Source organism: Phyllobates terribilis, unplaced genomic scaffold (assembly GCF_046119375.1).
Source record: "Phyllobates terribilis strain yellow unplaced genomic scaffold, ASM4611937v1 Scaffold_1__5_contigs__length_1240528914, whole genome shotgun sequence".
Taxonomy (NCBI): Eukaryota; Metazoa; Chordata; class Amphibia; order Anura; family Dendrobatidae; genus Phyllobates; species Phyllobates terribilis.
Genome location: NW_027362761.1, coordinates 778,033,128 through 778,105,216, shown reverse-complemented (window position 1 = coordinate 778,105,216; position 72,089 = coordinate 778,033,128).

Below are 72,089 nucleotides of genomic sequence, written 5' to 3'. Positions count from 1 at the left end.
GGGGACACCCGGCCACCAGGCGCCTGGGGACTGAGTATGGATACCAGGCCGCCGACACAGCCATGGCGTGGTGGCCAGATTCCGCCTCCACATGCCTAAAAGTCCCAATTTAAAGTGCAAGCAAGCAAGCAGCATGGTATTGCAGCCTGGGGGTGGGTGGGTGGCAGGCTGTATACTTGCGCTTGCATTGCAAGGAATGGGAGAGGTACAATTGAACACTGCCCTGGGACAAGGACTTGAATGGGGATAGTTGTAAGTCTGCAATGACAGGTGCAAGGTGGGAGGCATCTTCGCATGTACCATGAACAGGGGTTTGGCATGCACACACTACAGCGGAATAGGCTCTCCTTCCCACTAAATGCACTGGGGAGGGCACAGGTAATGTTTTGGTATACGCGCTTAATCTTATGTATAAGGCACACCAGGACAAATAGGGGCGGCTGGGGACTGAGTATGGATACCTCGCTGCCGAAGCAGCCATGAGGTAGTGGCCAGCTTCGGCCTCCTCCAAACTAAAAGGCTCCATTTCAAGTGCAAGCTAGCAGTATGGAATTGCAGTCTGGGGGTGGGTGGGTGGCAGGCTGCACACTTACACTTGCATTAAAAGAAAACATAGCAGATGCTAACTTCTGTCATCATCATCATGCTCCTCACCTTGGCACTCTCAACTCCACCGATGGAGAAGTTAGGGCCCACCGGAGGAGTCTGGTTCTCTGGTGGGCTCGTCCAATGCTGCCTAAAGCAGGCCGGGCTAAGAAAAGTGTGTGGGGGGATGTTCCAAGGAGAAATAGGGGCGGCTGGGTGTAATGCACACACCCTGGCTGAGCGGCGTGTGCGTGTGATTCCACTGGACCGTTCCGGAGAGTGAATGCCTGGAGGGGCGTAACTAGGTATTCTCCCGATCCGACCAGGGTCGCAAGACGGCATACGACGCCAGTGCGCTAAGGAGGAACCGAGCAGAGGGACCAGGTGCTACTCCAGGACAGACCCCGGACACGGCTGTTGACCCACACAGGGGAATACAGGAACAGACAGGTTAGGCTGGCACACAGACTGGTGGGTATAGGCAGGCACGACTGGTATGCAGGCAGGCGGGTATGCAGGCAGGGGGGTACAGGCAAGCACGGCTAGAGTGCAGACAGGGAGGCACTAGCAGGTAGGAACACAGGCGGGATAGGACCCAGTACACACTGGGACTCAGGAACAGAACCACAGATGTGGCAGACAAACACAGCAGAGCAAGGCCGCCCAGAGTGGTGAGCGAGAGCAGGGCAAGAAGAGACCGCCTAGAACGGTGAGCGAGAGTAGAGCAGGACGAGGCCGCCTGGAGCGGTGAGCAAGAGTAGAGCAGGACGAGGCTGCATGGAGCGGTGAGCAAGAGTAGAGCAGGATGAGGCCGCCTGGAGCGGTGAGCAAGAGTAGAGCAGGACGAGGCCGCCTGGAGCGGTGAGCAAGAGTAGAGCAGGACGAGGCCGCCTGGAGCGGTGAGCGAGAGAAGAGCAGGACGAGGCCGCCTGGAGCGGTGAGCGAGAGAAGAGCAGGACGAGGCCGCCTGGAGTGGTGAGAGAGAGAAGAGCAGGACGAGGCCGCCTGGAGCGATGAGCGAGAGTAGAGCAGGACGAGGCCGCCTGGAGCGGTGAGCGAGAGTAGAGCAGGACGAGGCCGCCTGGAGCAGTGAGCGAGAGAAGAGCAGGACGAGGCCGCCTGGAGCGGTGAGAGAGAGAAGAGCAGGACGAGGCCGCCTGGAGCGGTGAGCGAGAGTAGAGCAGGACGAGGCCGCCTGGAGCGGTGAGCAAGAGTAGAGCAGGACGAGGCCGCATGGAGTGGTGAGCAAGAGTAGAGCAGGACGAGGCCGCATGGAGTGGTGAGCAAGAGTAGAGCAGGACGAGGCCGCCTGGAGCGGTGAGCAAGAGTAGAGCAGGACGAGGCCGCCTGGAGCGGTGAGCGAGAGAAGAGCAGGACGAGGCCGCCTGGAGCGGTGAGAGAGAGAAGAGCAGGACGAGGCCGCCTGGAGCAGTGAGCGAGAGTAGAGCAGGACGAGGCCGCCTGGAGCGGTGAGCGAGAGTAGAGCAGGACGAGGCCGCCTGGAGCAGTGAGCGAGAGAAGAGCAGGACAAGGCCGCCTGGAGCGGTGAGAGAGAGAAGAGCAGGACGAGGCCACCTGGAGCGGTGAGCGAGAGTAGAGCAGGACGAGGCCGCCTGGAGCGGTGAGCAAGAGTAGAGCAGGATGAGGCCGCATGGAGCGGTGAGCAAGAGTAGAGCAGGATGAGGCCGTCTGGAGCGGTGAGCAAGAGTAGAGCAGCACGAGGCCGCCTGGAGCGGTGAGCAAAAGTAGAGCAGCACGAGGCCGCCTGGAGCGGTGAGCAAGAGTAGAGCAGGATGAGGCCGCCTGGAGCGGTGAGCAAGAGTAGAGCAGGACGAGGCCGCCTGGAGCGGTGAGCAAGAGTAGAGCAGGACGAGGCCGCCTGGAGCAGTGAGCAAAGGGTCAGAGCGGAGCGAGACTGCCGGAGCAGTGAGCAAAGGGTAAGAGCGGAGCGAGACTGCCGGAGCAGTGAGCAAAGGGTCAAAGTGGAGCGAGACTGCCGGAGCAGTGAGCAAAGGGTAAGAGCGGAGCGAGACTGCCGGAGCAGTGAGCAAAGAGTCAGAGCGGAGCGAGACTGCCGGAGCAGTGAGCAAAGGGTCAGAGCGGAGCAAGACTGCCGGAGCAATGAGCAAAGGGTCAGAGTGGAGCAAGACTGCCGGAGCAGTGAGCAAAGGCAGAGCAGGCTAGAACAGCCAGAGCGGTGAGCAAGGCAGAGCAGGCTAGAACCGCCGGAGCAGTGAGCAAGGCAGAGCAGGCTAGAACCGCCGGAGCGGTGAGCAAGGCAGAGCAGGCTAGAACCGCCGGAGCGGTGAGCAAGGCAGAGCAGGCTAGAACTGCCGGAGCGGTGAGCAAGGCAGAGCAGGCTAGAACCGCCGGAGCGGTGAGCAAGGCAGAGCAGGCTAGAACCGCCGGAGCAGTGAGCAAGGCAGAGCAGGGGGGACAGGGCTCTGTTCACACGGAATAGACAGGAAGGGAAAGGCAGAACCAGATACCCACAGGGTACTTGCAGTGAAGTAGCGAGTGGACCACAAACTCACAAACGGAAGTACAGTGACAACGAGCAGGAGTTAGGTACGAGTTCAGACTCTGCAGAAAAAGGAAAGGTACAGACACAGGAATCAGGCTAGAAGAGTATACAGACAAGAACAGACACAGTAGCAAGATACAGGAGCGGGTCTAGGTATGCAGCCCCTAGAAGGCGGGAGGAACAGGCTAGGAGCGTGTTCAGACAGGACAGACAAGATACAGGAGCGGGTCTAGGTATGCAGCCCCTAGAAGGCGGAACGAACAGGCTAGGAGCGTGTTCAGACAGGACAGACAAGATACGGGAGTGGGTCTAGGTATGCGGCACCTAGAAGGCGGAACGAACAGGCAAGGAGCGTGTTCAGACAGGACTGGAAATACAGCCTACAAGAAAGGCAAGCAAGCAAACACAGAAAGGGACCTGGCACATTCAGAGTGAAAGAGCACACTGAATGAAACACAATGCTCAGGCTGGGATTCATTGGAGCAGCTGGGTTAAATACCAGGTGACAGACAGCAATAGGCTGAGGACGCACAAGGGGTGTGCCCGCAGCAGGTACAAGAAACAGGAAGTGATCGGGCGCCGCCCTTAAGCAGCAGACACAGAGGCAAGCAGACAGCATGGAGGGAAGCCAGGCTAGCAGACTGGGCTAAAGATCAAGTGCGCGCTCTTGCACAGTGGGAGATGGACCACTATGCAAGGACGCCGCCAGGTATGTTACACTGGGGACCGTTTATGGACACCCGGCTGCCCCCAGGCGGCTGGGGACCGTGTGTGGACACCCGGCCGCGGGGTGGCTGGGGACCGAGTATGGACACCCGGCCGCCAGGCAGCTGGGGACTGAGTATGGATTCCAGGCCGCCAACACAGCCATGGCGTGGTGGCCAGATTCCGCCTCCACATGCCTAAAAGGCCCAACTTCAAGTTCAAGCAAGCAAGCAGTATGGTATTGCTGCCTGGGGGTGGGTGGGTGGCAGGCTGCATACTTTCGCTTGCATTGCAAGGAATGGGGGAGGTACAATTGAACACTGCCCTGGGACTAGAACTTGCATGGGGATAGTTGCAAGTCTGCATCTTCTGATGCGGCAAGGATCACTTATGATGGGCACACTTTTAGACAGTGACCTGGGAGTCAGAGATGCTTCCAGGGGTCTTCCCCATGCTGTTCCCATGTCTTTTCAGCACTTTATGCATGTGTCACACAGCACATGGCCAGATAAGGTTGTAAAATGTTAAAATGACATTTTCCGGTGAATGCATTTGTCATAGTTGAAAGCAATACAAAAGTGCAAAAATGCATAAAAAATGCTACTTGTGAACATAGCTGAAGGTGTGGAGGAGTATTTTTGTTTTTGGTCATTTATTTTAACTTATACACAAGTCTTTTCCCTGGAAAGGATGTTCCTTAACATATTTCACAGGAAAAAAGTTTCACTTTCGTTTTTGAACGTTTTATTGTGAGCCCGTAAAAGTGGCTTAATACCTCTGACCACGTTGTTGACAGCAGTGACCTGGGGGTCAGAAATGCTTCCTGAGGCGATCCCCATGCTGTCCCCATTTCATTTGAGCCCTGTCACTATCGTTTTGGGCACTTGTTAGGCTTTTAAAAGACTGCCGGGGGTGCCACCGCAAAAATGCTCGAGTCTCCCATAGACTAACATTGGGCTCGTTGCTCGGGTCGAGCACCCGAGTATCACGGCGAGCTCGGCCCGAGCTTCGAGCACCCGAGCATTTTAGTGCTCGCTCAACACTAATAAATACATCTATGGGTAATACAAAGGATTGTCACATGACTTATTCCTTCCAAACACCTTACAAAAGACCATGGGACTTTCATTGCATGTGGAGAAAAGATGATTCTGGCTGCCCAGTAGGAAAGATCTCTTTACGGTTAGAACTGTAAGACATAATAATAATAACAGATACATAATGAACATTTCAAAAAGTGCTAGATGCATTTCTCACAGCAAATGATATTGTAGTTTATATATAATATAGTGCTAAAGAATGTATAACTGGAGGAGAAAGGTTGAACTTGATGAACTTATGTCTTTTTTCAACCTATATAACTATGTAACTGTAAAGAAGTGGAAGAATGGAAGTCATCCAGCTGAAACAAAGCATCTACAAGCGAACACTGCCATCTTCTGGCTAAAGATTATAAGAAAAGGGAAAGTAGAAAGAATTATAACAGCAGGAACTGTAAAGCAAGCCATGTGTTTCCTGAGGTGAAGAGATAGTAGGAGACACCAGGTCATGTAATAGCTGTGGGGATTTTTTATTGCATAGCTGGGGTGTTGCTTTAAATGTAATTCACCTGCTCCCTGTCTCATAGTCACCTGCCGCCATCTTCATCATTTTCCTGTGTCGCTCCAGGCTCCAGAGAAAAGTGACCTGCCGGAAGCTCCAGTGTTTCCTGAAGAGGTGTGGAGGTCACTTTTTAATACAAGTCCATAAAAGTCTAGTCTTGCAGTAATCAAACATTTATTTGCATAGCAGAGTTGAATTGTTAGATTTCTTACAATAATCTCCTTACTCAGAAGTGATCTATTCATATTGTAAAATACTTTACCATATTCCAATCCCCCTTAACCCATTAACATTGAACCCTACTTAACTAACCTTTTTGCGTTAAGAAAATAAATAATCTTGGTTCAAGTTACCACTGTGTCTTCATCTTCTGTGCCTGTGTGATATAGGAATCTTATGTTAGAACACCGATTCCCAGAACTGGCATTTCGTAAGCCAGTCTTAATGAGGCCTGTGCAGAAATAAGATGTTATTAAATGGCGTGCACCTCACCAGAAATGTCATTTTAGTCAGTGACTGTAGTAAGATTTCCTGAATAAGAAACGCTGGCACTATTGATGAATTTGACTGGCGGGCATAGCAGTTCTCTATTCCGCCCTCGGCTCCTCCAAAACTCTACCCATTTTGTCAATCCTGCTTACAACGGGTGTGAAAACGTTAAAAGTTGCTTCATATTGTGCAAACATTTTCCAACTTTAATAAGTGTTTAATGTCAATTTGGGGCAGTGTCATAGTGCCCACACTGACCCTATCCACTGCCAAAAGAGTGGGAACATAAGCCTTAGAACTGTACCATGGAACACTGAACGCTAATGAATCACTTTTTGTTCATCATGTGGATGACTGTGTATGTGTATACAGGTTCCTGTGGAAGAAAAGGATGCACAATGGGAGGAAAGCAAGTCAACAATTGCAGTTTGATATTCTGGTGATTTGTTCTGCCAAAAAACCTAGGGACATTCATGGCAATGTTACTTAGACATGTTCCACCTAAACAATGTTGCAGTCACAAACATCCCACTCATTGCAATGGTCTTTTTCACCAGCATTAATTGTCATGCCATACTGCAAAATTTGTTCAGGAATTGATTAAGAAACATGAAAAGGTTTTGATTTTTTTTTTCAAATTACTCAGATTTTAATCTGCCCTGGGATCAAATTTTAACCCAATTTCACATATTTTCAGATAGACCCTCATGCGCTAATTTTTTATATAAACCTGTGTTGTGTTATGCTTCTTCATGGGTTATGCACTCATTCTGTATATGAAATACTATTGTGCAAGATTTTCATATTTTTAGATTACTTCTGTTCTAATCTATAAAAGTAATGGTGCTGGTGAGCCCCAAAATTGATTTTTTTCCTGGTGGGCCCCAGGTACTCCAGTCCGGCGCTGTGTACTAGTATGTCCAAGTCTATCTGGATAACATCCTAACCTTCTTCAAAGACTTTGACTCACAATGTATTCATGTCTGCTCCATTTGTTTGCCGATTGCCTACTTTTCTAGGATTGGCTATTTATTTGCTACTATAATTCTCTATTAAAGGGTTTTCCAGGCCTTGGACAACCCTTTCTTAATTGATATTTTTCCCAATTTGAAATAAAAATAGTCTATACTCACTTCCTGTACCGGTGACATTCCAGTGATGCAGCCAGTTGGTGGCCACTATTGAGCTACTGTGTTCTCACTTACATGGATGAACCTCAGACATCCAAAGTAAGTGTAAGAGCTACGGCCCATTAGCTTCCGCTGATTGGCTGCAGGACTCAAATAGCATAGCAATGTCATGCAAACCTTCGGAGACCTGGAACTAACATTGCAGGAACAGCACCAGAATAAAAGGCGAGTATAGGATATTTTTATTTCACTTTAGAAAGTATAGCATTTAAGAAGGGGTTGTTTGAGTACTGCAAACCCCTTTAACCATTTATTTGCTGTAAGGCTTTGCTTGGCTATACATATACAGTTTCTGTTTATACCCACATTCCTGTCTCTGTCTCTCCTAGCGATTCTTGCTACGCTTTTCTGCCTGCCATTCTACATACCCTGCTTTTCTCTTCCTTGTTGACCCATTTGCCATCTGACAAGTATTGCCCTCTGTGCCATCCATGTCACTCAACCCTGAGCTTTGGCTTAGAAAATCCACCTCACTAGATGAGCCAGTAACAAGTATACTTTCATATGGCATTAATAAAAAATGTTAAATAAGGAAAATATTTAATTTAACTTGACTGACCTTTTAATCAAAAATAACCCAGCACTCCAATGATAGATGCTAAAGAAGAATGATTTATTATAGTAGAATCATGTAATCTACTGATTGATAATAATCAGTGGATTGCATGACTTTACTATAATAAATCATTCTTGTTTTGTATCTATCATTGGAGTGCCGGGGTTCTTTTTTGATTATTGTCTGGAGAGGAATTCTCCCCGAGCACCATTTCAGAGTGCCTGTGTATAGTGTCAGTGTGTGTGTGTAGGTAATACAGTGATCACCAGTGACATTACACACAGGAGATCTGTATATAGTGTCAGTGTGTGTGTATAGGTAATACAGTGATCACCATTGACATTACACACAGGAGCTCTGTATATAGTGTCAGTGTACAAATAATATAGAGATTATCAGTGACATTACACACAGGAGCTCTGTATATAGTGTCAGTGTGTGTGTATAGGTAATACACATACTCACCAGTGATGTCTCTAGGTGAAGTTCTTTATCTGCCGCAGACCGATATATCACATCTTCTATGCAGGACTTATCTCTGCAGAAAATAACATAGTTAGCTGTAACTAATCACTTCCAGAGCACAATCCACACTTTTCCCAAGATTTCTACACTACATGAAATGACAAAAAAAGAAACATAGTGCCACCCTACACAGTAACAGTGCTTCAGTGTCATTCTGTGCCTGCTCATCTGTCAGCAGACATATTTGTCTGATGGCAAAGATGTAGCAGAGCTGAAGACAGAAGACCTATGGATTACGTTGGAGTGAGGATTTTTCTTTATTAAAGATGGAGTCCCTAAATGTGTTATATTTTTAATAAAAAAAAAATGTCTGTCTTTTTTTCTTTCTGTTTACTAGAAATTCATGGTGGCTATGTCTAATTTGGCGTGACACCATGAATTTAGGGCTTAGTACCAGCTGATAATACAATGCTGGCCTGGTACTAACCCTATTATTACCCAGGGTGCCACTCAACATCAGGGCCGCTGGAAGAGCCGGGTAAAGCACCTGGAAATAGTGCTATGATGAATGCGCCATTTTCAGGGGTGGCTGCGGGCTGCGATTTTCAGCGTGGGGGGCCAAGAATGCTTGGGCCTTACCTTGCTGCGAATCCCAGCCCCCAGCTGCCTTGTTTTATCTGGCTGGCGATCAACATATGGTGGGAGCCCATGCATTTTTAAAAAAAAAAAAAAAAAAGTTAAATAAGTTTAAACAAATATTCGGCTTCTCTATCTTTTGATCGCCAGCCAAGGTAAAGCCAGGCAGCTGAGGGTGGCTGTCCATAGCTGTTTGCTTTATCTGCGGTGAGAATCAAAAATTCTGCGGAGCGCTACATCGTTTTTAAAAATTTCTTTTCACACTTCTATATGTGACAGACCCAACAGCCAATCGCAGATGCTGTCAAAGAGGATGGGCGTCTGTGATTGACTGTTTGAGTAATGTACAATCAGCCCATACATTCTAGTATGGTACTATGTATGGGCTGCTTTCAGGTTACTCAAGCAGCCAATCACAGACGCCCATTCTCTGTGTCAGCATCTGTGATTAGCTGTTGGCACTGTCACACATAGAGAAGTGTAAATATAAATAAATAAAGAAATAAATAATAAAGCAAAAATGACATAGCGCTCTGCAGAATTTTTGATTCTCAGCGCAGATAAAGTAGACAGCTACGGGCTGCCACCTATAGCTGCCTGGCTTTACCGTGGCTGCTGATCAAAAGTCAGGAAAGCCCAATGTTTTTTTAAATTATTAAAAAAAATAATTAAAAAAAAAAAGTGCGTGGGCTCCCGCCATATTTTGATCACCAGCCAGGTAAAACCAGGCAGCTGGGGGCTGGGATTCTTAGCATGGTAAGGCCCAAGAATTCTGGGCCCCCCACGCTGAAAACGGCAGCCTGCAGCCACCCCTGGAATTGGCGCATTCATCGTAGCGCCATTTCCAGGCGCTTTTATCCGGCTCTTCCAACGGCCCTGGTGGGGGGTGGCACGCTAGGTAATAATGGGGTTAGTACCAGCTTTGTATTATCAGCTGGCACTCAGCCTGAAATTCATGGCATCACGTCAAATTAGACATGGCCACCATGAATTTCTAGTAAACAGAAAAAAAAAAACACAGCAGAGAATTTTTTTTTTAAATAAAAATAAAACACAAAACACATGTAGGGACTCCATCTTTAATAAAAAACAAAATCATCGCTCCGACGTAATCCACGGGTCTTCTGTCTTCAGCTCTGCTACATCTTTGCTATCAGACAAATATACCTGCTGACAGAGATGAGCAGGCACAGAATAACACTAGAACACAGTTGTGAGAAAAGTGCTCAGCTGGCCTTCAGCCGCCGATCATGTTTTCCTGTGCGTTGCAAATAATGCATACTTTCAAAAGCATGCCTATTTTTGCAAGCGTTAGTATGCATTTTTGCAATGCAAGTCTACGGTACATTGCGTCTGTGCTGATTTACAATGGATCCGTTGTAACGCACAGCATAAACGCAATGTTAACACAGCCTAACAGCAGCGAGAAGAGAAGACGGAGCCCTGGAGACCGCCTAGTCAGTCTACTGGTGGTATTATCATGCCCATTGCCCAGTATGTCCTCCCAGCCTTTGTGGTACTATTATGCTCATTGCCCAGTATGTACTGCCAGCCTCTGTGGTACTATCATTCATGCTCACCCGGCATGTCCTGCCAGCCAGCCACTGGTGTTAGTACTAGCATGATAGTACCACACCACCAGTGGCTGGCAGGACATACTGGGCAATGGGCATGCATGATGGTACTGTGGCACCCCTGAGGGTTCGGTCGCCACAGAGGTGCTGCATCTCAGCCAGAGATGTGGCATCTCACTCTCAGGTAAGGAAGGAGTACAGCTCAGGACCCTAACATCTGCATCCAACACACACCACTCCATGTCAGCAGGAGGGGCAAGATGCCTCCCACGTACTGGCTGAGCCCCTTTCCTGGCTGGAGTGGGGGGAACCCAGAGAGGGGGAACCACATAGTGGGTGTGGGTGGAGGAAGTAGCTTAGGGGAGCACAAGGAGAGGAAGATATAAAATGGGAAGCCATCTTAGAAAGATAGATCAGTCAGAGGAAGAAAGTGAAGGGAGCAGAGGCTCTGCAGGAGCTCTGCTCCAGAGGCGGGCCTAGCCAGTGAGGCCCAAGTCTGAAGAGAAGGAGAGAATAGAGGAGAGGGTGCAGGAGAAAGGCTCCAGGAATCAAGAAAGGACCCTAAGGGTACGGGCCGTGCAGAAGGCCACCCGTACGCCCACTTCTGCCCGGTGGTGGAGGGGTAAGGCCATCTAAGGGGAACCGGTCCCTCAACTAGTAGAAGATTGCAAGTCTCAGCTAGAAACCGGAGGCTGCAGTACTTTATGTCCTGTAGCCACAAGTCCACGCCAGTCTCACCGAGAAGGTAGCCATATAGGGGGACGGAACAGACGTCGCCTGCCAAGACCCGCGGGTACCGGATTGGAGATACTAGATGTGAGGGCAGGGAAAAGTCCAGGGAGAGGACACAGAATGGGGTCCTGCTAAGTACTCCGGAGCTATCTGGGGGTGGACTGAACCCCTCACTGAGTAAGCACAGCACGATGAGGGAGATTACTTTGGCGCCTGTAATCTGGACTGCAATAACTGTGAGTAAAGACCCTGGGACTGCACTTCCCTGTCTCTGTGTTTCTTGCTGCGCCATCAACCCCTGCACTACAACGCCCAGCACAACCTGCAGTATCTTATATCCACACTGCCCGGAGCAAGCTCTTCCTGTGGAGAGCCACACCATCCCTCCTGCAGTAACATCAGCTTCAGAGGACTGCTCCGCAGCGGCGGCTCCCTTTAGCCGCATTCCACAGGTGGCGTCACGAACTCTATAAAAACTCTATAAATCCCCTATATATAGCCCCTTTTATTGACTGCCCTGGGTCACGGACCGGGTCACCGCCACTGTGATATTCCCCCAGCATCCACCGGCCCGGCACCGGGTACTCCACGGCCCAGGGGGCGCGTCAGTACCACCAGTGGCTGGCAGGACATGCTGGGCATGATAGTACCACACAGGCTGGCAGGACATACTAGGCATGATTCATGCCTAGCATGTCCTGCCAGCCTCCATGGTACTATCATGCCCACCCAACATGTCCTGCCAGCCAATGGTGGTGTGGTGCTATCATGCTAGTACTACCACCAGTGGCTGGCAGGACATGCTGGGCATGGGCATGAAAGTACCACAGAGGCTGGTAGGACATACTAGGCATGATTCATGCCTAGTATGTCCTACTAGCCTCTGTGGTACTATCATGCCCAGCATGTCCTGCCAGCCACTGGTGGTACCATCATGCATGCCCATTGTCCAGTATGTCCTGCCAGCATCTGTGGTACAATCATGCCCACCCATCATGTCCTGCCAGCCACTAGTGTTAGCACTAGCATGATAGTACCACACCACCAGTGGCTGGCAGGACATGCTGAGTGGGCATGATAGTACCACGGAGGCTGGCAGGACATACTAGGTATGAATCATGCCTAGTATGTACTGCTAGCCTCTGTGGTAATATCATGCTCACCTGGCATGTCCTGCCAGCCAGCCACTGGTGGTGTGGTACTAGCATGATAGTACCACACCACCAGTGGCTGGCAGGACATGCTGGGTGGGCATGATAGTACCACAGACGCTGGCAGGACATACTGGGCATGATTCATGCCTTGTATGTCTTGCCAGCCTCTGTGGTACTATCATGCCCACCCAGCATGTCCTGCCAGCCAGCCACTGGTGGTAGTAGTACTAGCATGATAGTACCACACCACCAGTGGCTGGCAGGACATGCCGGGTGGGCATGATAGTACCACAGAGGCTGGCAAGACATAATAGGCAGGCATGATTCCTGCCTAGAAGAAGAGAAAAGGCCAAATGTTCAATGCTGGACAGACCATAGTACCTAGACCCAGTGTCAGGCACCAAGTGTTATGATCTGCTACAAGCACTAAGGAAAGAAAGGAGATCTGTCCCTACAATAGAACTAAGCTAGATCCCTACGATGCAACGGGGAACCTGATCCTGCGATCAGACCCGCTAAAGTCCTCGTCTAGTCTGTACGAAGACCTATAGATGCAAGGGAGGGATCCCTACAAGAACTAGGGACTGGGATAAAGTTGGGCACCTCCTAGCAGAAATTGTAGCAGTAAAAGACAAACACACAACATAGAACATAAAGGTCCGAAGACCAAGCTAAAAAGACTGAGAAAGGTAACTAAGCACCAGGCTAACTTAAGAGTAGAAATTACAATGAAGTCCAGCAAGGCCAGGAGGGCGGAGCAGGATTAAATAGGCAAAAAAGGTCATGTGACCAGCAAACTAGAAAAAACCTAACAGGAGAGTTCTAACACCAAGTCCGTATTGCCTACTCCGATGAATACATATAAAGATAGGAGGACACTTGAGTATTATGGCAAACAATAAATATAATTTTATTTGAATACAAAATTCCAAGTTTAAAAGGACATATAAAATAACAATAGCAAGGGGGTAGGGTGGAAAGTGCCAGAGGCTGGGGAGTACCGAAGGGGGGCGGGCAGTATGCAATAATCAATTTATATATATGGTCAATGTAGACTTAGGTGAGTCATTGTTAATGTATACAACATAGAGCAAATAGCATATATTAAGAGTAACAGTTGATGAAATATGGCATACAGGGAGACCTTAACATTTTTAACTATCTGTATATAAGTACCTGGATACTACGAAAAGGGAGCTACAGGTGAGGACAAAAATCCCTATAGCACATAAATACATAGACTCACCACAAGAAAGCAAAGTGAAAAGAGCCCACGACCCCAACAGAGAGTCCCCAGCTGGGCAACGGGTAGGAACGCACCCCGACGCGCATTTCGGCGATCTTTTTCAAGAGGCGACCATATTTCATCAACTGTTACTCCTAATATATGCTATTTGCTCTATGTTGTATACATTAACAATGACTCACCTAAGTCTACATTGACCATATATATAAATTGATTATTGCATACTGCCCGCCCCCCTTCGGTACTCCCCAGCCTCTGGCACTTTTCACCCTACCCCCTTGCTATTGTTATTTTATATGTCCTTTTAAACTTGGAATTTTGTATTTAAATAAAATTATATTTATTGTTTGCCATAATACTCAAGTGTCCTCCTATCTTTATATGATTCATGCCTAGTATGTCCTGCCAGCCTCCATGGTACTATCATGCCCACCCAGCATGTCCTGCCAGCCACTGGTGGTAGTACATGCTGCTGGGCATAGTACCAGTAACCAGAGGCTGGCAGCGGGACATGCTGGGCAATGGGCATGATGATAATCATGCCCATTGCCCAGTAGTATTTACTGCCAGCCTCGGCCAGGGGTACTCCCAGTCACCCCCCCAGTCACTCCCCCTTCACCGGCCCCTGGTTTTCATACTCACGCGTCGAGATGAGCTGCATGCCTGCAGCCGCTGCCCGGGGCGACGCCGGGTCCATCCTCCACAGTGCGAACAGGAAGCAGTCCCAGAGCGATGATGTCATCGCCCTGAGACTGACCTCCTGTGCACATGCCGGCAGTGTCGCGCTGCGCAGAGGAGGCAGAGGGGCACTGCGGCAGCAGGCAGAGCAGGGAGATCGCTCTCCCTGCTTTGCCGCTGCAGAGGGCCCATCACTAATCATATTGGCAGTGCTGCCGATATGATTAGCGAATCGGGGGGGCCCTCTGTTCTCTGTAGAGGGCCCAGGAGTGGTAGGGGGGGCAGGGCTTGGGGGGTATGGCCATCGAGACCCGGGGCCCATAGGGGGTTTTCCCGATCCTCCGGTGGGCGAGTCCGCCCCTGCTAGTACATGACATCACTAAATATTTCATTAATGAAGTGCTGAAAGAAAAGCCACTGCTCTGCACAATCCAACATTTGGGGACACAGACAATTTGTCAGGCTAAATGTAAACACAAAAAAATAGTATAGTATAGTATAACATGTATTCAGGGTAACAAAAAATGTGCACATATGAATCTGCTCTCTGCTCTTTCTCTAGCTGTGTGCTTGTTCAAATGCCGTTAGCTCTATGTGTAAATACAAGGAAAACAGACCAAACAAACCACTGACTTAGCTAAATGTCTTACAGCAGAACCTATGATGAACTGTTATGAGCTTTATGTTCTACTTAATGCTACAGTTCTATTCACCAGAGCTGTCACTGGAGGAGTGTCCAACCTGTTAAAAATCATCAAGTATGAAAACTAAGGAGACTGCATTGCTCTGAACTGCTCAAGAGACAAAAAATATGTTTTGAGACAAACTTGCTTAGTTTGGACTGCTGTTCCATCTCTTTCTTTAGGCTCTGAAGCTTAGAGCATAGAGCAAGAGGCCGGTTCTACTGGAACATATACCCTGGCTTTATTTATGCTCTCTACTTGTGTTGCTTGGACTTATATATTCAAGATATTCATATCATATTGAACATCACCGGTGATGAACGCAGTATTTCATTGCAGATGGATGATAAACATGCAGTTTTCTGAAAAACACAAAAAGCCAGCTGAGAGAATTGGATGGTGAGGAAAACTTCATAGGTACCCGTGAAACTGAATGCAATGCTTTCTGAATATTCAGCACATAGCTGTGTGAGATGACCTCAAAAGACCTTGGGTGATGATGTCAAAGGTAGTTGTTAAGTCACAGCAGTAACCCAGCATGGAATTGCAGAGAGTGAACTGGCACTTGGGAAGAAACCAAGAGCTGGCATTTGAGCCAGAAGAGTTGAGTAACAATGCTTAATTTCAGGGACATAGCTATAGAAGTACAGAAGTTGTGGTCACACCAAGATACTGGAGCCCAAAGGGGCCCAAAATATAGCTCTTATATAAAATCACTCCTTTTAATAAATGCATTATGATAGATGGATGTTTTGCTATAGATTTTGGATTGAGATTTAGGAGCTTTAAATTACACGTCATTTGTTGTATATTTTAATATTTGTCTGTTCCTTTTAATTAATAAAAATGGATTAACACTTAATGTTTCCATTAATTGACAACAAATACAACTACCGTATATTCCGGCGTATAAGACGACTTTTGAAGACTGAAAAATCTTCTGTCTAGTCTGGGGTCGTCTTATACGCCGGTAATGCTTTTAAACTTTCAGAAATTGACATGCGGGGATACTCTGGGGGTGTTAATAAGCTGCCGTGGCCGTATCCCTGCCATGTCGGAGTTAATATAAGGTGGAGGGAGTTAAAATACGGCGGCGGTAGGTCCAGACAGTCAGCGCTTCTGTGCTGAAACGGACACATCGCTGCGTATTCCCAGCTCCGGACACAGCGCAGGGCTTCTGTGCTGACAGCTTTCACTTGTCACAGAAGCGCTGCGCTGTGTCCGGAGCAGGGAAGTTCGCATCGCTTCTGTGACAATATATGAAAAGCCGGCAATTCAGCAGCGGCATAAGCCGGCACCCGACAATTTAGAATAGAAAGAATAGAGCTTCACACATAGATTAGATAGATAGAAACATGTCAGTCACATATATATGAAGTACAGTGACAGTATTGCTTACTGTACTTGTCATTTAGTGTAAAGGATTTATTAAAACAAATAATAGTGTTTTCATGCACCGTCTCTTTAAAAAAGCCGGCCGGCAATTCAGCAGCGGTACCCGACAATTTATAACAGACAGAATAGAGCTTCACACATAGATTAGATAGATAGAAACATGTCAGTCACATATATATGAAGTACAGTGATAGTGTTGGTTACTGTACTTGTCATTTAGTATTAAAATAAAGGATTTATTATTAAAAAAATTGGCGTGGGGTTCCCCGTAATTTTAGGCTCTAGCGGAGGTTAAGCAGACGGCTGGGGCAGATGTTTGAAGCCTGGGAAGGGGGTAATACCCACGGAGCTTCCCAGGCTACTAATATCAGCCCCCAGCTGAATACATAGCCTTTACTAGCTATTAAAATGGGGGACCCCCCAAAAAAAATGACGTGGGGTCCCCCCTAATTTAATAGCTAGCAAAGGCTAGGCAGACAGCTGGGTGCTGATATTAATAGCCCAGGAAGGGAGCCATGAATATTGGCCCCCTCCCAGGCTAGAAACACCAGCCGTCAGCCGCCCCAGAAATGGCGCATCCATAGGATGCGCCAATTCTGGCACTTAGCCTCGCTCTTCCACGCTGCCCTGGTAAGGTGGCAGGGGGTAATAGGGTTGGGGTTGATGTCAGCTTATAATGCCAGCTGACATCAAGCCCAGGTTAGTAATGGAGAGGCGTCTATAAGACACCCCCATTACTAACCCCATAGTCAAAGTTAAAAAAAACACAAACACCCAGAATAAAGTCCTTTAATTGAAATAAAGACACAATTCTTTATTGTTCTAAATTAAACCATACTTACCGTCACGCCCATTCCAGCTGAAGCCAACGATCTCCTGCAATAAAAGAAAAATAATAAACCAACCTCATCCTTACCTTTCCATGGCTCCCAGGACCGGTCCAGCTCTGCTACATCGAGATGACAGGCTGGACCGCAGCAGAACGCCGCCATCCAGCCTGTCATCCCGCAGACACTGAGAAGCGCAGGCATGCTTGCGCTCTGCAGTGTCTGGCTGTGACGGCATCCAGATGAGCCGACAATGAACTCAGCTCACCTCCTGGACGTCCGTCACTGACAGCGTGGGAAACTTCTACTGCGCATGCGGGGAGCAGGAGAATTTTCCCACGCTGTCAGTGACGTGCATGAGGTGAGCCGAGTTCATTGGACATGATCTCGGCTCATCTGGATGCCGTCACAGTCAGACACTGAGGAGCACAAGCATGCCTGCGCTTCTCAGTGTCTGCCGCATGGCAAGCTGAACGGCAGCGTTCTGCTGCGGTCCAGCCTGTCATGTGAATGTAGCAGAGCTGGACCGGTCCTGGGAACCATGGAGAGGTAAGGATGAGGTTGCTTTATTATTTTACTTTTATTGCAGGAGATCGTTGGCTTCAGCTGGAATGGGCGTGATGGTAAGTATGGTTTAATTTAGAACATTAAAAAATTGTGTCTTTATTTCAATTAAAGGACTTTATTCTGGGTGTTGTGTTTTTTTTAATTACTTTACTAGAAATTCATGGTGGTCATGTCTAATATTGGCGTGACCCCATGAATTTCGGGCTTAGGGCCAGCTGATAATGCCAAGCTGGCCCTAACCCCTTTATTACCCAGTGAGCCACCGCATCAGGGCCCTGGATGAGTTGGGTACAGCGCCAGAAGATGGCGCTTCTATGAACGCGCCATTTTCCGGGGTGGCTGCGGACTGCAATTTGCAGCGGGGGGGGCCCAGAAAGCTTGGGTCTCCCTGCGCTGCAGATTCCAGCCCCCAGCTGCCTAGTTGTACCTGGCTGGACACAAAAATAGGGCGAAGCCCCACGTCTTTTTTTTTTAATTATTTCATGAAATAATTAAAAAAAAAAGGGCTTCCCTATATTGTTGTGTCCGGCCAGGTACAAATAGGCAGCTGGTGGTTGGGGGCAGCCCGTTCCTGCGTGCTGTACCTGGCTGGACACAAAAATATGGCGAAGCCCACGTCAACATTTTTGGGAAAAATTAATTACAAAATTAATAATAATTTAGGGACTGCATCTTTATTAACCCCTCAATTGTCATTTAGTGTTAAAATAAAGGATTTTTTAAAAAGAAAATTGGCGTGGGATCCACCATCATTATAGTCTCTAGCGGAGGTTAAGCAGACGGCTGGGGCAGATGTTTGAAGTCTGGGAAGGGGGTAATACCCACGGAGCTTCCCAGGCTACTAATATCAGCCCCCAGCTGAATACCTAGCCTTTACTAGCTATTAGAATGGGGGACCCCCCCAAAAAATGACGTGGGGTCCCCCCTATTTTAATATGTTTATGAGTGACAGTTTTCCTGCTATATACCTGCATGTCATAAGAATTTAAATTAAAAAAGGACCATGTTAAATTCAAATCTGTTTTTTTTTAATTTTTACCGGTGTTTGGTATGCGTTGGAAAAGGGGTAGTCTTATACGGTGAATATATCCTAAACTCTATATTTTAACAGGAAAGTAGGGGGGTCGTCTTATACACCAGGTCGTCTTATACGCCGGAATATACGGTACATTAAAGTTTACCATACACATTAGATAGCAGTTGGACAAAAGATCATTTGGCTAATAGCCATCTCTCCCAACTCACCCATACATGGGAACACTCAGCATATTTACCCTCTGAACAAAAGGACAAGGCAATTGAATTCCAACTACCCAGTCCTTATGCCTGGGTGGTTGGTCGATCCCCCCAAAATCAGTGGGTTTGGATGGCTTTATCTATAGTGTGCGGATGACTTTAGGATAAATGTTTTAACCTATAGATGAAACATCTGTCACTAGGGACTGTGGGTACCTACATGATCCCTTGAACTAGGGGCGCCCTAGTCTATCCCTGTCCCCCGGATTACTCCTGAAGGTGGAGACGCCAAGTTCTCGTACCTATCTGTGCTCTTAATTTAACCCTTATCCTATCCGTCCTCCACCAAGGGAGGTAAAGGGCTGAAGTGTATAGGAAAACACTAACCTGACAGACAGAAGTTAACAGACAATGACAAAAGAAAACTACAATCATACAAATACACTCACAAAACAATAGGGTGGGAAGCAGAGGAGGTATAGCGAGGGGAAACCAAATGTGAAAGGATAAAGAAAAACATGCAAATCAACTCCACGCCGCAATCTCCAGAAAAACTCTTCAACCGCCAACTCCAAACTCTCAGCTTTTTCCTTCATCACCAAACCAGGAAGTAGAATTATCACTGGCAATTCCCAAGTGTCAATGATGAGCATATATGCCAGAGGGGAGTGGCCAACACAGAACAGATGAGACAACTCAGGATGGAGAGCTCCAGGGGATCAACTGAGCTGATTAACCCTTGCTATGACAGCAAGGAAACCTGCACTGTTTAATAGGATAATGTAGCACTTCTAATAAGTGCAGGAGTTCATGTAACCAGATGCCGCGATCTTCTGGCCCCTTCTCTGTCGCAGTATCCCCATGACAGCATCAGTGCTATAAAACAAACATAACAATAGCATATTTTTGTGCTCCATTAAATTAGTTTAATATTAAATTGTATTTTGTACTCAGCATTTAACATCAGCTTTTGCGCTATGTAAACTGTATAAAAGCACCTATTTAAATTGTAAATGGATCTAGTAAAGCTGGATGCAGTCGTTAAACTTGAAAAATTGGGATAAAATTTACCAAATCTATAGGAAAATAGATTTTTGCTTGGCTCCTATGTTGTATTTGAGTCGTGTTTCTGTTTTCTCTAAATTGCATTCCTTAAGTGTATTTTTCTCTTATAGTTAGGCATAATATTGATATATTTTTTAATGCTATCAATTATGTTATATTTGATTCTAGTTTTTGTAATCTCTTTTTTCTAACCTCTTTTTATAGACACTACAACTGTCGGATAAGATTTGCAAAAGCAAAACAAAAGCAGCGGCCAATGGAAAATTACTCAAATGAAGGCGGCCATTTGACGCAAAGACAAAGGTTATAGTCATACTCAGTCAACAGAGTTTATGACAAATGAGAATCCAGGCTTCCAGATGAATTTCAGTTTAGTTATTTTTGTTTTAATGTATGTGTGAATCAATTAATCCTGTCATACAAGGGCATCGTAAACTGTGTGCTAGAGTTAATGAGTCAGACATTATCACATCATTACACCAGCTGGCATAATGTAGCATGTGTTGTTTGTCATAATATACACTGCCATGCTTAACAACCATTAATTGTTTACACGAGCAGTCATATTTTTCTTCAAAGAACCTTCAGTGACTTTTTAGAGAATTAAATGCTTATTCATGATATAAACTAGCTCAAGAACAACACAAAAATGCCCACAGAGTTTTGCTAAAATCTGCAAAGAGGTGCCAGTTGTAAAGCTGTCCAATGTCTAAAATGAAAACTTTTCCAACTCTTACAAGTTTGAATCACGTTATACAGGAATATCTTTTCAAGTAACAATAAACCTAGAAATAAATGTACTTAACCTCAGCAAGAGATACATGCTTGTCAGTCTGTGATACATGTTGTATCTTACAGAGCACTAAGAGGAGGCTCCAACGGCAGCCAGTTGTCTCACAGCCAGATACAAGACAGTGAGAGGAGCATGGCGGAGCTCATATGACAAACTTAATTTATATCAATATATTTCAGCTTTAATTGTAATATGAGGCAAAATTGGTTCAAAGGGAATGTGATTAAAAGAGAAATAAGGGGAATATTTTTTTTCTAGGCCCTTTTTGTTTGACCATCTTAATCTAGTCAGCGTTTGATCAGAGTGAGAAGAAGATGGAGAAAAAAATGTCTCCATCGTCTACATTCTGGCAGTCTATGGAAATCGGACTGCACTCAGATGTCATCCGAGTGCAGTCCAATGTTTTCCACAGACTCATTGACTTGCATGGCCGAATGCAATCCAATTATTGACATGTAGTGGTCATGTAGTGTTTTTTATTTCCTCAGACCAGCTTGATCCATGGAAAAACTAGGTCCCATATCATAGCATTGGTCCAAGTGCAATCTGATGTTTTGTCGGATCACACTCAGACTGATAATACGGTTGTCTGCACGAGTTTTTTGCAAATAAAATACATTGGCTAAAACTATACAATGCCTCATTAAAAGGTATGTCATTACTGGTGATTTTTCATATTAAGTCTGCACACATGGGGAAAATCATTATTTCTACCCATTATATTATTTGTTTTATAGTATTTTCACATTTTCGCCAGCAGCATGGGGACATTATAAAGTAGAACCAAGTAGTGTAACTTTGAACCCAGTACTAGGGTGAGATGAAAAACTTACTAAAGCCGTGAAACAACTTTTCTTTGTGTGTCTCTCTACCTTTGCTTTTATCCAGGAACTAACTCACTCAACTTCCCCACCCACATATTCATAGAGATATTCTCCCAATCTGACCCCCTTAAACTTTTATCTTTGGGGTCATCTGAAGGCAATTGTCTATGCTGTGAAGATACGAAATGTGCAGCATCTGAAACTACGGATACTGGACGCCTGTGCTAGCATTTCTTCTGCGGTGTTGCTATCAATGTGTCAAGAGTGGGAGAAGAGGGTTGCATTGACAATCCAACACAATGGGCAGCACTTTGAACACATTTTATAAGTGGTCATAAACTTGTAAATAACTCATGAAAGAATAAAGTTACGTTAAAACCAAGCACACCATTGTTTTTCTTATGAAATTCTCAATAAGTTTGATGTGTCACATGACCCTCTTATCATTGAAAAAAATAAAGTTGGATCCAAAATGGCTGACTTCAAAATGGTCGCCATGGTCACCACCTATCCGGAAAAGTTTTCCCCCTCCCATATGCTAATGTGCCACAAACAAGAAGTTGATATCACCAACCATCCCCATTTAATTTAGGTGTATCCATATAAATGAGCTACCCTGTACATTTGCATGTAATCTGATCACCTAGCGAGCAGATAATATATTTAATTTCAAGACAAATTTTAGCTTTTTTTGAGTGTGACTAACCAGATTGGTATCTCCTGTTTATGAGAGTTGTTGATAGGTATACACCAGGATACATTTGATTTATAAATTGAATAGGTATTGAAAAGGTATACCTGGTAATAGATGAACAGATCCACAGAGCTACAAGGATCCCAAGAAGCAGCCTGCTGGATTACAGACAGAGGTAGGACAACAACAGGGTGCCTCTGTGGTCACATACAACCCCCACATGAACATCCTAAGGAAAATTGGTGCTGATCTCCCACCCATATTCCACAAAGACCACAGACTGAAATATTCCCAGAACTACCACTTATGTCCTACAAACAGCCCCCTAACATATATCAGGTGATGTGTATTTGTGTAATGAGACAGGGTGTATGGACCAAATGGATGTGCTTGTGACTGGATCAAAAACAGGTGCAGACCTCCACTTCAACTCAGAAAAGGTGACGCCACCGGAAGGTGAGTATAAGTACGGGGTCACGTGGCTTACATTTAAAGCGCGACTCCAGCGCTGAAAAAAATATCACTGAATGATGCTTTGACAAACGAAAATAAACAATTGAGATGAAAATAGTTTTTAAGAAATAAATAATCACACTTTTACTCTCTTAAATAATCAGGCTCAGCACTGTAGTTGTTTAATAATAAAATTAATATTCAAAATACAAAATACCTAATACTTGTGCACACAGTATAGTTACAACTAGAGACGAGCAGATATGATGGCAGCGGAATTCGCGAGAAGCGAATTACAAAAAAATCTGTATCCTAGAGAATACAGACTGTTGTAATATTCAAGTAGAATTTAATTCCACATAAATAAACTTGTTCAACTCTAGTTACATTCACAATTCTTAAGACTTAAAAGCTTAAAATTATAAGAATTTTTATTCCATTCAAAGTGCATACAACTTTTTTTCTGTTGGTTCAAATTATGGGTACAGTATTTGTCAAGCAATGTTCAAAGTATGCTGTCTGTTAGCAAACTTGTTGATTGCTTCCAATTACAACCATGAAAGATGTGAATGTAACTCTGGAAGATAATGCAGGACAGGACATTATTATTATTATTATTATTATTTATATAGCACCATTGATTCCATGGTGCTGTACATAAGAAGGGGTTACATACCAAATACAGATATCACTTACAGTAAACAAACTAACAATGATAGACAGACAGGTACAGAGGGAAGAGGACCCTGCCCTTGCGGGCTTACATTCTACAGAAAAGGGAAGGAGACAGTAGGTTGGGCGGTTGCAATAGCTCCCGTGTTTTTGAGGTGGCAGCAAGCAAGGTCATGGCAAGATGTAAGCTTGTTTGAAGAAATCCGTTTTCAGGTTCCGTCTGAAGGATCCAAGTGTGGCAGATAATCGGACGTGTTGAGGCACAGAATTCCATAGTGTCACGGTCTCCACACTTTCCTTGTCTGCTATGTTACTATTGTGTGGAGGCTGTCAGTCTGTTTTGGTTTTGCTGGGTTGTTTCTGCAATCATCTGTTTTCACTTCCCTTGATTAGTCTTCTACTTAAGCATGCTAGCTCCTTCACCCAGTGTCAATTGTACACTTGCTATTGCCTGCGTAGGACTGATCTCTCTGTGCTCTGTGCCTGACCCAGCCTGACTATTTTCCCTTACCTGGATTTTGACCATTTGCCTGTTATCTGACTACTCTTTTGTCTGCTCCCTTTGTACTGCACCATCTTCCTGGACTTGACTTTGGATTGTTTGACCTCCCTCTATTTATCCAGTAAGTAGCACTTATATAATATTTCTTTCAGTAATATTAGTCTCTTCTCTCCTCTTCTGAGACTGTTATTTCTGTAGTGATTCGCGTCACACATAGGATGGGGATATTCGGGAGAAATCTTGGAGGCGATTGGGCGAGGAACAGATAAGTGTGGAGGAGAGAAGGAGGTACTAGGAGGACTGGAGATTACGTAAGGGAATGTATCGGGAGATCAGTTCAGAGATGTATGGAGTAAAGAGGTTATGGATGGCTTTGTAGGTCAGTGTTAGTAGTTTGAACTGGATATGCTTGGCAATTGGGAGCCAGTGAAGGGATTTGCAAAGGGAGGTAGCAGAGGAGTAGCGAGGCAAGAGATGGACCAGTCGCGCAGCAGAGTTAAGGATGGACTGGAGGGGTGTGAGAGTGTTAGCAGGTAGGCCACAGAGGAGGATGTTGCAGTAGTCGAGGTGGGAGATGATGAAGGCATCCCCAAGCAGTTTAGTAGGAGACAGTAAGTTGGGGGGGTTGCAATAGCTCCCGTGTTTTTGAGGTGGCAGCAAGCAAGGTCATGGCAGGCTGTAAGCTTGTTTGAAGAGATGGGTTTTCAGGTTCTGTCTGAAGGATCCAAGTGTGGCGGATAATCGGACGTGTTGAGGCACAGAATTCCATAGGAAGGGGGATATTCGGGAGAAATCTTGGAGGCGATTGGGCGAGGAATAAATAAGTGTGGAAGAGAGAAGGAGGTACTAGGAGGACTGGAGATTACGTAAGGGAATGTATCGAGAGATCAGTTCAGAGATGTACGGAGGAGAGGGGTTATGGATGGCTTTGTAGGTCAGTGTTAGTAGTTTGAACTGGATACGCTTGGAAATTGGGAGCCAGTGAAGGGATTTGCAAAGGGGGGTAGCAGAGGAGTAGTGAGGCGAGAGATGGACCAGTCGCGCAGCAGAGTTAAGGATGGACTGGAGGGGTGTGAGAGTGTTAGCAGGTAGGCCACAGAGGAGGATGTTGCCGTAGTCGAGGCGGGAGATGATGAGGACATCCCCAAGCAGTTTAGTATATTGAGGGTTGAGGAAAGGATGGATTCTGGAAATATTTTTGAGCTGGAGGCGACAGGAGGTGGCGAGAGCTTGGATGTGGGGTTTGAAGGACAGGGCAGAGTCAAGGGTTACTCCAAGGCAGCGGATTGCCGGTACAGGGGAAAGTGTGATGGCATTTATTGTGATAGAAAGATCAGGTGGGGAAGATATTCGAAATGGGGGAAAGATGAGGAGTTCAGTTTTGTCCACATTGAGCTTGAGGAAGCGGGAGGAGAAGAAGGAGGATATGGCTGCTAGACATGCTGGGATTCTGGACAGCAGAGATGTGATGACTGGGCCAGAGATGTAGATCTGGGTTTCATCAGCATACAGATCGTACTGGAAGCCATGGGATTTTATGAGCAGCCCCAGGCCAAGGGTATAGATTGAGAAGAGTAGGGTCCTAGGACAGAGCCTTGAGGGACTGCAACAGAGAGGTGGTGGGATGAGGAGGTAGGGTGAGAGTGGGAGATGCTAAATGTGCGGGTAGAAACATATGAGGAGATCAAATATAGGGCAAGGTTTTTGACGCCGGAGGAAGAGAGGATCTGTAGTAGAAGGCAGTGGTCAACTGTATCGAAAGCTGAGGACAGGTCAAGAAGAAGGAGTACAGAGAATTGTCTGTTAGCTTTGGCTATAAGTAAGTCATTGGTGATTTTGGTAAGGGCAGTTTTGGTGGAATGGTGGGGGCGGAAACCGGATTGTCTGTTGCTGAAGAGAGAGTTAGATGAGAAGTGGGAGGAATGTTCAGCATGAACATGTTTCTCAAGTAGTTTGGTGGCAAATGGGAGCAGCGATATGGGGAGGTATCTGGACAGGGTTGTTGGGTCATGGGATGGCTTTTTGAGGATGGGTGTGATTGTGGCATGTTGGAAGGCAGCAGGGAAGGTACTAGAAGTTAGTGATAGGTTGAAGAGATGGGTTAGGGATGGGATGAGTGTGGGGGTGAGGTTGGGGAGGAGTTAGGATGGGAGAGGGTCGAGTGCACAAGTGGTGAGGTGTGATTTGGAGAGGAGAAGAGTAAGGTCTCTTTCTGTGATGTTGGGGAGGGAGGTTATGGGGGAAGGGCAATGGTGAGGAAAACAAAGGGGTTGTGGTGGTCAGACAGTAAAGACTTGCCGTGTTTGGTCAATCTTGTTTTTGAAGTGTGTGGCAAACTCCTCAGCAGAGATGATGGAGGTTGGAGGGGGCAGTGGAGGGCGGAGGAGACAGTTAAAAGTGTTGAATAGCTGTTTGGGGTTGTAGGATAGGGAAGATATGAGGGTTGTGAAGAAGGCCTGTTTAGCAGAGGTGAGTGCCGATTTGAATGCGAGTGTTGCTTGTTTGAATGCAGTGAAGTCATCTTGAGTATGTGTTTTCTTCCAATGCCGCTCTGCAACCCTTGACCTGTCACATGACTCAATGACGTCATCGCAGGTCCTTTCACACCACCGCAACCCATACAACAGACCAGATGGAGCGGAGAAAATACCGGGGGCCATCGGAAGGTAAGTATAATCTTTATTTTTTATTTTTTTATTTTTACCATTTTTCTTCTTTTTTTTTAAACTATTACTTGGTCACACTATATAAATCCATGCCGGTTGCATGGATTTATATAGTGTGACCAAGTTGTCAAGCACTTTTCCAAGTGATGCTAAAATCGCTTGGAAAGTGCTTGTCAACCCGCATGCAGAAATGCATTCAAAAACAGTTGACAAACGCTTAAACCTGGCAGGAAAAACGCATGTAAAATTCGCATGCGTTTTTCCTGCCAGGGAGAAGCAGAAAAAATATGCAGCATTTCTGCATCGTGGGCGCATAGCCTTAGGGACTAGTGTGTATTGGGATCAAAGGATTGAGGTGATAAATAGTGATAAGCGAGCACTAAAATGCTAAAATTGGAATGCTCGAGTGCTCGGTCTGAGTAACTAGCCCAATGTAAGTCTATGGGAAACTCAAGCAGTTTTCCGGAGGCTCCCCTTGGCGGTCTGCAGAGGGTCTAAAAATTGCCCAAATCGATGGGAACAGTGCTCAAATGACATGGGAACAGCATGGGGAAGACCCCTGGAAGCATTTCTGACTCCCAGGTCACTGCTGTCAACAATGTTGTCAGAGGTATTACGCCACTTTTACGGACTCACAATAAAATATGCAAAAACAAAACCAAAATGGATTTTCCTGGGAAATATGATAGGGAACGTCCTTTCCAGGGTAATGACTTGTAGATAAGGCAAAATAAATAACCAAAAACAAAAATGCTCCACCACACATTGGGCTATGTTCACACATAGCGTTTTTGATGCGTTTTTGCACTTTTGCATTGCTTTCAACCAAGACAAATGCATTCCCGGGGAAATGTCATTTTAACATTTTACAACCTTATCTGGCCATGTGGTGTGTGACACATCATCAGACACATGCATACAGTGCTGAAAAGACATGGGAACAGCATGGGGAAGACCCCTGGAAGCATCTCTGACTCCCAGGTCACTGCCTAAGTGTGCCCATCATAAGTGATCCTTGGCGCATGCGAAGATGCCTCGCGCCATGCACCTGTTACTACAGACTTGCAATAATCACCGTCGATGTCCTTGACCCAGCGCAGAGTTCAGTTGTCCCTACCCCATTCCTTGGAATGCAAGCGCAAGTATTCAGCCACCCACCCACAGGCTGTAATATTATAGTGCCAATTTTTTGACAGTTGCTTGCACTTGAAATGGGGCCTTTTAGGCTTGTGGAGGCGGAAGCTGTCCACAAACTCATGGCAGTGGCGACCGGGTGTCCATACCCGGTCCCCAGGAACTACTATTTCTCCCGTTGTTGTCTCCGCCTTCCACAAGCACGGATCTCGCAACATTACCCGTGCCCTCCCCAGTGCACTTACTGGAAAGGACCGCCTAACCAAAAACACATGGACAGGTGAATGTGATAGTACATAGCCAGTCCACATTAAAAATGGAGCCATAGAGTGTCTGGGAACCTTCCCACACACTTTTCTTAGCCAGGGCTCCTTCTCAGCCGAGTTGGACGGGCCCACCAGAGAACCGGAGGCTCCTCCGGTACGCCCTGGCTTCTCCTTCAGGAGAGTTCATAGTAGCGAGGTGACGCCATGATAATGATAGAGGCCACCATTTGCTTAGTTTTTTGTTACTTGGAATGCAAGCGTGAGTATGCAGCAAGACACCCACCCACAGGCTGTAATACTATACTGCCAAATTTTTGAACGCTGCTTGCAATTGAAATGTGGTCTTTTAGGCTCATGGAGGCGGAAGCTGTCCACAACCTTATGGCGACGGCGGCCGGGTGTCTATACTCGGTCCGCAGCCGCCAATATACTCGGTCCCCAGCCGCCAAATGCCGTCTCCTCCTTCCACAAGCATGGGTCCTACAACATTACCCGTGCCTTCCCCAGTGCACTAACTGGGAAGGACCGCCTAACCACAAACATGGGGACAAGTGAATGTGGCCAGGCACAGTACGGAGCAAGTCCACAGCTTGTGGGTGAGTTGTATTTCACCACAGCCATATTTTTTAGCTCGGTGAAAGGACTGACTTGGGAAACCATATCTACTCCGGCTGTCATTTCTCCCAGGAAGTCATCTAATGCAGCTTGTCGCATAAGCAATGGCAGCCCGTCCAACATCAGCTCACACTTGTCGGTGGTGTTTCGACACACAAACATTTTTCTTTGCCCTTTAATTTCATGACTACAGAGTTCGGCAATGGCCTAATCTGCAATGCGGTTTCAGAAATAACATGCATAAGAACGTCCAATCCACATTAAAAAATCAACCATAGAGTGTCTGGGAACCTTCCCACAACCACAAACTTTTCTTAGTCAGGGCTGATTCTCGGCAGGGTTGGACGGGCCCACCAGAGAACCAGAGACTTCTCCGGCGGGCCCTGGCTTTTCCTTCAGGAGAGTTCATAGTGCTGAGGTGAAGCCATGATGATAATAGAGACCACCATTTGCTTAGTTTTGTTACTTGGAATGCAAGCGCAAGTATGCAGCCAGCTACCCACCCACAGGCTCCAATACTATACTGCCAAATTTTTGACAGCTGCTTGCACTTGAAATGTGGCCTTTTAGGCTCATGGAGGCGGAAGCTGTCCAAAACATCATGACGGCGGTGGCCGGGTGTCCATACTCGGTCCCCAGCCGCCACTATTTGTCCCGGTGTCATCTCCGCCTTCCACAAGCACAGGTCCACAACATTACCCATGCCCTCCCCAGTTCACTTACTGGGAAGCACCACCTAACCACAAACACGTGGTCAAGTGAATGTGGCCAGGGACGGTATGGAGCCAGTCCACAGCTTTTTTTCTGAGAGTTGCATGTCACTACAGCCATATTCTTTAGCTTGGTGAAAGGACTTGGGAAACCGTAACTACTCCAGCTATCATTTCTCTCGGGAAGTCCTCTAAAGCTGCTTGCACCTGAAATGTGGCCTTTTAGGCTTGTGGAGGCAGAAGCTGTCCACAACCTCATGGCGACGGCCGGGTGTCCATACTCGGTCCCCAGCCGCCACTTTTATTCTCAGTGTCGTCTCTGCCTTCCACAAGCACAGATCAAGTAACATTACCTGTGCCCTCCCCAGTGCACTTACTGGGAAGCACCGCCTAACCACAAACACGTGGTCAAGTGAATGTGGCCAGGGAAGGTATGGAGCTAGTCCACAGCTTGTCGGTGAGTTGTGTTTCACCACAGCCATATCATGTCCAATGAACTCAGCTCACCTCATGTACGTCACTGACAGCGTGGGAGAATTCTCACGCTGAAGCGCTGAGTGCAGGAGAATTTTCCCACGCTGTCAGTGACGTGCATGAGGTGAGCCGAGTTCATTGGGCATGAACTCACCTCATGCACGTCACTGACAGCGTGGGAAAATTGTCCTGCACTCAGTGCTTCAGCGTGAGCATTCTCCCACACTGTCAGTGACGTACATGAGGTGAGCTGAGTTCATTGGACATGAGCTCACCTCATGCACGTCACTGACAGCGTGGGAGAATTCTCACGCTGAGTGCAGGAGAATTTTCCCACGCTGTCAGTGACGTGCATGAGGTGAGCTGAGTTCATTGGACATGAACTCACCTCATGCACGTCACTGACAGCGTGGGAAAATTCTCACGCTGAAGCGCTGAGTGCAGGAGAATTTTCCCACGCTGTCAGTGACGTGCATGAGGTGAGCTGAGTTCATTGGACATGACCTCGGCTCATCTTGATGCTGTCACAGCGAGACACTGAGGAGCGCAAGCATGCCTGCGCTTCTCCGTCTCTGCGGCATGGCAAGCTGGATGGCAGCGTTCTGCTGCGATCCAGCCTGTCATCTCGATGTAGCGGAGCTGAAGCTGTCCTGGGAACCATCGATAGGTAAGGATGATGTTGCTTTATTATTTTTCTCTTATTGCAGAAGACATTGGCTTCAGCTGGAATGGGCGTGATGGTAAGTATCGTTTAATTTAGAACAATAAAGAATTGTCTTTATTTTAATTAAAGGACTTTATTCTGGGTGTTTGTTTTTTTTTTACTTTGACTATGGGGTTAGTAATGGGGGTGTCTTATAGACGCCTCTCCATTACTAACCTGGGCTTGATGTCAGCTGGCATTATAAGCTGACATCAACCCCAGCCCTATTACCCCACTGCCACAGCTACAGGGCAGTGGGAAGAGCGAGGCTAAGTGCCAGAATGGGCACATCCTATGGATGCGCCATTTCTGGGGTGGCTGATGGCTGGTGTTTCTAGCCTGGGAGGGGGCCAATATTCATGGCACCCTTAATGGGCTATTAATATCAGCCCCCAGCTGTCTGCCTAGCCTTTGCTAGCTATTAAAATAGGGGGGACCACACGTCATTTTTTTGGGGGGGTCCCCCATTATAATAGCTAGTAAAGGCTAGGTATTCAGCTGGGGGCTGATATTAGTAGCCTGGTAAGCTCCATGGGTATTACCCCCTTCCCAGGCTTCAAACATCTGCCCCAGCCGTCTGCTTAACCTCTGCTAGAGAGTAAAATTACGGGGAACTCCACGCCAATTTTTTTTTTAATAAATCCTTTATTTTAACACTAAATGACAAGTACAGTAACCAACACTGTCACTGTACTTCTTATATATGTTACTGACATGTTTCTATCTATCTAATCTATGTGTGATGCTCTATTCTTTCTGTTATAAATTGTCGGGTACTGCTGCTGAATTGCCGGCCGGCTTTTTTAAAGAGACGGTGCATTAAAACACTAATATTTTTTTTAATAAATCCTTTACACTAAATGACAAGTACAATAACCAACACTGTCACTGTACTTCTTACATATGTGACTGACATGTTTCTATCTATCTAATCTATGTGTGATGCTCTATTCCTTCTTGTCTAAATTGTCGGGTACCGCTGTATGCCGCTGCTGAATTGCCGGCCGGCTTTTTTAAAGAGAGCGTCTTCTGAGCAGTTTGTCAGCTTTTGGACACCTTTGAAGGTGTTTTCTATGTGTTTCTATGTGTTTTTGTTTCCTGCCATTGGTTTTAACGGTGTTCGACGGTGTTCTAAGGTGTTCGAGGAACAGTTCGACGAGTAGTTCCTCGAACATCCCGGTGTTCGACGAACCGAACCGAACCCGAACACTACGGTGGTGGCTCAACACTAGTGAAGACAGAGGTGCATGGGAATAGAGTTAGACCTCCCCCAAAAAAGACACAGTATTTGAGTTTATGTTACGCTGCAATCATTCGGTGGTGTTGAGAAGTCTTGCCCAATCCAACCCTTGATCATTTTTATAAGAGTCAGCCTGTCAGCATTTTCAGTTGAAAGGCAAAGGTGCCTATCAGTTATAATTCCTCCGGCGGCACTAAAAACCCTCTTTGACAAAACACTAGCGGAAGGGCAGGCCAGGACCTCCAAGGCGTAGAGAGTCAGTTCATGCCATGGGTCCAGCTTGGATACCCAATAATTCTAAGACACAGAGGAATCACGGAGGACATTGGTACGGTCGGCAAGGTACTCCCTCACCATCTTCTGAAACTTTGCACTCCTTGTGATAGTACCCCCCTGCCTCAGGGCCTGTGCGATGGGAGGGTCTGAGAAAACTGTCCCAGAACTTTGACAGTGTTCCCCTGCCTCTGCTCGATTGCATTTGTGGCTCTCTCGCATGTACTACTTATTTGTCCAACGAGCTGTCACCTCTGCCGCCAGCGTTTTCAGATGAAATTTTTTTCACTAATTCCACAACAATGACCTTCTCGTACTGCCCCATTTTATTAGGCCTGTCCTGCAAAGGAATAAGAAACATAAAGTTCTCCCTGTAGCGTGGGTCTAGAAGCGTCTCCAACCAGTAATGACTGTCACCCAAAATTTGGACAACTCGAGGGTCACGGGAAAGGCAGCGTAACATAAACTCAGCCATGTGTGCCAGACTGCAAAGAGGCAAGACTTCCGTGTCCTCACCAAGAGGATGACAGACCATGCTCTCCTCCTCGTCCTTCTCCTCTTCCTCCTCCTCCCTGTCCTCAGGCAATCCACGCTGAACAGACGGTATGGCAGTTGTGCAGGTAGTACCATCTATAGCACAGGAAACTAGCTCCTGTACTTCCTTCTCCCCCTCCTCTTCCTTATTGTCACCCAATCCACGTTGGGATGAGATGAGGCTGGGCTGTGTATAATCACTCTGTATGATTTCTTGCTCCATCTCATCGTGTTCCGCCTGCAATGCATCCTCTTTAATTGAGAGCAGAGAGCGTTTTAGAAGACAGAGAAGCGGGATGGTGACTATAATTTTGGCGTCATCACCGCTCACCATCTTGGCGGTGTCCTCAAAGTTTTGGAGGATGGTACAGATGTCTGACATCCATGTCCACTCCTGAGGTTTTATGTGTGGAGTCTGACCTGAATACTGATTGCCTTGTTTATGCAGGTAGTCAACAATTGCCCTCTTCTGCTCACAAATCCTTCCCGACATCTGCAATGTAGAGTTCCAATGCATGGGGACATCACACACCAGTCGGTGAGCTGGAAGCTGCAAACGCTGCTGAAGCACGGCAAGAGCGGTGGAAGCTGTAGCTGACTTTCTAAAATGGGCATACAGGTGGCGTACTTTGATAAGCTGATCCGAAAGATCCGGGTAGGTTTTGAGAAGCCGCTGAACTACGAGGTTAAGCACATGGGCCAGGCATTGTACGTGTGTGAGCTCGCCTCAGAGCCGCCACCAGATTCCGGCTTTGCTCACATATGACCATGCCTGGCTGTAGGTTCAGCAGTGTTAGCCACAGATCTGCCTGCTTTCAGAGCAGTCCATAACTCTTCAGCATTGTGTGGTTTGTCACCTAAGCATAATAGCTTCAGCACAGCTTGTTGCTGCTTGGCCGAGGCAGTGCTTCCAGCTTGCGACTGATGTGGTCATTTCATAGATGGATGCTGAAGACAAGGAGGAGGAGGAGGTGCAGGAGCTGTAGAATGTGGGCGTATCCCAGATTGACCCAGGGCCCGCAATCCTCGGCGTCAGGAGGACGTGTTCCGTCCCAAGGTCCGAATGGGTCCCGGCTTCCACTATGTTAACCCAGTGTGCCGTCAGCAAGACGTACCGTCCCTGCCCACAATCTCTTGTCCACGTGTCTGTGGTTAGGTGGACTTTCTCAGTAACTGAGTTGTTGAGGCCATGGCTAATGTTTTGGGACAAATGCTTGTATAATGCAGGGATGGCACACCAGGAGAAATAGTGGCGGCTGGGGACCAAATACCGAGGGACAGCCGCCGCCATGAGGTTGCGGAAAGCTTCCATCTCCACGAGCCTGAAAGGCAAAATTTTGAGTGCAATCATTCACGAAATGTGTGAATTTAGTAGTGTGGCCTGTGGGGCGTTAGCTGCGTATTTGCGCTTGCATTCCAGGGACTGGGGTAGAAACAACTGAACGTTGCGCTGGGACAAGAACGTGGACGTGCTTGCTGATGGTGCTAGTTGAGAGTGTTCAACGACAGGTGCAGGGTGGGAGGCATCTTGGCATGCGCCATGGACAGGGGATTGGCGTGCACGCACAACAGGGGAACAAGCATTGATATCACCTGCAGACACTGTTGCTGGACCCTGGGGTTTGGCCCACTTAGTCGGGTGCTTTGCTGCCATGTGTCTGATCATGCTGATGGTGGTCAGGCTGCTAGTTTTGCTACCCCTGCTGATGGTGGCCTGGCAGGTGTTGCAAATGGCATTTTTGGGATTATTGGCAGAGTCTTCAAAAAACAACCAGACTCGGTAAGACCTACAGTTGTACTGGTAACTTCCATCTTGTTGATGTTACAGGGAACGGTTTCCCGCCTTCTATCTGCGGCCACCAAACTGCTTGTTCTTGCCTTTTGTGGTGCTACGCCTCTGTGACACCCCAGGGGTCTGGTTGCCACAGTGATAGAGATATTATGTCTGAGAGCAGGTGGGAGGTCCTTTGGTCAGGGATCCTGTGCATGCCACACCTCCTGCCCAGTCTTGGGAGGGGAAGAACTTCCCCTATATAAACCCGGGGCTGAAGCAGGGTTAGCAGTCAAGGAGAGTAGAGACAAGAAACAGTCACAGGAAGAAACAGCAGAAGCTCAGTGGGAGCAATACTACTACAAGTCAGGGGCTGGCAGCTGCAGAGCTCGCCCTGACTGAGAAGCTTTCTTACCGGACCCGGCGTCCGAGGCTGTGGGGACTAACTCTTGCCCAGCAGCAGAAGCCGACCGGCAGGGGATTTCAGGTCCTCAGGCCCAGAAACCCGAAGGCACGGTCACATGCGTGGGACCAGCACCGCCATCGTGGAGCGGAAGCCATTAGAAGGCCCCGAGTCACCGGCCATACGGGTGAGCACCACACGGTACACTCAGGGACGTGGGCTACTTATATCCGCTTCTAGCAAGGTAGCCAGAAGAGTACAGTCAGTTTGGGAGGCCTACAACTCCGCCTGGCCAGGGGAGATCCCATCTGCTCAAGGACTGACCAGGCCCCGTTCACTAGCAAGTACTCCGGGAGGGTCTATCGTTGTTACCAGTAAAGACCCTGAATTACACCGCACCGTCTCTGAGTGGTTCCTGCTACCCCCATCATCCACATCTGCTGCCCTGAGGCCATACCCCTCCCGTTGGGGGTTATACCATCTACGCTGCACCATCCATCCACCGGCCTCAGCGGACTGTCCTGCAGCGGCAGCTCCATAGCTGCATTCAACGGGTGGCGTAGTCGTCCTACATCTACCGCTGTTACATCGCCGCTCAGTTTGACTCCCTGGGCACGGACCGGGTCACCGCCACGAGACTACAACCCTCAAGAGATCCGGCTCCGGGTAAGCTCCCGCGTGCGCAACGCAGCGCGACACAGGCCCAGGGGCGCGTCAACTTTGGCGTAGTCGGCAGGATTTCGTGCCCGCAACCACCGGGTACTGCGTGCCTGAAAAAGAGACTTTTCAAACTTACCTGTGGTGAAGATTCCCGCCATCCGGCGCCATCTTCAGCCTTCTTCCCGCCATCGGTGAAGTTTCCCGCCATCCGGCGCCATCTTCTGCCTTCTTCCCGCCATCCGTGGAGTTTTCCCGCCATTGGACGCCATCTTGAGGACGCCGCGCGGGAAGAAGAGGGGCGTGGACTCCGAAAGCGCGCGAGAACTGAAGCCCCGCCTCACGTCCGGACGTTGCGTAAGGTCCTGGAAGGAGCCCAGCAGACGCCGACGTCACAGGAGCGCGACGGAAGGTCCTCAACCCTGACGATCCACTGCGGAGCCGCGGCCTACGGAACAGGATCATCGCAAGGTAGGCCACGGTCCACTAGGGGGGAGGAAGATGTCGGATACGGAGGAGAGCTTCACTGCCTCAACCCCCGCCAGCGCTACCGCTGCTGCAGTTATGCCCTTCACCATGCCCTATATCCCGGGAGCAGCTTGGCTACCCCAGTACTCAGGGGGGTCACATACCCTGCATGACTTTAGAGAAAAGCTGGATAGCCTCTTCCAGGTGTACCCCCTCACAGAAGAGCAAAAAGTGAGCATCCTGGTGGCCCAACTAACCGGGGCAGCCAAAAGGGAAGTAAAATACTGGCCACCTGGGAGGAAGACTGTCGCAGGGATACTAACCCGGCTGAAGGACACCTTTGATACCCGCACCTCAGCCGAGATTAAGCTTAGATTCTACGGGTGCAAGCAGCGAGTGCATGAGAGTATAAGGGACTATGCACTAAACCTACAAGAGGCCCTGAGGGCCATTAAGCAGACCGACCCTGATGGAGTGGGAAAAGAGGACAGGCTGTTGACCGAACAGTTTATAGAGGGACTGTATTGTAATACCCACCGAACCCAGTTGCGGGCAATGGCCTTACAGGATCCCCATCTGGGCTTTGCACAGTTCAAGGACAGAGCCATCCGGGTGCTCCGAGAACCGGCACCGGGTGGCGTTGTGACCCACAAGCGCCCTGCTATCACTTACCACCAGGAGGCGGCGCCCTTGTCGGCAGGGCCTGTGGGAGCTGATGCGCAGGCTTTGGACAATGACCCGGCTCCAGACCTACACCATCAGGTCCAAGAGCTAGCTAAGAGCGTTGCTGCGCTAACCCGAACTGTGCAGTCTTTACAGGCTTCCACCCCAGGGAAGATCCAGCTGGCATCCGGACCGGAGGACATCCCGTGGCGTCGACCAAGGAGGACCCACCGGCCAGAGGAAGACCCAGTGACCGATACAGCGAGGACGGACGACCCATCTGCCGCCGCTGCAATCAACCTGGACATATGGCAAGGTACTGTTCTTTAAACGGGCACAACCTGGGGTAGAGGGCCAACCCCCAGGAAAAAGATCACCAGGCCCATCGAACTGGCGCGACAGATATGTGGGAGGACGTCCAGTCTTGCCTGTGGTACTGGATGGCATTCCCATGAGTGCCCTACTGGACACCGGGTCACAGGTCACCACCATCCCGTACATGCTCTTTAAGCAGTACTGGAATGACTCGGATATTACCCGCTACCCTGACGACGACTTGAGTATCATCGCCAGCAATGGCCGTGCCACAGATCGGATTTAAAGAGGTGACCATCAAAATCGGTAGAGTCGAACTGGCAGCACAGGGACTGATCATTGTAGATATTGACAAACATGAGAGTCACCCAAAAATAACTCTAGGAACTAATGTAATTGAAAATTGTCTTGCAGAGGTGATTTTCCTTTTACAGCAGGTTGCCAAGAACGCCAGCTCCGGCGAGCAGCGGGTGCTCCAGAAAGAGATCCGGGCACTGATGCGACGGCAACAGGTGGAACTCTCCGGCGGTGAGATTGGTAGCGTAAGAATGTGTGACCCTTTTCTTATTGCCATGCCCCCAAAAAGTGAAATGATGATTTGGTGCCGGGCAGCTATTGGTCTGAGAGGTAGAGATTACCAGGCAATGGTAGAACCAGTTTACTCGGACAGTAGGTCCACCATTTTGACAGCACGGGGGGTGGTTGATGTACGCCATGGGAGGGTGCCCGTTCGCATAATAAATATCGGGGAGAGGGAAGTGTACCTCTGCCCCGGTATGCCACGCTAGCCAAATTATATACCATTAACCAAAATTCTATACAATCTGTGGAACCCTTGCCTCCATCTCACCCGGAGGAAGGTAACGGCTCTAAGAAAAACATGGAGGACTGGTGTCAGCAACTACATCTGGGTACTGACTCCACTCCCACACACCAGAAACAAGGAGTCTATCGGGTGGTTCAGGAGTACGAGAGAGTGTTCAGTAAACACCCGTTAGACTTCGGGCGAGTCAAGGGGGTAGAACACCACATCCCCACGGGAGACCATCCTCCTATAAAAGAGAGGTATCGACCCGTACCCCCTGCCCACTACCAACACGCCAAGGGGATGCTTAGAGACATGAAGGAGGCTGGGGTGATCAGGGATAGCTGTAGCCCCTGGGCAGCTCCACTAGTCTTAGTCCGAAAGAAAGACAACACCATGAGGATGTGTGTAGATTACCGGAAAATCAATCGTATCACACACAAGGATGCGTACCCCTTACCAAGGATAGAGGAGTCATTGGCTGCTTTAAGATCTGCTAACTTCTTCTCTACCTTGGATCTCACTAGCGGGTACTGGCAGGTTCCTGTAGCAGAGGCGGACCGGGAGAAGACCGCATTCACCACCCCGATGGGACTTAGCGAGTTCACCTGCATGCCGTTCGGACTCTGCAACGCACCGGGAACCTTCCAACGACTAATGGAGTGTTGTCTGGGCCACAGAAACTTCGAGACGGTCCTGTTGTACCTGGACGATGTCATCGTATATTCCAAGACGTATGAGGACCACCTGAAACACCTGGCGGAAGTGTTCGAAGCTCTGGCAAGTTACGGCCTAAAGGTGAAACCCTCCAAGTGTCACCTCCTGAAACCAAAGGTGCAGTACCTGGGACACGTGGTGAGCGCTGACGGAGTGGCTCCCGACCCTGATAAGATCACCGCAATTAAGGAATGGCCAAGCCCCTCCAGCGTAAAAGAAGTGCGGCAGTTCCTCGGGTTGGTAGGCTACTACCGAAGGTTTATTCCCGGTTTCACCAAAAAGGCAGCACCTATGCAGGACCTCCTGATAGGCCAGTCCCGGAAGGCCAAGAACCAGAAGCCGCCCTTCAAATGGGAGGAGCTGGAAGAAGAGTCCTTCCGCCAGCTGAAGATGGCCCTCACGGGGGACGAAATCCTGGCGTACCCGGATTATAGCCAGCCCTTTATCCTCTACACCGACGCCAGTAACATCGGGCTAGGAGCCGTACTGTCCCAGATCCAGCAGGGGAAGGAACGAGTAATTGCCTACGCCAGCCGAAAACTGCGACCCACCGAAAGGAACCCCGAGAATTACAGCTCATTTAAGTTAGAGTTCCTGGCCGTAGTATGGGCAGTCACCGAGCGCTTTAAGCATTACCTCGCTTCTTCCCGGTTCACCGTGTACACGGATAACAACCCGTTGACACACCTGGACACGGCAAGACTCGGTGCCCTGGAGCAGAGGTGGATGGCCCGTCTGTCCAACTACGAGTTCACAATCAAATACCGGGCAGGACGCTCCAATACCAACGCGGACGCCCTGTCCAGGATGCCCAACCTGCCGGACGGAGGAGAAGATCCAGAGGGACTGGAAGATGTTGAACTCCCTGCATTCCACCGTCATGGGACTATCCAGTATTCCCACCGGGTAAGGAGTAAGCAGGCTGCTACGTTGAACCCCTTACCCCACTACAACTGGGCGGAAACGCAAGACAGCGATCCTGCCGTCCGACTGGTGAAGGAGATGCTGACTCGGCCGGAGGCTCGCCTTGAACCAGACGCTCCGGAGGAAGCCAAACAACTATGGGCAGAGAAGAGTCGACTGTTCCTTTACAAAGGGAAGTTGTGCCGCAGAATGGTTAACTCCCGGATGCATGAATTACTCTGGCAAGTAGTGGTGCCACGAAGAGACGCAGCCATGGTGATGGAGGCATACCACGACGGAGCTGGACACTTCGGGTGGAAGAAGCTGGAGTTCCTGCTGCGCGAGCGGTTCCACTGGGTAGGCATGAGGGGAACCATTGAGAAGTGGTGCAGAGACTGTGGCCCGTGCAACCTGAGAAGGAAGGACCGTGCCAGCCAGAAGACTCCCCTGCAGTCCATCGTCACCCGGCAACCGTTGGAACTGGTAGCCTTGGATCATGTAAAACTGACCCCAAGCAGAAGTGGCTACGTCTACGCGTTAACCATCGTGGATCATTACTCCCGGTTTCTGGTTGTCGTCCCCGTCAAGGACTTAACGGCTCAAACAGCAGCTAGAGCCTTCCAGCAGCACTTTTGCCGTCCACACGGGTACCCGGACCAAGTGCTGACGGACCAGGGACCTGCCTTTGAAGCGGAGGTCTTCCAGGAATTCTGCAATCTGTATGGCTGCCGGAAGATAAGGACGACACCCTACCATCCGCAAACTAATGGACTTTGTGAGAAAATGAACCAGGTGGTAATGGATCTTCTAAAAACGTTGCCCCTGGAAGAACGCAGTCTGTGGCCTGAGAAGTTGCCCGATCTGGTGGACCTATACAACCACATCCCGGTAGGTTCCACCAACTGTACCCCGGCTTACCTAATGAGGGCAAGACCTGGTAAGTTACCTGTTGACCTGGAAATGGGAGTCCTGACACCCGAGGACACTTCACCAGAAACAGACTGGGACACAGAGAGGCAGCAGCAGTACCGGAGAGTACAGAAGAGCGTGGAGCGAAGTCTCTGTCAGGCTAGGGAAAGACAAGAGAAAACTTACAACCAGTATGCTCCCGCTGTTCCCCTGGTACCCGGAGAGCAGGTCTTGAAGAGGAAGAGACGGCTCCACAAGTTGGATGACCAGTGGGAGAAGGACCCGTACACCGTACTGCCCTCAAGCCACGAGAACCCGAAGGTTTGTACCATCAGTAAAGACGGAGGGGAAACCACCGCCATTGTATCCCGGGACCACCTGAAGAAGTGTCCTGAACAACTGAGGAACCCTGAAGAGGAACAAGAAGACCATCGACCCGTAGAGGAAAGGGAAGATATGGTTAGTACTGTGCTCGGGGACTTCCCTCGGTCTTGGACTCAAGTCAATGGTGCAGTTGTGGTACCCGTACTCACCTTCCTCCAACCAGCATCCCAAGCACCTACGGAGCAACAGGTAGAGCTGGAAGAACAGCCGGTCCAGGAGGCAGAAGACTCCACACAAGCAGAACAGGAGGATCAACCCTCTGCTTATAGTGAGCCTGCCGTACCCCTAGTGAGACAAAGAGCCGGTAGACAGCTGCCCAGTTTACCCTTGACAGCTCCTACACCCTGTAGTTCAGGGCCAGACAGTCAGCTCCGTAGGTCCACTAGGGCCACTAGAGGCCAGTTACCCGCACGCTGGAGGATTTGAAGTGTATAAATTGTTTTATTTATGTTTATCTGTGTATTGTTGCTTGTGTATAATTTTGTGTTTCCAGTTATTTTTAGGAATCCTTGGTGGATTTACCGGGAATCCTTGTACATAGTTGGAGCGTAACCCAGGATGGACTAGAGACTGTTAAGGACTCGGGGTAGGACAGACCCCTACCTGGTTACGTCTCCCTGTTTTGGTGAAATGGACACCTTGCTTTCTTCAAAGACTGCACCCGGTTACGGACATGCCGTGACCACCTTTATGTGTTTCTTATTGTATTGTTATTGTTATATCTTGTTATGTTTTTCTAAAATATGTTTAGTCCCGGAGTACTAAATTTCACTAGGGGGGAATGTGACACCCCAGGGGTCTGGTTGCCACAGTGATAGAGATATTATGTCTGAGAGCAGGTGGGAGGTCCTTTGGTCAGGGATCCTGTGCATGCCACACCTCCTGCCCAGTCTTGGGAGGGGAAGAACTTCCCCTATATAAACCCGGGGCTGAAGCAGGGTTAGCAGTCAAGGAGAGTAGAGACAAGAAACAGTCACAGGAAGAAACAGCAGAAGCTCAGTGGGAGCAATACTACTACAAGTCAGGGGCTGGCAGCTGCAGAGCTCGCCCTGACTGAGAAGCTTTCTTACCGGACCCGGCGTCCGAGGCTGTGGGGACTAACTCTTGCCCAGCAGCAGAAGCCGACCGGCAGGGGATTTCAGGTCCTCAGGCCCAGAAACCCGAAGGCACGGTCACATGCGTGGGACCAGCACCGCCATCGTGGAGCGGAAGCCATTAGAAGGCCCCGAGTCACCGGCCATACGGGTGAGCACCACACGGTACACTCAGGGACGTGGGCTACTTATATCCGCTTCTAGCAAGGTAGCCAGAAGAGTACAGTCAGTTTGGGAGGCCTACAACTCCGCCTGGCCAGGGGAGATCCCATCTGCTCAAGGACTGACCAGGCCCCGTTCACTAGCAAGTACTCCGGGAGGGTCTATCGTTGTTACCAGTAAAGACCCTGAATTACACCGCACCGTCTCTGAGTGGTTCCTGCTACCCCCATCATCCACATCTGCTGCCCTGAGGCCATACCCCTCCCGTTGGGGGTTATACCATCTACGCTGCACCATCCATCCACCGGCCTCAGCGGACTGTCCTGCAGCGGCAGCTCCATAGCTGCATTCAACGGGTGGCGTAGTCGTCCTACATCTACCGCTGTTACATCGCCGCTCAGTTTGACTCCCTGGGCACGGACCGGGTCACCGCCACGAGACTACAACCCTCAAGAGATCCGGCTCCGGGTAAGCTCCCGCGTGCGCAACGCAGCGCGACACAGGCCCAGGGGCGCGTCACCTCCCTCCCCTGTGTGCAGCTGTCCTCACCCTGCATGTCACCTTTCCAGGTTGGGTCAGTGACTTCATCGTCCACCACCTCATCTTCCACTTCCGCACCCTGGTTCTCCTCCTGACTTTCTGGCAATTGTGTCTCATCAACATCCCCCTCTTGTGACAATTTCCCACCATCGCCTTTGTGTGACCATGGCTGCTCAAATATTTGGCAATCGCTACATGCCATCTCCTCTTGCCCCGCTTCAAGTGGACTGGGCGAAAGGCCCGAATCTATAAATGGAAATGTGAACAGCTCTTCGGCATGTCCAAGTGTGGGATCAGTTGTTTTTGGGCACTCAGCATGGTGGGAGGAAGGAGGATCAGAGTGAAGAATATGCAGTCCAGACTCACGGCTACAGAGACTTGACCATGTGGAAGACAGGGTGGTGGTGATGGTGGCTAAGTGACTGGAAGCATCATCTTCTATGCAAAAAATAACCTTTTCACACTGCTCTGTGTTCAATAGTGGTGTTCTGCAGTCCCCTATTAATTGGGACAGGAAGGTCGAGTGACAAGATTTGGGTGTTTGTTTTGGCACAATTTCAGCTTACCCACGGCCTTGGCATCGTCCTCTGCATGCACCATCATCACCATCACATCCACTTCCCCGTCCCTTGCCACGCGCCTTGCCCATTTTAAATGGAGGACAATATTTTCCACGTTCACTATAAATGGATGGATTTGAACCGCAGTGATATATGATACGTGTGACGGAAAACCACAGTTCGCTGTAATATGGAAAGAATCTGTCTGTATTCTGCTGTGGCAACAAGCAAATGGAGCAGAAAAACGGTGTTCTCTGGATTGCTTTTTAACCAAATACTCAGGATTAAGATCAAAAAAATAATTATCCCTGGCCCCTGATACCTGGGGCTATTTGTAGAAATATGTGTAACAGAAGCAGCATACAAAACTGGAATGGAGCCTCTTGTGCTGTATTATACACTGAAGTCTGCCACATACACTGCCTGCCTGCCTGCCTAATTCCTGCTATCACCACTGATTATATTCAGCTGGATTAGTCCTCAGAAGGACTGTTAGTTCAGATGGATATTCCAGATATATGTTGTGGAATACCTATAATAACTCTAAACAAGCAAATCTCTCCCTGATGCAGCAGTAGCTCTCCCTACTCTGCCTGATTCCGGGGTAGACTGTGACGAGCATGGCGGCGCCCAGTCTTATATACCCCTGATGATACTGTGCGGCCAGCCAATCACTGTAATGCTACAACATGGCTACAGCATTACAGTGTGTGGCAGGCAATTCCTGCATGTTCATTGGCTCTCTAAAGAGCACCAAACAAGCAGGGAGGGGACCCGAGCTCCCACCTGAGCAACCAGGAAATACTCGCAGAGCGCCGAGCATCTTGAGCAGTGAGATGCTCAGGCGAATAACGAACAGTGGCGAGCATGTTCGCTCATCACTAATTATAAACGTGCAGATGGGATCAAGCATACCAAGGACAGATAGAATGAAATTAGCAGGGATCAGTGGATACACAGCAGATATTGGATGCAGAAAACATACTGGGAGACAGATAGATACAGTTTGGAAAAAACGGTCAGATATGCAGCGTGGGATTTGCAGATGGGGTCAGATGACATACCTGTGGGTGAAGCAGAACAGATTGTCAAATGAAGAAGGGTGGTGAGGGGTTATATATCTGGCATATTTCATTTTTTGACCCTTAAAAGCGACCCTTTAGAAGCCAGACCCATCTGTGCCAGACTTGGCTTGCTTGATTTATGGAGCTCTGAACAGCACATGAGGTGTGTCAGGTGCGTGCAGTAGGGGAGGAACTGCAGGAAGACTGTTCACAAAAGCATGGGTGGGGGGGGAATAAATAGGACACAGAGGCTAAATGTATTCAGGAAACAGACAGTTAGGGACCAGTGTGTATTGGAATCACAGGATTGAGGTGATAAACATGCTGATGGGATCAAACATACCAAGGATAGATAGAATGAAATTAGCAGAGATCCAGTGGATACACAGCAGATATTGGATGCAGGAAACATACTGGGAGACAGATAAATACAGTTTGGAAAAAACGGTCAGATATGCAGCGTGGGATTTGCAGATGGGGTCAGATGACGTATCGGGAGACAGATAGATACAGTTTGGAAAAAACGGTCAGATATGCAGTGTGGGATTTGCAGATGGGGTCAGATGACGTACCTGTGGGTGAAGCAGAACAGATTGTCAGATGAAGAATAGTGGTTTATATATCTGCCATATTTCATTCTTGGATCCTTAAAAGCAACCCTTTAGAAGGACATAGTTAATAATTCAATTTAATTACACATACATAACTTTTAGGAAGGTTGGACTAAAAGCAATTTGCCTATAAATTTTATTAATTTATTATATGATGTATTTATTTATTTGATTATGAGTTTCCATCTCCGAAGAAACAAGCGGCTGCTGCTCCTCAGCACTTATGGAAACAAATGCTAGTGTTTGCGTACAATACAGTATAATTTTATTACTAATGATCTGAACTAAGTTTTATCTTATTCAATTTTGTTTTTGTATGATTTTTGATGTGCATCATGTGATTTGAGGTGTAACTTGTTCCTTGGCGCCAAATAAAAAAGTGTAACAGGACCCCTCCACCTGCAATGTGCAATTTGTAATATTGGCATTTTTTTATGCGGCAGAATAATTTTTGTAACACTACCTATTTCATTTTTCAAGTATAATTTACTGCCACATACTTTATAGTAAGTCCGCCTTTATGAAGTACAGTAGTCACTGGAAAAGCTAATGCACTAACAACTATTTCATCTGTTTTAAAAAATAAAATAAAAAAAATCTTTGTATTAATTGAAAGCAATTGTTTTCTTTAGACAGATTGTGAATCTGTTTTAGTAAGTGCTAAGTGCATTAATGTACTGTTAAATGCATTATTACTCTTAATTAATTTAATTACCATTACATTATGAAAATTAATACTAGTAATAAGCAATGATAACATAATATCAATTAATATTAAAATGAAAGAGGAATTATGCCTGAATATTCTTTTAGAAGAGCATAAGACCTATGGATTTTATTGAAGGTCATATGTAAGTTAAACACAATTGATGTACGACCATTGTAAACCTTATATGTGGAAAACTTAACTCAATACAAATTTGATCCAATACGATGCAGTATGTGGGGGGCTTCTGACTTCCAGTGAGGTAGCCTCAGCCCACTGTTCACATTTTAATGCATTTTCCAGGAAAAATGCTCAAATTTTCCAATTAAATTAAATTACAAAAATTGCTCCTTTGAAAAGGTATCAACTTTAATACCATGTTTTGGTGACAAGCTCTTTGTTATTTCTTGTTGCTATTGCATATATCCCCCATTGCGTCCTCGAAACTGGGCATGTGTGCACATTTCTTCTTTAACCTCCTCTGTTCTCTCAGCCAGTCTTCAATGGCATATAGCCTGGCATGCACAGTAGGTACCCCAATCCAACCATAAGGACACCATCTCTTAAAACAGAATCTGAGAACCTAAGCATGAACAGTACGGTTATGTAGCACTGCTCAAATATAATTGGAAACCTGACTTAAGGCCCTGTCACACATAACGAGATCGCTAGCGAGATCGTTAGTGCGTCACGGTTTTGGGATCGCTGGAGAGTCGTTTCGTGATCGCTGGGGAGCTGTCAAACATGCAGAACTTCCCAACGATTTCGGCCGCCCCAGCGATCTAACTAACGATCTTGGCGGTCGTTGGGACGCTTTCACACAGCAGCTTTTTCAACGATCCACACCTTGATAGGGACTGTACTGTCACAAAGGCGTGCATAAAATCACTTTTCCGCGCCCCCTCATCTCCGATTGGTGGACGCTACTGCGTTCTGATTGAGCGGCCTTGGTTTAACATCGCTACTGCGTCTCCGGTCAGATGGGATCGCTACTGCGTCTCCGGTCAGACGGGAACACTGGTGTGTGCATTGTTCCTGTACAGATGTATGGATGCCCATATATTTATATGAATATATATATAGAGATGTAAATGGCCATTTATGTGTATGCATATCTGTATGTTTGAGAGTTTTTCGGGATCTGGGGCCAGGTGAGGGCTTATTTTTTGCGTGCCGGGCTGACATTTTTATTGATACCATTTTGGGGTAGATCCGATGTTTTGATCGCCCGTTATTGCATTTTATTGCAAAGTTGTAGCGACCAAAAAAACTTAATTCTGGCGTTTAAAATTTTTTTCTCGTTACGCCGTTTACTGATTGTATTAATTCTTCTTTTATATTGATAGATCGGGCGATTCTGAACGCAGCGATACCAAATATGTGTATGTGTTTTTTTTTTTTTTATATATATATATTTTATTTTGAATGGGGCGAAAGGGGGGTGACTTAAACTTTTATATATTTTTTATTTTTTTTATTTTTTTAAAAACTTTTTTTTTACACTTTCTGCTTGCTTCTATAGTCTCCAGAGGAGACTAGAAGCAGCAGTTGTCTGATTGCTTCTACTGCATACAAGCGATGAGCAGATCGCTTGTATGCAGGAGAAATGCTCACTTGCTATGAACGCTGACCACTAGGTGGCGCTCATAGCAATTGAGACATGACAACCACAGGCGTTTGCTGCAGACCCTGAGTTGTCATGCCCACCCATTGGTGACCCGCGATCACGTGACGGGGTCACTGATGGGCGGGGCTTAGGACTCCCGGAAGCGCGAGTTAAATGCCACTGTCAGAGATTTAACATGTTAACAGCCGCGGGAGGATTGCGATTCCAATAATCAGCTGACAAGTGCTCGCTTCAGTGCGGGCTCACCGCCGGAGCCCCCGCTGAACCGGCCTTCCCGACCTGGTGCGTACTATTACTGACCAGGTCGGAAAGGGGTTAAGGAACATCCTTTCCAGGGTAAAGACTTGTGTATTAGGTAAAATAAATAACCAAAAACAAAAATACTCCTCCACACCTTGGGCTATGTTCACAAGTAGCATTTTTTATGCGTTTTTGCACGTTTGTATTGCTTTCAACCGTGACAAATGCATTCACCGGGAAATGTCATTTTAACATTTTACAACCTTATCTGGCCATGTGCTGTGTGACACATGCATACAGTGCTAAAAAGACATGGGAACAGCATGGGGAAGACCCCTGGAAGCATCTCTGACACCCAGGTCACTGCCTAAAAGTGTGCCCATCAGAAGTGATCCTTGCCGCATCAGAAGATGGAGACTTGCAACTATCCCCGTGCAAGTCCTTGTCCCAGGGCAGTGTTCAATTGTACCTCCCCCATAACTTGCAATACAAGCGCAAGTATGCAGCCTGCCACCCACCCACCCCCCAGGCTGCAATACCATACTGCTAGCTTGCTTGCACTTGAAATTGGGCCTTTTAGGCATGTGGAGGTGGAATCTGGCCACCACGTCATGGCTGCGTCGGTAGCCTGGTATTCATACTCAGTCCCCAACCGCCCGGCGGCCGGGTGTCCACGCTTGGTCCCCAGCCGCCAGGGGGCGGCCGGGTGCCCACACACAGTCCCCAGCCGCGTGGGGGTGGCCGGGTGTCCATAAACGGTCCCCAGCCGCCCCTATTTGTCCCGGTGCACCTTATACACAAGCGCGCATACCAAAACATTACCTGTGCCCTCCCCAGTGCATTTAGTGGGAAGGACAGCCTAACCACAAACACGTGGACAAGTGAATGTGGCCAGGAATGGTCCATCTCACTGACGCCTTCACACTGGGTTATATTGTGGAAGCCGGGACACAGTTTGACACTGGGATGCAACACGTCCTCCAGACATAGAGGATTGCGGGTCCTGGGTCAATCAGGCTTCAACACAAAGTTCAGAAGGTAGACAGCAGCAGTGGTCGGCCTCCTACACAACGAGTAAATTATTCATGATCATGAGGCCATCCACCTCCTTAGCTTTCTGTTCCTTGGAATGCAAGCGCATGTATGTAGTAGCATCTAGGCCTGAGATGGTCAGCGTTTTGGCGCATATTCTACCTCCTTCGAGGATTGCTGGATGTTTTCCTGCTACTATCCCAGTTCTATGACTCCCGTTAAAACAAAGCTTCAGGTGATGAATGATGGATGAGGTGGTGGCAAAGGAGAAAGAGCAGGAGGAACAGGGACCATTCACATCAATATCAGGCCAGTCAACCAGATATGTCTTGTAGGATATGTTTCTGTAACAAAAGGAGTGGTTCGGCTACACAGTTATAGGGCATACAGTGAGTGCAATGCCTACCAAAAATTTCGAGCCACTCCAATGCCCCTTGGAAATGACATGGAGGTCAGAGGGCGTTAACTAAACCTTTTTTTCGATTTATAGCAACTGGGTCTCCCGTGCACTGTTGGCCTAAGCAGTGAATGGAAGGCTTTCCAAAAATTATGAGGAACTGCAATGCCCCTTACAAGAGCCATGTGTGGCACCCCAGGGGTCTGGTCACCACAGTAATAGAGATATTACGTCGGAGAGCAAGTTTCCTGGTCAGGATCCCTTAAACATGCAACATCCTCCTGCCCCAGTCCTGGGAGGGGAGAATTCTGCCCTTATAAACTGGATCTGGGGCGGGGTTGAGTGAGTCAGAGAACAGTCAGAGTCAGAGTGAGAGCAAGGGAAAGTAACAGCAAGGAGCTCTGTAGAAGCTAGGAGCTAAAGACCAGGGGCTGGAAGCTGAGCAGAGCTCGCCCTGGCAGAAGACAATAGGAACCGGACACAGGAGTCCGAAGCTGTGAGGACTTATATATCCAGCAGCAGAAACCAGCCGGCAGGGGATTTCATGTCCTCTGGCCATAGAAGCCCGGAGGCTCAGTCACAAGCAAGGGACCAGCACCGCCGTCGTGGAGCGGAGGCTAACAGAAGGCCCCAAGTCACCAGCCATACGGGTGAGCACTACACGGTACACTCAGGGATGTGGGCTACTTCTACCCGCTTACAGCAAGGTAGCCAGGAAGAGTGCAGACAGACGGGGAGGCCTACAACTCCACCTGGCCAAGGGAACTCCTGCTTGCTCACAGACTGACCAGGCCTCTTATGCTAGCCAGTACTCCCGGGAGGGTCTACCTTATAATCATCAGTAAAGACCCTGAACTGCACTGCAAAGACTTCGAGTCGTTCCTGCTGCGCTCGTGCACCATCACCCCCATCATCCACACTCACTGCCCTGAGGCTATACTCCTCCCGAGGGGAGTTATCCCATTCTATGCTGTGCACACAACACCAGCCTCAGCGGTCTGCCTCGCAGCGGTGGTACTCCCTGACCGCAATCCACGGGTGGCGCAGTCGGACAATTAACCTCAAAACCTAAGAAAGACTGCCACTGGTTTGACCAGCCTGAGCCACGGGACCGGGTCACCGCCACGGAGACTACAGACCCCAGAGACCCGGCACCGGGTATCCCACACACGTGTACACACGGCCCAGGCAGCGCGTCACATGCAGTACAGCATATTACAAACATAAGTCCCATTATTGGGGAGTGGGTGTCCCATGGTATTTGCTTATGCTTTCCCAGCAAAAGCTGCCAAAAATTAGGACGAAGCAACTTGCAATGCCCCTTACAAGAGCCATGCAGTACAGCATATTACAAACATAAGTCCCATTATTGGGGAGTGGGTCTCCCATAGTATTTGCTTATGCTTTCCCAGCAAAAGCTGCCAAAAATTAGGACTGAGCAACTTGCAATGCCCCTTACAAGAGCCATGCAGTACAGCATATTACAAACATAAGTCCCATTATTGGGGAGTGGGTGTCCCATAGCATTTGCTTATGCCTTGCAAGCAAAAGCTGCCAAAAATTAGGACGGAGCAACTTGCAATGCCCCTTACAAGAGCCATGCAGTACAGCATATTACAAACATAAGTCCCATTATTGGGGTGTGGGTGTCCCATGGTATTTGCTTATGCTTTCCCAGCAAAAGCTGCCAAAAATTAGGACGGAGCAACTAGCAATGCCCCTTACCAGAGCCATGCAGTACAGCATATTACAAACATAAGTCCGATTATTGGGGAGTGGGTCTCCCATAGTATTTGCTTATGCTTTCCCAGCAAAAGCTGCCAAAAATTAGGACGGAGCAACTTGCAATGCCCCTTACAAGAGCCATGCAGTACAGCATATTACAAACATAAGTCCCATTATTGGGGAGTGGGTGTCCCATGGTATTTGCTTATGCTTTCCCAGCAAAAGCTGCCAAAAATTAGGATGGAGCAACTTGCAATGCCCCTTACAAGAGCCATGCAGTACAGCATATTACAATCATAAGTCCCATTATTGGGGAGTGGGTCTCCCATAGTATTTGCTTATGCTTTCCCAGCAAAAGCTGCCAAAAATTAGGACGGAGGAACTTGCAATGCTGGCACCCTGGTGGTATAGTGGTGGTGGAGGCTGAGGATAAGGAGAAGAAGATTAACAGCCGAAACGAGGAAGCGTATACCCATGTGTGGGTGTGAAGCGGTGCATGTGAATACACCTCCCGAAATAACACAGTGGATTTGACTTTATGTTACTCTGCTGTCATTTGGTGGTGATGAGAAGTCTGGCCCAATCCAGCCCTTGTTCATTTTGATAAGGGTCAGCTTGTCAGCATTGTCAGTTGACAGGCAAGTGCACTTATCAGTTATAATTCCCCCAGCGGCACTAAAAACACGCTCCGATAACACGCTAGCGGCAGGGCAGGCCAGGACCTCCAAGTCATACAGAGCGAGTTCATTCCAAGTGTCCAGCTTGGATACCCAATAATTAAAAGGCACAGAGGAATCACGGAGGACGCTGGTACGGTCGGCAAGGTACTCCCTCACCATCTTTTGAAACTTTCCACTCCTTGTGAGAGTACCCCGCACCTCAGGGCCTGTAAGCTGGGCGGGTGTCAGAAAACTGTCCCAGAACGTTGAGTGTTCCCCTGCCTCTGCTGGATTGGAGTTGCATCTCTCTCGCCTGTACGCCTTGGTTGGGCAGCAAACTGTGACCTCTGCCGCTAGCGTGTTCAGATGGGAATTTTTTTAAGAGTTCTGCAGCAAGGGCCTTCTGGTATTGCCCCATTTTTGTAGACCTCTCCACCTCAGGAATAAGAGAGTGAAAGTTCTCCTTGTAGCGGGGGTCTACAAGTGTCACCAACCAGTAATTACTGTTACCCAACATTTTGACAACGCGAGGGTCACGGTTAAGGCAGCGTAACATAAAGTCAGCCATACGTGCCAGACTGGTAGCGGGCAAGATTTCCGTGTCCTCACCAATATGACGACTGACCATGCTCTCCTCCTCCTCCTCCTCTTCCTCCTCCCCCCTGTCCTCAGGCCACTCACGCTGAACCGACGGTATGATACTTGTACAGGTTCTACCGTCTACAACGCATGATAGCAGCTCCTGTTCTTCCTCCTCCTGCTCCTCCTCCTCCTCTCCCTCATTGTCCCCCAATGCACGTTGGGATGAGATGAGGCTGGGCTGTGTGTAATCGCCCGCTACGGCTTCTTGATCCATCTCATCATACTCTGTCTGCAATGCCTCCTCTTTAATTCTCTGCAGAGAGCATTGCAAAAGACAGACAAGTGGGATGCTGACACTAATGATGGCGTCATCGCCACTCACCATCTTGGTGGCCTCCTCAAAGTTTGTCAGGATGGTACATATGTCAGACATCCAGGTCCACTCCTGAGGTCTTATGTGTGGAGTCTGACCTGAATATCGACGGCCTTGTTGCAGCTGGTACTCCACAACTGCTCTCTTATGCTCACAAATCCTTTGCAACATGTGGAGGGTAGAGTTCCAATGTGTGGGGACATCACACACCAGTCGGTGTGCCGGAAGCTGCAAACGCTGCTGTAACACAGCAAGGGCGGCGGAAGCTGTAGCCGACTTGCGAAAATGAGCTGACAGGTGGCGTACTTTCATGAGCAGATCAGGCAACTCGGGGTACGATTTAAGAAACCGCTGAACCACGAGGTTAAGCACATGAGACAGGCATGGTACGTGTGTGATCTCACCTCGCCTCAGAGCCGCCACCAGGTTACGGCCATTGTCACACACGACCATGCCGGGATGTAGGTTCAGCGGTCTCAGCCACAGATCTGCCTGCTCTTTCACAGCTGTCCACAACTCACAAGCAGTGTGAGCTTTATCACCTAAGCTTATGAGTTTCAGCACAGCCTGTTGCCGCTTGGCGGAAGCAGTACTGCAATGCTTCCAGCTTGTAACTGATGTGGTGATATCTGAGATGGAGGCTGAACATGAGGAGGAGGAGGAGGAGGAGGATGCGCAGGAGCTGTACACTGTGGGGGCAACTCTGACTGACATAGGGCCCACAATCCTCGGTGTGGGGAGGATGTGTTCCGTCCCAAGGTCCGACTGGGTCCCGGCTTCCACTATGTTTACCCAGTGTGCCGTCAGAGAGATGTACCGCCCCTGGCCACAAGCACTTGTCCACGTGTCCGTTGTCAGGTGGACTCTCCCAGTAACTGCGTTGTTGAGGGCACGGCAGATGCTTTGGGACACGTGCTTGTGTAGTGCGGGGATGGCACACCGGGCAAAATAGTGTCGGCTGGGGACCGAGTACCGAGGGACGGCCACGGCCATAAGATTGCGGAAGGATTCCGTCTCCACCATCCTAAAAGGCAGCATTTCCAATGCAAGCAGTCGTGAAATGTGCGAATTTAGGACTGTGGCCTGTGGGGCGTTAGCTGCGAATTTCCGCTTTCGTTCAAAGGTCTGGGATATGAACAATTGAACGCTGCGGTGGGACGTGGACGTGGACGTTGATGCTGTTTCTTGAGAAACTGCCATAACAAGTGAAGACTGAGAGGAGGGGGCATCTTTACATGCAGTATGGACAGGGGGTTGCCTTGCACACACAACAGGGGGTTCTATTGCACGCACAACAGTGGAAGAAGCAGTGGTGACACCCGCTGACACTGGTCGTGGACCCTGGGTTTCGCCCCACAAAGTCGGGTGCTTTGCTGCCATGTGCCTGATCATGCTGTTGGTGGTCAGGCTGGTAGTTTTGTCACCCCTGCTGATGCTGGCATGGCAGGTGGAACATATGGCCTTTTTGGGGTTATCAGCAGAGTCTTTAAAAAAATTCCAGACTCTGGAAGACCTACCGCTTGTACTGGCAACGTCCCTCGTGTTGGTGTTACGGGGAACGGTTGCCTGCCTTCTGTCTGCGGCCACCACACTGCTTCTTCCTGCCTGTTGGGGTACTCTGCCTCCCTCCCCCTGTGTGCTGCTGGCCTCACTCTGCATGTCCTCCTTCCACGTTGGGTCAGTTACTAGATCATCCACCACCTCCTCCTCTTCCATTTGCGCACCACGATCCTCCTCCTCACTTCCTGGCAATTGTGTCTCGTCATCGTCCACCTCTTGTGACAGATTGCCAACGTCGACTTCCTGTGGCCGTGGCTGTTCAAATATTTGGGCATCGCAACATGGGATCTCCTCTTCCACCACTTCAAGCGTATCAGGCGAGGGGCCCAAATATGGAAATGGACCAGTGAACAGCTCTTCAGAGTGTCCAAGTGTGGGATCACTTGCTGTCTGACGACACTCAGCATGGTGGGAGGAAGGAGCATCAGGGTGAGGAGGAGTATGCTGTCGAGACTCACGGCTACTAAGAGTTGACCGTGTGGAAGACAGACCGGAGGTGGTGGTGCCCAGGTAACTGGAAGTATTGTCTGCTATCCAATTAATAACCTGTTCACACTGATCAGTTCTCAATACTGGTGTTGTTCTGTGCTTCCCTAGTAATTTGGTTAAGAAGTGGGAGCGAGAAGATGTGGCTGTTAGTTGTGGCACATTTTCACCTTGGCCACGGCCCCGTCCTCTGCACGAACCATCACCAGAACGTCCACTTCCACGTCCCTTGCCACGCGCCTTGCCCATTGTAAATGAAGTAAAATAGCTTACACTTGCACTATCAATGGAAAAAGGGTAATAAAGAGTAGATTAGAACCGTGGAAGAGGAAAACCACAGTTATTGTTTACTGGGGTATACCACACTTTTTTAAATAGAGATATTTGCGGCTGAACAGTGAGCGACACACTCAAACTCCTTTTTTTTTTAGATACCAAAGGCCCAAAACTGGATAGTACAGCGATTTGACCCGTGGAACTGCGAAACCACACTGGGATGTCGGGCCTACACAAGACTATTTTCAACAGATATATTTTTGTGTCACAACAGTCAGGAGACACTACTGTTTTTCTTTACGGAAAAAACTACCAAAAGCTTAATAATAGAGATTTTTTACCGTGGGATGGCAAAACCACAGTTATTGTTTACTGGGGTATACCACACTTTTTTAAATAGAGATATTTGCGGCTGAACAGTGAGCGACACACTCAAACTGCTTTTTTTTTTAGATACCAAAGGCCCAAAAGTGGATAGTACAGCGATTTGACCCGTGGAACTGCGAAACCACACTGGGATGTCGGGCCTACACAAGACTATTTTCAACACATATATTTTTGTGTCACAACAGTCAGGAGACACTACTGTTTTTCTTTACGGAAAAAACTACCAAAACCTGAATAATAGAGATTTTTTACCGTGGGATGGCAAAACCACAGTTATTGTTTACTGGGTATACCACACTTTTTTAAATAGAGATATTTGCGGCTGAACAGTGAGCGACACACTGAAACTGCTTTTTTTTTTAGATAGCAAAGGCCCAAAACTGGATAGTACAGCGATTTGACCCGTGGAACTGCGAAACCACACTGGGATGTCGGGCCTACACAAGACTATTTTCAAGAGATATATTTTTGTGTCACAACAGTCAGGAGACACTACTGTTTTTCTTTACGGAAAAAACTACCAAAAGCTGAATAATAGAGATTTTTTACCGTGGGATGGCAAAACCACAGTTATTGTTTACTGGGGTATACCACACTTTTTTAAATAGAGATATTTGCGGCTGAACAGTGAGCGACACACTGAAACTGCTTTTTTTTTAGATACCAAAGGCCCAAAACTGGATAGTACAGCGATTTGACCCGTGGAACTGCGAAACCACACTGGGATGTCGGGCCTACACAAGACTATTTTCAACAGATATATTTTTGTGTCACAACAGTCAGGAGACACTACTGTTTTTCTTTACGGAAAAAACTACCAAAAGCTGAATAATAGAGATTTTTTACCGTGGGATGGCAAAACCACAGTTATTGTTTACTGGGGTATACCACACTTTTTTAAATAGAGATATTTGCGGCTGAACAGTGAGCGACACACTGAAACTGTTTTTTTTTTAGATACAAATGGCCCAAAATGGATAATACAGAGGTTTGTTTCTCTAGCCTACACCAGACTATTTTCAAAAGTTATATTTGTGTCTGAAAAATCAGAGACACGCTTTTTTTGGGGGGGGGGGGGGGGAACACACCAAAAGGTTAATAAGACGGGTATTTGTACAGTGTGAAGGAGGAAAAAAAAAGGAGGATTTAGATGGAAAAAAAAGGATTTTTCCTGGCCCACGACACCTGGTGCTAAGTCCAGCAATTTCAGCAACAGGAGCACACAGGACTGTAATGCAGCGTTTGCTGGTATAACCACTGTGTCTCCTATACAGCCTGCCTGCCTGGTATCTGGGATGGATATTCGTCCTGAAAAGGACTGTTTGTTTGTTCTGGCAGCCTTTACAGACCCTACACTAACTATTTCGCAGTTTATATCTCTCCCTAAATCAGCAGTGCTGTCCCTACACTGTCTAATCCGGAGCGACTGTGTCCAAGATGGCGGCGCCCGGTTTTAAATACTCGAGGTGACGCTGTGCGGCCAGCCAATCACTGTAATGCCCACAACCAACATGGCTGCAGCATTACAGTGACTGGCTGGCAATCCCTGCATGTTCATTGGCTCTGTAAAGAGCGCCAAACATGCAGGGCGGAGACCCGAGCTCCCGCCCGAGTAACCCGGAAATGCTCGGTGCTCGCCGAACATCCCGAGTAGCGTGATGCTCGGGCGAGTACCGAGCAGTGTCGAGCATGTTCGCTCAACACTAATAGTTATCTGTATACGTATGTGTATATGAGTGTGTGTATATATATTTATGTACTTAAAAATATGTATAATTACCACAAAATTTTTTTACCAGGATATATTAGAATTGCCCAGTAAAACATGAAGTACCAAAATAATTTTAAAATAAGTATTTTATTTTAGACATATTAAAATCCAGATTAGAACCATAAAAGGGAAAGGTACCAAACATGAGGAGGCAGGAGAAACAACATTGAAATCTTTAGCAAAGCTTAAGTAATCTTATGATAATTTGATTATGCTGTGGATGAAGCACTCATCACAAATAAAAGGAGTATAGTGATATTATATATAACAGCATGGGGTGTCAGAAGCAATTAATTCATTATGCCACACATTGGATCGAATCAACAGGGCAGCAGTGCTGTAGCATACTAGTGCTCTCGTGCATAGACATGCATAGGCCAGCACTATTCATTAATTGCATAACCAGCACCTGCAGCCAAAGTGATCGATCCAGTGCATATAAATAGATAAAAATCTCCTGCTGTCACTAACACCTAATACTAAATGGGTACATTCGATACATAGGCATATCTAAACAATAAAGTGTAAAGTGCTTATTCCATACCAATGTAGATACTCCTGCTTCCTGCCCCGACGCGCACGTTTCGCCTTAGCTTCTTCGGGAGGCGTGTCACACTGAGGGGTGTGCTCCTAGGAATTCTTTGCTCTATAACAATCAACTCAGCAAAAAATCATCTGTGGCTGACAATCAAGTACGCCTGATTACCAACTATCACTCTCAATGGACGGAATTTAAAAACATAATCTTGAAACATTGGGATGTCCTCTCCACTGACCCAATTCTCAAACGAATCCTACCTGATTCACCACAGATTATTGCTAAACGCTCTCGTAATCTAAATGACATTTTGGTCCATAGTCATTATGAACCAAAGGCCCAGAAGACATCTAAATATAAAAATGGCTTTTTTCCTTGTGGTCTATGTAAGGCTTGTGGCAATTTAACCAAAACAACAAACTTCAGAAACCATGATGGATCTTGGACATTTGAAATTCGCCACCATATCACCTGTGCATCCAAGGGTGTCATCTATCTGGCTGAATGTCCCTGCAATAAAATCTATGTTGGTTTGACCAGTAGAGAACTCAAGGTAAGGACGCGTGAGCACTGCTTAGACATTGAGAAAGCCAAAACTAATACTAATGACTCTCTTCTCAAAACGATCCCCAAACATTTTAAGAGGTATCACAATTGTAACCCTCATCTATTAAAAATTAGGGGCATTGATGTAGTCACTATGGGCATTAGAGGGGGTGATTTACACAAAAGATTAGCAAAAACTGAAAGTAGATGGATATATCGGTTGGGGTCTCTGGCCCCTCAAGGCTTAAATGAGAGTTTTGGGTTTGGGGTCTTTCTGTGAGTTATATGAGTTATTCGAGATATATGAGATTTGAAACCGTATATTCGATGTGTGCTGTTTGTCTTGATTTTAATTTTTATTCTTTTAATTTTTAGTATTTGGTACCTGGGGTTTAGTATATATGGATGGAGATGAGTCCGTGATGCACAGATGACAATCACTGTTGATGTACGAAATGATGAAGGATTTGGATGGAACAAATTATTATAATCCTTTCTTTGACTATCTATTATATATTTTTTTATTGGCTTTTTCTGCGTCGTCACCCCCTAATGTTTATGTGATGTAATTATGGCACAGTCACTTTATACTGTTATTGCACCTTATTTTTAAGTGTAAAAGTATACATAGGCATATTATAATGCCAGCATTTATCTATCTGTTTGTGTTTGCACTGTCACTTTATATTATCTATTTTGCATCTAATTTTTTTCGCATTATCACTTTATAATGTTTAGGTGTTGTGAGTAACACATTGCCACTTTAAAATGTTGATTCAATGTGAGTAATGCACAGTCACTTTATGTCATCACAGTTTTTGATTTTCAAATATATAATTATATATATGCACTTCATGTATTAGTATTCATCCATACTTCTTTAGTGTGTACTGTCACTTTATACCAGGGGTCTCAAACTCGGCTGGGTATATGGGCCGCACATGGAAAAAATTTGAATTTGGGGGGCCGCATTCTTTGTTCAATGTGACATTTTTAGTGATACCATTTTTTTTGTATACACCTTTTGAACATTTTTGCCGTGTTTATTTTTTTATGGCTTGGGTCGTTATGGATGTGGCGATAATAAACGTGCACTTTTTTGTGTTTACTTTAGTTTACATATAAAACAGCATTTTTAGTGCCCAATATTTTTTCATGCTTTATTTTATTTTTTATTTTTTTTACAATTTTATTTCCCCCAATTGGCCACATACAGTAATATTGTCTTACAATTAGCATCATATAGTAATAATGGAAAACATCTTGTAGTAATGTTCCCCATCCAAGTCCCCATCTTGTACTAATGTGCCCCATCCAGGTCCCCATCCTGTGGCTATGTGCCCCATCCAGGTCCCCATCCTGTGGCAACGTTCCCCATCCTGGCGCCCATCTTGTACTAATGTGCCTCATCCAGGTCCCCATCTTGGGGCTCTGTGCCCCATCCAGGTCCCCATCCTGTGGCTCTGTGCCCCATCCAGGTCCCCATCTTGTGGCTCTGTGCCCCATCCAGGTCCCCATCCTGTGGCTATGTGCCCCATCCAGGTCCCCATCCTGTGGCAACGTTCCCCATCCTGGCGCCCATCTTGTACTAATGTGCCTCATCCAGGTCCCCATCTTGTGGCTATGTGCCCCATCCAGGTCCCCATCTTGTGGCTATGTGCCCCATCCAGGTCCCCATCTTGTGGCTATGTGCCCCATCCAGGTCCCCATCTTGTGGCTATGTGCCCCATCTTGTGGCTCTGTGCCCCATCCAGGTCCCCATCTTGTGGCTATGTGCCCCATCCAGGTGCACATCTTGTGGCTATGTGCCCCATCCAGGTCCCCATCTTGTGGCTATGTGCCCCATCTTGTGGCTCTGTGCCCCATCCAGGTCCACATCTTGAGGCTATGTGCCCCATCCAGGTCCCCATCTTGTGGCTATGTGCCCCATCTTGTGGCTCTGTGCCCCATCCAGGTCCACATCTTGTGGCTATGTGCCCCATCCAGGTCCCCTCTTGTGGCTATGTGCCCCATCCAGGTCCCCATCCTGTGGCTATGTGCCCCATCCAGGTCCCCTCTTGTGGCTCTGTGCCCCATCCAGGTCCCCTCTTGTGGCTCTGTGCCCCATCCAGGTCCCCTCTTGTGGCTCTGTGCCCCATCCAGGTCCCCTCTTGTGGCTCTGTGCCCCATCCAGGTCCCCATCTTGTGGCTCTGTGCCCCATCCAGGTCCCCTCTTGTGGCTCTGTGCCCCATCCAGGTCCCCATCTTGTGGCTATGTGCCCCATCCAGGTCTCCATCTTGTGGCTATGTGCCCCATCCAGGTCCCCTCTTGTGGCTCTGTGCCCCATCCAGGTCCCCATCTTGTGGCTATGTGCCCCATCCAGGTCCCCTCTTGTGGCTCTGTGCCCCATCCAGGTCCCCATCTTGTGGCTCTGTGCCCCATCCAGGTCCCCTCTTGTGGCTATGTGCCCCCTGTGCTGTTCTTCACACACATAAAATAGAAAAAAAAAAAGATGATTCTCACCTGTCCTCCGTTCCCTCGGCGGCCTTCCTGCAGATGTGGCCCGCAGGCACCACAGAGTCCGACCCCTTGACGATCCCGACCTGGTCCAGGAGGAGCCGCCGACAGCAGCGCTGCATTGCCGCACAGAGACTGTCTCCCAGCACTGCATTTTCAATGTCAGCCGCCGGCCAATCAGAGGCCAGCAGCTGACATCTGCATATGGCAATGACGTCATACTCGCTGCGCCGACACGCAGATATCAGCTGCTGGCCTCTGATTGGTCAGCGGCTGGCATTGGAAATGCAGTGCTGGGAAACAGTCTCTGTGTGGCAATTCAGCGCTGCTGTCAGCGGCTCCTCCTGGACCAGGTCGGGATCGTCAAGGGGTCTGTGCCTGCGGGCCGCATAAAGCAGCCTCAGGGGCCGCATGCGGCCCGCGGGCCGCGTGTTTGAGACCCCTGCTTTATACCATCAATGGTGGTATCAATCTATTAGCTAGATTAGTATCTGCTAATTATTTGCATATTTATCTGCGGTATTAGTATTTAAGCCGCATTTGGTTTAATTTCTTATATTTATTATTATTATTTTTTATTTTTATCTTTCTTTATTTCTTTCTTTTCACATATTTTTTCATATTCTTTTATTTCTATATATACATTTATTCAGCTCTATGTTATTCCCCTTCCATCCATTTATCTTTTCTTTTATTTGTTCTTATTTCTACTTCATTCATTTCATTCCTTATCGTTTCAATCCATGATTTGCTCTCCTTGTGGTGAGTGCGCGTGCGCGGACTGTTGCGGCCCCGAGTCCTGAACACCGTGGTCTTTTAATGCGGATCACGCCTCGCTTTCACTGGCTGTGAGGGCGTGAGCGTCATCCAGCACGTGACCGCTGGTCACGGGACTCTTTTCCAGGATGCCGCTTCAGTCTTCGCGCGCGCCATTGGATCTACGCTGTGAGCAGCATTGGTTTTTATCTCCGCCCACTATCCCCTCATTGGCTGGTTGCCATATAAAAAACGAGCACACCCCTCAGTGTGACACGCCTTCCGAAGAAGCTAAGGCGAAACGTGCGCGTCGGGGCAGGAAGCAGGAGTATCTACATTGGTATGGAATAAGCACTTTACACTTTATTGTTTAGATATGCCTATGTATCGAATGTACCCATTTAGTATTAGGTGTTAGTGACAGCAGGAGATTTTTATCTATTTATATGCACTGGATCGATCACTTTGGCCGCAGGTGCTGGTTATGCAATTAATGAATAGTGCTGGCCTATGCATGTCTATGCACGAGAGCACTAGTATGCTACAGCACTGCTGCCCTGTTGATTCGATCCAATGTGTGGCATAATGAATTAATTGCTTCTGACACCCCATGCTGTTATATATAATATCACTATACTCCTTTTATTTGTGATGAGTGCTTCATCCACAGCATAATCAAATTATCATAAGATTACTTAAGCTTTGCTAAAGATTTCAATGTTGTTTCTCCTGCCTCCTCATGTTTGGTACCTTTCCCTTTTATGGTTCTAATCTGGATTTTAATATGTCTAAAATAAAATATTTATTTTAAAATTATTTTGGTACTTCATGTTTTACTGGGCAATTCTAATATATCCTGGTAAAAAATTTTTGTGGTAATTATCGTATGTTTGGAAGTACTATTAATTTAATTTGGACACCTCTTGTGAAATTTAAAAATATGTATGAGTACATGGATGAATCTGGTTACATACGAGTACACGAATGTATATGCATGTATGTATGTGTGTATGTATGTATGTATGTATGTATGTATGTATCTGTATACGCATGTGTATACATATGTATGTGTATATATATATATATATATATATATATATATATATATACACATATATGGACTGCTTACTGCGGTGACTACTGCTACTACTGAAAAAAATTAGAAACAAAGCTTTTGCATAGTAGAACACACAGTTTATTAGACACATCAGTACAGAAATGTCAGTAGTGTAGAAACATGAGTAGTTGCCCACTATCGGTTCTGATACTGCCAAGTAACAGCACCAGGACCGTTAAAATACTGGCAGTAGTTGTCGCGGCAGGTCTTCACATCATGGGTGTTTCTGCCATGTCCCACTGGTTGAAGGCCTGCAATTGCAGGATCGTTTGCACGCCATTCACCGAGCTCCACTTCCCCATTGGCTAGGTCCACAGAGTCCACGAAGCCAGGTGGACAGTACGTAATTGCATCACGTCGACAAAGAAAGTTGTGAAGCGTGCAACAGACCAAAATAACAGAGTCTATTGATTTAAGCTTCATGTTAATTGGCGTGTGAAAAACTCTGAAGCGGTTGGCCAGGACAGCGTGTCAGAAAACGTGCTGTGTGGGTGTGTGTGCACGAGACCCCTAAAATATCTGCCCATGCAAAAGCATATATATACAGATAGAAGCCAAGCCCTCCCTCCCTGAAGAGCAATGATAGCAGATAATTGGTAGATGTCCTATAAATGAATTAAAAATGGAAACTCATTTGAGACCCCAAACAATACCTACCTCGCTAAAGATGTCTGATTTCTTCAAAGTGGAGTCACAGCCGGAGAACGCTGGTGGGATCCGAAAAACAAGGACGCAGTAGCGACCACCAATCGGGGACGAGGGGCGCGGAAAAGTCCAATTTATGCACGCCTACGTGTCTCAGTTCTGAATCGCTAGCGAGGTCGTTGATAAGGTGTCAAATACAGCGATGCACACTGCCCAGCGGGAGCGCAACGACCCTGGAATGGTCCAGGAAGCTTTGTAATGATCAGCGATCTCACAGCAGGGGCCTGATCGTTGCTACCTGTCAGACATAACGAGATCACTAGCGAGATCGCTATTGCGTCACAAAAACCGTGCCGCATCAACGATCTCACTAGCGATCTCGTTATGTGTGACGGGGCCTTTATTATATAACAGTAAGATGATAGAAGGCTACCACACATGCCTTGATTGCTATTGGTAATTTCTATCAAAAGTCGAGTTTTTTTTTATTTGCATACAAGGGCTACAAGAACACCTATAATAAAACCGATAGACTAGGGAGCGTCTGTGGTAACAGGGAGTGAAGGATATTGAAAAGTTGTTTTTTTTCAAGAATTTTCCAAACATTTTATATTATTTTTTTAAGTAAATGTAATTATTTTATTTGCCATTCATTTCCACAGCTTTTTACAAACATTTTCAACACTGCCCTCATTGGGGCTCATTCTAAATTCTGTATCAGTTTGTCCTTGGAATGAGGGAAGAACCCACAGTATCCCGAGGAAACCCACACAAACAAAGAGATAACATACAAACTTCTTGCAGATGTCGTCCTTGGTGGGATTTGAATTAAAGACCCCAGTGCTGTAAAGCAACAGTGCTAACCACTGGAGCCACCGTGCTAAAGCTAACTTGCAAGCCAACCCTTTTAAGTAATGTAATGAGTATGGCAAGTGGTTGTCCTGTTCAGGACCCTGTTTTTGACACAAGATGGAGAGATGCTCTGCTAGATTCTATGCACTATATAGCATGTTCCCCATTTAATACAAGGCTTTACCCTGCAGAATGATCTGTTTATCTGGAGTTCCTGGAGTCAGACCCACAGCAATCAAATGAACATTACTGCGACTACATACAGCGTTTGTCTGTGATGAGGCAACCATTTTATCAACCACCATGTCATGTGTTTCTTACTAATATCTTTGCAGTACTACCATGTGGTGTTCTAGTTCTGAACATAAGTATATTCAGTATTGTATGTCAACTTTTGATCAATTATGTGGCTTTGAGTAGGAGAATGTAAGCCCTACTATCTTTTCAGTATAATGGAATTATTATTATTGCACTTTATCCTCTGCTGGGGTTAGTTTACATACACCAGAAAAACAATCTATTTTAACTATATAAGAAACTAAATTTAATGTTTTTAAAGGGAATCTATCACCAGATATTTTCCACTTAATTTGAGAGCAGAACAATGTAGATATGCTTACTGGACTGGTTGCTAAAGTTTTGATAAAATCACTGTTTTATCAGCAGGAGATTATCACTAGAAGACTAGTAAAGAAAAACTTCTACCATGTTTTCCTGTATATTCATGAGCTAATAGTGGCAGATCATGCAGCCGCTATTGGGAACGTGAGAAGGGGGGCTGGTGCCAGCGCAGGCTCCGGGCCCCCACCCCTCTCACCTGGCATCACACTTTTAGCTCTATCAACATCCTGAATGCTGATACAATTGAAAGAAATGATTAAAAAGGGTGTAATGAGCTCCCTCCTCCATCTTTCTTCCTTTGCTATGAGCTCTGTCATCTCAGCGCAGCAGGCACGATGACATCATTACATCGCGACTAGTGATGAGCGAGCACTAAAATGCTCGGGTGCTCGAAGCTCGGGTCGAGCACATTGGAATACTCGGGTGCTCGACCTGAGCAACGAGCCCAATATAAGTCTATGGGAAACTCGAGCATTTTTCTGGTGGTCCCCCCCGGCGGTCTGCAGAAAGTCAAAAATTGCTCAAATCGATGGGAATGGTGCTCAATTAAACGTCAGGCAGGCAGAATATATAGGCAGACAGGCAGGCAGGGTATATAGGAGGGTGCATGAAAAACATAGCAGGGCACTTGGAACACACTAGTGCCCTCCTATTTTCATAATATAAGTTTTCTTGGCAGTATATTAATTTGACAAAGATGCCAGGACAGCATTGAAACGCGTAGTGGACAATAAAGAACCTTCAAATATTACCACAGCAAGAGACTTTTTACAGCAGTGCAGCCAACTTTACACGTGTTTTTATCCTGTTTGGAGATTCATTTGGTGGAATTGTCCACCCAGGCATGGAGCAGTAGCAGCTGGCTATCTGATACCTTTACTGTGACTGTGTTTCACACAACCACCCCAAATGAGCACCTCTGATAGATAAATTAATCTCCTATATTGCGGTTATACCCTATATGTGCGCTCCTCCCTCTACAGTTTGACTTTCATCAACTGTTCAGAAGATATATACAGTATATTACTGGATCACTGGTACATCGTGCAGCTGTGGAAGCTAGGATCCAGTTGAGAGAGTCAGCCATAGTACCATAGAGAAGGCACAGACGGTTTAGTACTGTCTTTTCCTCCTCTATCACTGTATTCATCATTAGCCAAACGCTTTATATGTAGTAATATGATTGCGGTCTACAGGTCATGGGATTACTGTGTATAAGGAGGAAGCAGCAGCTACTGGATTGTATAGTGAGGGACAGGAACTGATGGGTCCTAGGTCTGATATGTGAAAAGCATGCTTCATTTCCCTTGTAACTGGGGCTACTATACCAGCTCAAGTTATTAGGAAAATCAGTTGAAAATAAAAGTATCTAAATATTGAAATGCCCCCACCAAGGGCTTTTATGACCCTGTGGGGGGTACAATGTGTGAAATGTATTAAAAATAAATATACTGTAAATAGCAGCTAAAACATAAGTAATTAAATTGCTGTTGTCAATCCAAGTTGCTGTTACTAGACCCACCTCTGTAAAGAAAATAAAACCTGTCCGATATATAAAAGTAATTGTTACAGAATGGGGATCAAATTTTAAATATATTTTAGCGGTCCTTTGTGGTCATAAAAAAATAACTAAATTAAAAATTGAATCCCCATGTATCACAAAAAAGCTGCATAATTACTGCAATATACGAACGAGAAAAAAAATTAAATTTCTTTAAACCACATGTACGAAAAAAGTGATGATCAAGATTGGAGATAAATGGCCCAATCTTGAACACCTTTGGTTTAAGTGGGCAATTAATTTTCCTGAGGAGCCACATGGGAGACCATGACAGTTGTGGAGGGCCGAACCCATCGGCTGAAATTAATTTTCCTCAATATTAATATCAACATATTAATTATAATTATTATATTAATAATTATATTAATATTAATTGTAGCACTTAATATTGAGCAGAGTAAAGTATGCTGACATCCCCCTATATACCGTTTGAACCCGAATACAGCCCATTCTATATACCATATGAGCCCAACACAGCCTCCCCATGTCGAACAGGAGAGCCCCACAGCTTCCCCATGTTAAGCAGGAAAGCCCCACAGCCTCCCTATGTCCAGCAGGAGAGCCCCACAGCCTCCTCATGTCCAACAACAGACTCCCATAGCCTCCCCATGTCTAGCCACAGATCCCCATAGCCTCACTATGTCCAGCAACAGACCCCATAGCCTCCACATGTTCAGCCACAAACCCCCATAGCCTCACTATGTCCAGCAACAGACCCCGATAGCCTCACTATGTCCAGCAACAGACCCCGATAGCCTCCCCATGTCCAACCGCAGACCCCCATAGCCTCCCCATGTCCAGCAACAGACGCCCATAGCCTTCTCATGTCTAACAACAGACTCCCATAGCCTCCCCATGTCCAGCAACAGACCCCCATAGCCTCACCATGTCCAGCCACAGACCCCTATAGCCTCCCCATGTCCAGCCACAGACTCCCATAGTCTCCCTATGTCCAGCCACAGACCCCCATAGTCTCCCCATGACCAGCCAAATATCCCATACACATGAAAAAAACAAAACAACACATATTCACCTTGCTCCCGTTCCCCCGGGACTGTGCCTCTGCTCCCGCATGGAGACAAGCGGGCGGGCACGGTGCGGTCCGTGGACCACTGTTTCATACCTTTGGCTGTCTTGGTCCGGGTGTGGCCCGCGGGTCACCCTTTGCCCAGGTCTGGTCTGGCTCCATTACTATTTGACAATCTTTTTGCATAACATTTTGTTTAGCTTATCTATTAGTGTATATTCTAAAGTGTTATTGCTTAAGTAGTAAAACATTATATCATCTTTAGTTTTGATTGAATGTCTGCAAAATATACCAGAATGCGTGGTAGGTAGCGAACCCTAAAAACACATTTCTTTAGACTGGCGTATCACCTAAACACACTCTGTCCATCCCAGTTTTCCCCCATATTAAAATCTTCTTCAACTTCAGGTTCATACCAACCATGCACTTAATAGCCTCTGTCAGGACTGTACACATACTGGCTGGCGACCAGTCCATGTATTATTATTTATCCTATTCAGTATATCAAGGCTGCATTATACAATATATGTACTTTTTACCTTTTGTGTCTCCTCCATTTCCTCAGATTGTAAGCTTGCGAGCAGGGCCCTCACTCCTTTCGATATGAGATATGTTTATTCTGTATTGTCTGTATAAGTCCCCCCTAAAATTTGTAAAGTGCTGCGGAATATGTTGGAGCTATAAAAATAAACTATTATTATTATTATTATTATAGGTAGAATTATCGTACCTCACAATATTTCACTACTTAATTGACTGCCTGCAAACAAATGAAAAGCTTTTGTGACATTTATGTAAAAGATGCCTTGCATCCACATTTTCAAACTGATTGTCCCTACAAATTGGTTTTAACTTAATACTATAACATTGTGTATTCTTGGAAAACTGTAATGACAATTGTAATCCAGATTTGGCTGTATGAGCTATATAATTACTCAGAGTATAAAGTATTACAAATTGCTCTCATAAATCCTGCATCACGTATAGTTGTACTTAAAAAGTAAAATGAATTTAGCCTTGAGAAAAATATTTTCAACCAGATTTTTTTACATTGTGGTAAATAGATCTACTGTATCATGGGATTTCCAGATTAACCCGGTACACACCGTAAAATATAAAATAGTTCATTCAAACAAATTACATACACACATACAAAATATTGTATAATTATTATATTATTTAATTGCTTTTTCGAGAGGAAATTGTGTCTCATCTGATAAAGGGTCTGCTTTAACTCCAGAATTAGCACAAGTGTCCATGAGATGTTTCTAATAATAAAATTAAGTACCAATTTCCCAAAAAAGAAGATAAACTGCAATACCAGACATAGAGACATAGTCCATGGACTGCTGTGGGGCTGTTTATTGTTTAAAAGCAGATTCTTTTTTTTTATTCTGGACATCATTGTTTCTAAGCCACATTTGATATAAGATATTGCTTTAAAGTTTAACCGTCAATTTAATTTTTCTATCATAAAACAATAGCAAATATGAAAATAAGAAACTTTGTAATATATCTTATCGGAGAGATCTGCTTCTTTAATCTCCTTAACTGATCATTCATTCTCAAAACACTCACTTCTCAGGTAAAATCTGCCTTTAGTGAAAACAGATTTTACCATTACTGAAATAAGAGATGGCAGTTGGTGCTCATAAAGTTCTATGGAGAACTGTAACTGTCGTTTCAGGAGAACTTGCAGCAGAATGTCTGTGACTGTATCTAGATCCTCTCTTCTGGTCCCTCCTCCTCTTCCCCGCCCCCTTGATTTTAAAAGCACCAACTGTCATCTTTTTTAATATAGATTTTGAAGATTTTACTTATGAATTAAACATGAAAGAACGATTCAGGAGGAAAAAGTAGTCAATTTCTCTGATAAGATATATTACAAAAGTTGCTTATTTTCATGTGTATTTTTGATTTACGAAATAAAAACTAAAATGATGGTTGATCTTTAATTTAATTTATTGTTTAGGGGATTTTTGACCTTACTCAGTTGTATAGTTAATATGGTCTAAGTGTACATAGTAGTTCCATGAATGCTCTATTAGCTGAATCATTATAGTTAATAAAAGAAAAAAAGAATTGTGAATTATTCTGGCCAGACTAAAAATATTTTTCTCAAATTAGGCAATGTAGTTCATACACAAAAAAAAAAACATTTGTATATACTGTGACATCAAACAAAAAACTGATGATTTCTAATTTCTACAATGATATTTATACAATGATATTTATACAATGATATGTATCCCTCACCTGTGACCAAACAATATTACAGGCGATATATAATTTATCAACAGCGGTATTTTATTGCTCCGCCTACTACCATTATTAATGACAGAAACAACATAATGTAATATTTGTCATTTAATCATTCCAGCATATGTGTTAGAATAAAGTAAGGCTAAGTTAAATTAACACATTTGAGTAAAATATATGCAAAACTATTCATTGACTACCATCCAAGGCAAATGGCCTACGAAATCCACAACACCATGACAGGTTTCTGTGTCTGCAAAATGGTAACAGATTGTCAAAAAGGGTTAAAGCAGCTGTCCTCCATGGCTCCATTCAGCTCTCAAGAGTGTGGCAAACTGTATTGTTCGCCGTAATCATGACACAGATCTGCATGTGTATGTCTTTAATAATTCATGTTGCAGCTTGTCTCACTGTGGGGACAGATGTCAGTGAAATCAGTGACAGCCGATCATGCTGATCCCAAACATAATCATGTGCAAGCTGATCCTACAATGACGCTGAGCCTTGGGAAAGGTGCTCATCAAGACGAGGATGACGAAGATTCACACAGACAAAAAAGAAAACAACTGCTTGTCATTTCTGTTAATGTTACCTAGAAAAGCTAATAGCATAGAAGAGCTTGCTTATTACCTTTAATCTATTACAAACATTAACTAGTTTATCCCAATTGATCATTTTTTATAATAGTACTATAAACTCAAGAATCTAAAAATAAGGGGGTTAATGAAAAGGGTGCATCAAAACTAGAATTGGAATTGATATTAAATTAATTTATAATGCAGTTGGTAAGTAAAAAGTTCTCTGTAAATGTCCATCCGATTTTAAAACGTATATATAGTATTTGATTTTCAGTTAAAGGTTATACCACATTTTTCGGACACATCCAGGTTTAGCTAACTGAAAGTCGGAAAAATTTTCATGCTAAATAAAAGCTTTCCTGGTGATCGGGCAGGCAATTATTCTCTATGGGACACATTTTTTGGACATAATTAAATCACCCTTTGCTTGTGATTTTCATTGCTTCTTTGACACATAGGACTAAAATCCCCCTTAAACATTAGACTAATGTCGGCTAAACCCAAAGATATCGATGGACTTTGCCGACAGTCTAATGTGTATGAAAAATTTCAATTAGTCATATCTGATTTTGGACTGCCGATCACTTTGTTCGCATAAGCCAGAGGTCCCCAACCGCCGGTCCGCGGACCAGGACCGGGCCGTTGGGGTTTTTCAGCCGGTCCGCGGGGAGAGGGGGCCCCTCCAGCCTCCAGCAGGGCCGCCATCAGGGCATGACTGCCCTGACTCCAGTATGGGGCCCGGCCGGTAGGAGCCCCCTCGGAGCCCCCCTCTTGTGCGTCTCTCTCCTCATGGGGCCCCCGGCCGCATGCTAAGCGCCGGGTCCGGGACATCTTAGCGCTGCGCTGCTGCGGCAGCACCTTCATGATTCCCCTGACTTCCGGTCATGTGACGGCGCCGTCACATGGCCGGAAGTCAGGAGAACCTGGTGTCAGCGATTTGGACGAGCGTCAGGATTCTGCAGGGATCGCATGGGGGTAAGTATAACAAGTTTTATTTTTTTTTAAATACAATTAACTAGGAGTGGGGGGAATGGGAGATGCACATGGGGGAGGGGAGAGATGAGAGATCCACATGGGGGGGAGGGGAGAGATGAGAGATGCACATGGGGGAGGGGAGAGATGAGAGATCCACATGGGGGGGAGGGAAGAGATGAGAGATGCACATGGGGGAGGGGAGAGATGAGAGATCCACATGGGGGGGAGGGGAGAGATGAGAGATGCACATGGGAGGGAGGGGAGAGATGAGAGATCCACATGGGGGGGAGGGGAGAGATGAGAGATGCACATGGGAGGGAGGGGAGAGATGAGAGATGCACATGGGGGGAGGGGAGAGATGAGAGATGCACATGGGAGGGAGGGGAGAGATGAGAGATGCACGGGGGGGTGAGAGATGCACGTGGGGGTGAGAGATGCACGGGGGGGATGAGAGATGCACGGGGGGTGGATGAGAGATGCACGGGGGGGGTGAGAGATGCACGGGGGGGATGAGAGATGCACGGGGGGTGGATGAGAGATGCACGGGGGGGTGAGAGATGCACGGGGGGGTGAGAGATGCACGGGGGGGATGAGAGATGCACGGAGGGGATGAGAGATGCACGGAGGGGATGAGAGATGCACGGGGGGTGGATGAGAGATGCACGGAGGGGGATGAGAGATGCACAGAGGGGGATGAGAGATGCACGGAGGGGGATGAGAGATGCACGGGGGTGAGCTGCACATGGGGGGGTGAGAGATGCACATGGGGGGGTTATGTTTACATAACTTTGTTGCCTTATGAAGGGCGGGGGGGGCCCCCAAAAATTTCTTGCACAGGGGCCCACTACAGTCTGTGTCCGCCCCTGGGATGAAGTAAATGCAGCTGAACAGCAGCTGTCAGGACAGCTGCCCTGTCCTGCTGCAGGGCGTGATGGGGCCTCAGTGATGCGGCTCCTGGCACAGCACATTATGTGGGGCTCCTGGCATAGCTCCTGGCGGGGACCTGGTCTACACTATATGATAAGTATGCACTAAACTCCAAATCCCTCCATTACCCCGCCCCCATATGACCAAAGCCCCGCCCACCCCACCCCCTCCTTGCTGGGCCATGGAAAAATGATCTTGCTTCAAGCCGGTCCCTGGTGCAAAAAAGGTTGGGGACCACTGGCATAAGCCACTGAGAGACATGTCATTTGGCAGCTTTCTCAAAGAAATCACAGGAGCGCTTGCCCAACAACTATCTAACGTGTATGGCTTAATGTTGGGCTCTATCCATGCTGCTGTGATGGTACAGCTGGATGAGCATTTACATAAGGTACATAAGATAAGTTTAAAGAGAATCTTTCAGCAGATTTTTACTACGTAATCTGAGGATAGCAGGAGATAGGGTCTGAAACACTGAAGTCAGTGATGTGTCACTTATCAGGCTGTGTGCTGTTGTTTATTTATAATGAAGGTTTTATCACCAGGAGATTATCATTGTCAGGTCTGATATACTCTCATACTCTCAACTGCTAGTCCAACCACACCCCCTCCTGTGATAAGCAGCTCACTGTCTATAGACTATGGATATATAGAGCCTGGTGTGGGCGGAAGAATCTTTCCAAGCCCTGATTCTGTTACATCTAAGAACTCTGATTAGGTCACAACAGCTGCACCCTGTAAACTAAGTAATACATAAATTGGAATCAGGGTCTCTTTTCCTACATTATCCTACTATCAGATGAGGGAGCAAAAACCTGGTGACAGATTCACTTTAATGATAATTCATTCACCCATGAGCATACACTCTGCCTGCCATAATATAT